Source organism: Somniosus microcephalus, unplaced genomic scaffold (assembly GCF_052327205.1).
Source record: "Somniosus microcephalus isolate GS21.2 unplaced genomic scaffold, FLI_Smic_1.0 unresolved_chr2, whole genome shotgun sequence".
Taxonomy (NCBI): domain Eukaryota; kingdom Metazoa; phylum Chordata; class Chondrichthyes; order Squaliformes; family Somniosidae; genus Somniosus; species Somniosus microcephalus.
Genome location: NW_028225180.1, coordinates 2612054 through 2684142, shown reverse-complemented (window position 1 = coordinate 2684142; position 72089 = coordinate 2612054). Strand labels below are relative to the sequence as shown.

The window sequence follows — 72089 nt, the reverse complement described above, 5'->3', positions numbered from 1 at the left end:
TCTGTTTCTAGCCCCCCTCTCCTCTCCCTCCAGTCTCTCTCTCTCTCCCATCTCTCTCTCTCTCCCACAGACTTTCTCACCTCCAATCACTCTCCCGAGTCTCTCTCTCTCTCACCCCCATATTCTCTCTGTGCAGTCTCTCTCTCTCTCCCCGACACTCTCCAGTCTCTCTATCTCCACAGTTTCTCTCTGTCCTCTAGTCTCTCGCTATCACCAGTCCCAATCTCTCCAGTCTCCCTCTGTCCCCATGTCTCATCTCCCCAGACTCTCTTTCTCTCCAGTCTCTCTTTCTCCCCCAGACTCTCTCTCTCTGCCAATCTCTCTCTCTCTAGTCAGTTCAGTTCAGTTCAAATGCTTTATTGGCATGAAAGTTTACAGAGAACCATATTGCCTAGTCTCTCTCATCCTCAGTCTCTCTCTCTCTCTCCAGTCAATTAAATTCAATTCAATTCAAATCGCTTTATTGGCATGATAAGGTACATCTTATGTTGCCAAAGCATCGAAAAACATTTATGTTTGAACATATAAACGCAGATCTATTCATACAGTGTATAAACAGATATATCCCTGAGTGTATAAATATACATTCGTATAATTTGTATATACTCTTTTCTTAGGTTTACTGGTTGTCCCTCTGTTTGTGGCAAGTTGTAACATAGTGTGCCGCTAAGGTTACACAGTTTCTCTGTTCCCCTAGTAGGTATGGGAGTTTTTGGTCGTCATTCAAATTTCTGAATTCAGGGCATATTTGTGAGAATTTTTGGTAGAAATTCTCCCTGATGCCCTGATATTTTCCACAAGCTGTGAGGAAGTGCATCTCTGTCTCCACTCTCTCTCACCCATACTCTCTCTCTGCCTCCCTCCACTAGCCTCTCTCTCTATGCCAGACCATCCCTCTCCCCCAGACTCAATCACTCCAGTCTCGCTCGCTCCCCAGTCTCTCTCTCTCTCCCCAGTCTCTCTCTATTTCCAGTCTCTCTCCCCAGTCTCCGTCACCCCAGTATCGCACTCCAAATTCCATCTCTCCCCCAGATGTCTCCTTCCAATTGTCTCCGTCTCCCCATTCACCATCTCTCTCCCAGTCTCTCTCTCTCCAGTCACACTCTTTCTCCAGTTTCTTTCTCCGCCATTCACTCTCTCTCCCCCAGTCGCACCTTCTCTCCTTACTCTCTCTCTCCCTCTCCCCCAGTCTCTCACTCTCCCCCAGTCTGCTATCTCTCCTCCCGTCTCTCTCTCTCTCTCTCCTCCAGGCCCTCTCTCTCCCCAATCTCTCTCAAACCAGTCTCTCTCGCAAAACAGTCTCTCTCTCTCTCTCTCTCGAGTCACTCTCCCCAGTCTCGCTCCCTCCCCCAGTCTCTCTCTCACTCCAGTCACTCTCACCCCCATTCTTTCATCATCCCAATCTCTCTCTCTCCGACAGACTCTCACGCTCCCCATTCTCTATTTCTTCCCAAGTCTCTCTCTCTCCACTCTCTATCTCTCCAACAGTCACTCTCTCCAACCCCATTCTTTCTCTCCCCAGTCTCTCTCTCTCCATATTCTCTCATGCCAGTCTCTCTCTCTCTCTCTCTCTCCATTCTCTCTTCCCCCATTTTCTCTCTCCCCAGTCTCTCTCTCTCCCTCCTGTCTCTCACTCTCCCAATTCTCTCTCTCCCCAGTCTATCTCTCTCTCTCCAGTCTCTCACTCTCCCAATTCTCTCTCTCCCCAGTCTCTCTCTCTCTCTCCAGTCTCTCACTCTCTCAATTCTCTCTCTCCCCCAGTCTCTCTCCCTCTCCAGTCTCTCACTATCCCTGTTCTCTCTCTCCCCCATTCTCTCTCTCCCCAGTCTCTCTCTCTCTCTCTCCAGTCTCTCACTCTCCCAATTATCTCTCTCCCCCATTCTCTCTCTCCCCAGTCTCTCTCTCTCTCTCCCCAGTCTCTGTCTCTCGCTCCAGTCTCTCACTCTCCCTATTCTCTCTCTCCTCCAGTCTCTATTTCTTCCCAAGTCTCTTGCTCTCCAGTCTCTATCTCTCCCATCGTCACTCTCTCCAACCCCATTCTCTGTCTCCCCAGTCTCTCTCTCTCCATATTCTCTCTCTCCAGTCTCTCTCACTCTCCACTCTCTCTCTCTCCCCTAATTTCTCTCTCCCCAGTCTCTCTCTCTCTCTCCAGTCTCTTTCTCTCTCACAGTCTCCCTCTCTCACAATTCTCTCTCTCCAGTCTCTCACTCTCTCCAGTGCCTCTCTCTCCCGTCTCACTCTCACTACTCCTGTCCCTCTTTCTTGCCCCAATCACTGTCTATATCTCTGCTCCAGTATCTCCCTATCACCCAGTCTCTCTCTCTCTGCTCCAGTCCCTCTCTTTCTCCAATTTCTCACTCACTCCAGTTTATCTCTCTCCCCACTTTCACTCTCACCCAGTCTCGCTCTCTTCGGTCACTTTCTTTAACACAGTCTCCCTCTCTCCCCATTCTCTCCGTCTCTCCAGTCTCTCTCTCTTACTCTCTCCAGTGTCTCTCTGCCCATTCACTCTCTCTCCCCCATCCCTCTTTCTCTCCCCAGTCATTCACTCTCTCTGCCCCAGTCTCTCCCTATCACCCATTGTCTCTCTCTCTCTCTGCTCAAGTCTCTCTCTCTCTCCAGTCTCTCTCTCTCTCCAGTCTTTCTCCCGCCCCAATCTCTCTCTCTCCCCATTCTCTCACTCTCTCGCTAAGTCTCTCCTTCTCTCTCCAGTTTCTCTCTCTCCCCAGTCTCCCTCTCTCTCTCCAACAGTCTCTCTCTCTCCAATCTCACTCCTCTAGCCTTTCTCTCTCCCCAGTCCATCTCTCTCTCCCAAGTCTCTCAGTCTCTTTCCTCCAGTCGCTCTCTCTCCCCAGTCTCTCTCTCTCTGCTCCAGTTGCTCTCTCGCAGACTCTCTTTTTCTCCAGTCTCTATCCATCTCTCTTTCTCCCCAGTCTCTCTCACCCAGTTTCATTCTCTCCAGTCTCTCACTCTCCATCCAGCCTATCTCTCTCCCACTCTCTCTCTCTATCCAGTCTCTCTCTCCCAGTATCTCACTCTCTCTCCATTGTCTCTCTGCCCCATTCCATCTATCTCATCAGTCTTTCTTTTTGCTGTTAAACTCACCCCTAGTCCCTCTCTCTCCAAAAGGCGCTCTCTCTCCCCCAGTATCTATCACTCTCCAGTCTCTCTCTCCCTCCCCCAGTCTCACTATCCCCGGTCTCTCTCTCTCTACAGTCAGTATATCTCCCTCCCCAATCCCTCGCTCCCCAGTCTCTCTCTATCTCCAGTCTTTCTCCTTCCCCAGTCAGTCTCTCGCTCCAGTCTCTCTCTCACTCAATCTCGCTCACTCTCTCCCAATCTCGCTCTCCCTAGTCACTCTCTCCCCAGTATCTCACTCTACCCTATTCTCTCTCTCTCTAGCCTCTCTCTCTCCCCCAGTCTCTCTCGCTCTCTCCCCAGTCATTTTCTCCGCTAACCTCTCTCTCTGTTCCAGGTTCTCTCCCTCCGCCAGTATTTCTCTCTCTCTCTACCAGTTGTTTCCCCTAGCAGGTGTGTCTACAACGAGTTGGCATATTCTCAGAATGATGGGAAGAAATTTAAGACAGAGATTATGAGGAATTTCTTAAGTGAGTGTTTTGTAAATCATTATAATTCTCTGCCCAAGACGGAAATAAATGCTGAGTCTTTGAGTATATTCAAGGCTGAGATCGATAGATTTTTGGACTCTTGGGGTATCAAGGCACATGGCAATTGGGCGGGAAAAATTAGGTCGTTGATCGTCCATTAAATTATTGAAAGGTGGAGCAGGCTCGGGGCACCGTACGGCCTATTCCTGTCCTAATTTCTGAATTCGTTACGTTCACTCTCACTCCAAATTCTCACTCACTCTCTCTCCCTCTCGCTAGTCTCTCTCTCTCTCTCTCCCCAGTCTTTCTCTCTCTATCTATTGGTTTCACCCCAGTCTCTCTCTCTCTCTACCTGCCTCCCTCTCTCTCCCCTACGGCAAAGTGAAGTAGAGACTAAGAGACAGTGTAGCAGAAAGTGAGAGAGATTGTCAGAGATGGAGTGATAATGAGACAGAGAATGATGTAGAGTGTGTGACAGAAACTGAGATGGTGAGCCAGAGACTGAGAGAGAGTGAGACAGAAACTGAGAGCATGAGAGCGAGACTGAGAGAGAGTGACAGAGACTGAGAGAGAGTGAGACCGAGAGTGAGACCGAGACTGAGAGAGATTGAGACCGAGACTGAGAGTGCGAGACGGAGACTGAGAGAGTGAGACCGAGACTGAGAGAGATTGAGTGAGACAGAGACTGAGAGGCAGCGAGACTGAGGCTGAGAGAGAGTGAGAACGTGACTGAGAGGCAGTGCGACCGGGACTGAGAGAGAGTGAGACCGAGACTATGAGAGTGAGACCGAGACTGAGACTGAGAGAGAGTGAGACCGAGACTGAGACAGAGTGAGACCAAGACTGAGGGAGAGAGTGAGACCGAGACAGAGAGAGAGTGAGACCGAGACTGAGAGAGAGAGACCGTGACTGAGAGGCAGTGCGACCGGGACTGAGAGAGAGTGAGACCGAGACTATGAGAGTGAGACCGAGACTGAGACTGAGAGAGAGTGAGACCGAGACTGAGACAGAGTGAGACCAAGACTGAGAGAGAGAGTGAGACCGAGACAGAGAGAGAGTGAGACCGAGACTGAGAGAGAGAGACCGAGACTGAGAGAGAGTGAGACTGAGACTGAGAGAGAGTGAGACCAAGACTGAGAGAGAGAGTGAGACCGAGACAGAGAGAGAGTGAGACCGAGACTGAGAGAGAGAGACCGAGACTGAGAGAGAGAGAGACCGAGACTGAGAGAGAGTGAGACTGAGAGAGAGTGAGACCGAGACTGTGAGAGAGTGAGACCGAGGCTGAGAGAGTGTGAGACCGAGACTGAGAGAGTGAGACCGAGACTGAGAGAATGAGGCCGAGACAGAGAGAATGTGAGACCGAGACTGTGAGAGAGTGAGACCGAGGCTGAGAGAGTGTGAGACCGAGAGAGTGTGAGACCGAGACTAATAGAATGAGTCCGAGACTGAGAGAATGTGAGACCGAGACTGAGAGAGAGTGAGTCCGAGACTGTGAGAGTGAGACCGAGACTGAGAGAATGAGACCGAGACTAATAGAATGAGTCCGAGACTGAGAGAATGTGAGACCGAGACTGAGAGAGGGTGAGACCGAGACTGAGAGAGAGTGAGACCGAGACTGAGAGAGTGAGACCGAGGCTGAGAGAGAGTGAGACCGAGGCTGAGAGAGAGTGAGACCGAGACTGACAGAGAGAGAGACCGAGACTGAGAGAGAGTGAGACCGAGACTGAGAGAGAGTGAGACCGAGACTGAGAGAGAGTGAGACTGAGAGACAGTGAGACCGAGACTGAGAGAGAGTGAGACCGAGACTGAGAGAGAGTGAGACCGAGACTGAGAGAGAGTGAGACCGAGGCTGAGAGAGAGTGAGACCGAGAGAGTGTGAGACCGAGACTGAGAGAGAGTGAGACCGAGGCTGAGAGAATGAGACCCAGACTGAGAGAATGAGACCGAGACACAGAGAATGTGAGACCGAGACTGAGAGAGAGTGAGACCGAGACTGAGAGAGTGAGACCGAGACTGAGAGAATGTGAGACCGAGACTGAGAGAGAGTGAGTCCGAGACTGTGAGAGTGAGACCGAGACTGAGAGAATGAGACCGAGACTAATAGAATGAGTCCGAGACTGAGAGAATGTGAGACCGAGACTGAGAGAGGGTGAGACCGAGACTGAGAGAGAGTGAGACCGAGACTGAGAGAGTGAGACCGAGGCTGAGAGAGAGTGAGACCGAGGCTGAGAGAGAGTGAGACCGAGACTGAGAGAGAGAGAGACCGAGACTGAGAGAGAGTGAGACCGAGACTGAGAGAGAGTGAGACCGAGACTGAGAGAGAGTGAGACTGAGAGACAGTGAGACCGAGACTGAGAGAGAGTGAGACCGAGACTGAGAGAGAGTGAGACCGAGACTGAGAGAGAGTGAGACCGAGGCAGAGAGAGAGTGAGACCGAGAGAGTGTGAGACCGAGACTGAGAGAGAGTGAGACCGAGGCTGAGAGAATGAGACCCAGGCTGAGAGAATGAGACCGAGACACAGAGAATGTGAGACCGAGACTGAGAGAGAGTGAGACCGAGACTGAGAGAGTGAGACCGAGACTGAGAGAGTGAGACCGAGACTGAGAGAGATTGAGACCGAGACTGAGAGAGAGTGAGACTGAGACTGAGAAAGAGTGAGACTTCCACGCACTTCTTGTATGACTCTCCCGTCTCCTTGCGTAGACTTTCTTTTATAGTGCGGTTAAAACACTCGACTGGACCCGTTGACTGCGGGTTGTAGGCGACGTGCAATTTCCATTCGATGCCGAGTACCATGAGGGTCTCTTGCATGACCTCTCCGGTAAAGTGATTTCCCTTGGTCGGACTCCACATACTGCGCTAGTCCCCATCATTAGAACACCTCCCTGACCAGGATCTTAGCTGGACCCAATGCAGTGGCTGTACGGCAGGGAGAAGCTTCCACCCAATTTGAGAACACATCCACCAGGACTAGGCAATACTTGTAGCCTCCCTCGGCGGTGGGTAAGTGTCCGATGTAATCTTTCTGGGTCGACTGCCATGGTTCCTCTAGCCTCCTGATGTGTCCCAAAGATACCTTCCTTTTCTAGGGGTCAGGGTTGTTGGCAGCACAAACCTGACAGCCGACACAGAACTCGCAGACCTGTTCCCTCAGTCATGGCCACCTTCCTGCCTGTTCCAACAGTTGCCTGGTGGCCTCGGGCCCGGGATGCCCTGCTCCTGGACACTCATGGGCCAGTTGGAGGAATTCCCTTTGCTGCTGGCGCGGCACCACCCATTGCTCCGTGCTGAAGGGCATGCCTTCCTTGACGGTGATTGCTGCTGTACCGTATGGGGCATCAACTTTCTGCCCTTTCGTGAGCGCATTCAGGACGGCTCTAAGAACGGGATCCCGTACCTGGGCCTGCTTAAGTTCTGGGACCAAATCTACGCCTTGCGTACCTCCCTTGTCCTGGATTGCGGCTACGGAACCTGTCTGGTAGGGGTCCCAAAACTCTCCGCCCCTGGCTCCCTGATTGGCCAATTCATCTGCCATTTGGTTGCCTTCCCACATGGGTTATGTCTTTGAATGAGCTTTAACCTTATTGACCTGGACCTTCCCTTCCTCCACTATGGCTGTCATGATTTTCTCCAGCAGAGACTTGATTGCCAGGGATCTCCCATTAGAGGAGGTGTACCCGCGATGGGACCGGAGGGTCAGGTATTCCGTACACGAATTGCATGTGAACATGCTGTCCGAGCAAATCGTGTACGGGGTAGGGAATTTCTCTGGGTGTGTAACCACGTACACTACCGCGCACAGTTCAGCCTGCTGGGCGCTCATGGTGCTGGGGAGTATAATTGCCAGGGCATTGTCTGCCCCGGGTCATAAACTCCACACACTGTGAGTCGTTCCCCAGCAGATACCATGCTCGCACCGTCTATATAGATTTCGCGGCCTGTGGGGTGTATCCCGGCCCGAAAACCTATGTTGACTTCCCATACTCCTTCAATGGAACACCGGTGGTCCGTCCCTGGATAAATCATGCTGGCTGCTACCTCCAAGAAAAACTCTTCCTCCCCATCAATGTCCTCTAGATCTGGCGCAGTCTGCAGATCTTGTTTGAGTTTTACAAATGCTACCTCGCAACCCTCATCCCAAACCCACTCCACTCCCTTATGTAGGAGTCGGAGCAGAGAGGATGCTGTGGCTGTGTAATCCTCAATAAAATCTCTGCATTACCCGGTTAGCCCTAGTAAAGGTCTCACTCCTGCCACTGTATTGGGGGCTGATAACTCATTCACTGCTTCCCTTCTGGCTTTATCGATGGCCCTTTCCCCTATGCACACAGCCAACCCTAGGAACTTTACTTCCTGTCGGCCGATCTCTACTTTCTTAGGGTTTACTTTAAAGCCTTCCTGCCTGAGCAACTCCAGCAGTTCAGCCAATAGTGGACCATGTTCCTCCCCTTCATCGGTGAATAGGAGCAGCTCATCCAGATACTGAACTAACTGTCGGGGCCAGCTGTGGCCCTTTAAAGAATCTGCCATACACGGGTGGAAAATGCTGGGGCTAGTGTGGAGACCCTGTGGTAGGCAGTTCAAGGTGTATTGTTGGCCTTTAAACGTGAAGGCGAACTTGTACTGGTGTGCTCTCCATAGAGAGATGGACCAAAACCTGTTGGAAATCTCCAGCACCGTGAAAGTGGTCGTGGATGCTGGGATACTTCCAATGAGGTCGGCGGAGGCACAGGTTGGGATGTTGCTATTGAGTACCCGATAGTCCACTATGGCTCTCCAGGAGTTGTCAAGTTTCCTAACCGGCCACAGTGGAGAGTTTACATGGGTGGCTATCCGTCTCAATACCCCCTGTTTGCCCAGAGAGATCATGGCCGTTTCCATGACTGCCTCCGCCTCCTTAGGGAAGTTATAAATCTTTTGTTGTCTGCTCATGGAGTCCCCATCTACTTTACTTTGACCTCGGTCACCCTCCCACAATCATGCATATGAGTGGCAAATGCACCCAGGTATGCTCGCACAAATGCCTGGTACTCCAGTGGAGTGTTACTGACCATTTGTTCCAGGTCGTAACCCTCCTTTGATTTTAGAGTACACAAGGTCCCCTTGCCCTGTTTCTCTGGGATAACTGTTACTTCGTTTACTTTGCCGGTGCATGCTCCCCACAGACAATCGTTCCTAAGATCCACTAGATTCATGTGGCCTGTAATTAAATCCGCCCCCAGGATCCCTTTCCCATCCTGCGCCCATTTTATTAATACACAAGTCCACTTGGTGTGGAGTGCTCCTAAATGAATGCACAGCGTAATGGAGAACGAGCCAGCCTGCTCGTTACCTGTTAACCCCACGAAGCTGTATGGGACCCCATTAGACGGAGCTAAGGCAGCGGGGTTATCTGAATAGACAATGGTGCTCGATGCTCCCGTGTCCAACAGATATTCCCCTTTCACCTTTTCCACCTCCATCTTAACAATCAGCCTCTGCCATACATCGTACTCAAGGGGACACAGATAGACAGGCTGCGCTGGCTCTATTCATAAGTCTGTGTTAATTGGGGCAGATGGAGTTAAAGCACCCATGGCTGTGGCTACCTGGGCCAGCCAACAAAACTGGAAGTGCAGTTACTAATGAAACAACTGTGGGGGGAGAGGTCGGTGTCTACGTCTTTGGGGCAGGAACTGGGGAGATTTTCCCTACATTATCCTTCCATGGATTCCTACAGTCCCTTATCCAATGCTCACTTCCCCGCACCCGAAGCAGTTACACCTTGTATCGGAAGTGTTACCCCCTTCCTGGTGCCATTCTTTCTTACTTGGGATTGGTTTTAATTCGTGAACCTCTCCTTTCATTTCTGGTTCTTCTAACCCCCTACCTTTGCGGTAAACCAGGGTCAGTTGTCTGACCACTGTCACCTCGGTGACTTATGGGCCCTTTGTGTCAAACCACAGCTCGGCCTTGGCCCTGATCTGTGGCAAGCTTTTTATCACCAGGCTCCGGAGCCGGTCGGCCAGCTCGTCCTGGTTCAAGTTAGTCCGGTCGAAATCCCCATTACAGGCACACTTGTACACAGGCCACAGCCTGTCAGCGAAAGCCTGTGGGGTCTCCCCTGCTAATTTTGAAGTCTACTCCACCCGGGAGAAGAGACTACCATCGTTCATCCCCATCGCCTCCAGAACTTGCTCCCGGATGGCAGTGTACCCGCCCAGTCCTTTCTTGCTCTCAGCAGAGAGGGACTGGTACAGCTTGCCATCAAGGGAGAACAGAAGCATTTTGGCCATCTCAAATTCGTCGCACTCGTTGATGCCTGCTGCTTGTTCCACTTCCATGAAGTGGACTGAGTGGTCTCCCTTGAGGGTGACTTTGTTCAGGTGGTTTACCATAGCCCTAAGCTGTTGGGTACCGTGGGGAATCACAAATTGGCTTACAAGGTGTCCCTGACCCCAACCACCGCTGGGTGAACCAAACTTTTGCTGCCGAGCCGGGCACATCGGCCCTGGCTCTGACCTTTCCTGCAATGGCTTGCCCCCTGCTGCATGCTGACAAACCGAATTAAAACCCGGCACCATGGGTGGTGGTGGATTGCAATCCTCCCTGCCCTCGCTACAGATTGCTTGTCCCTCCTGCTGCCCAAACGGGTTGTTGCTCAGCACCACAGGTGATGTCTGAACAGTTTCTCCTTCTACTTCCAGGTCCAGCTGGGCCACACCCGGGCTCACTAGGCATACCATGCATTTTGCCCTGGACAGAGCAAGTTTTATACTGTCGATCTGCTTTTCGCAAGGGCTGTGATCTCCCGCATCAAAATCCCTCGTGCGTGCTACCTTATAAGCTGCCTTCACGTCTCTTAACCTCTCTTCCTGTTCTTTTAACTGTTTAGTTCGGCGAGCGTTTTCCTCTCTTAACACTAACTCATTGCTTTTAGCCTCGGTGACTTGACACCGAAAATACTCATGTCTGTTCCTGTGTTTCTCTGCTATCTGTAACTTCTCCTGACTTTGGGCCTGTAATTCCTGCAGTAATCCCTCCCCTGCTATAGCTCTTGCTTGGGACAGTTTGGCTGCCTCCTGGAGCTCTTCTGTTCAGATCTTGATGTGCTGATGGCCTTTTCCTCCGACTTTTTATGATCCTTGCTCTCAGTCCATTTGGCTGCAGTGTCCATGGGACGCTCAGCGCGCAACAGACTGGTCACCCATTTCTTGGTGATATTCACCTTCTCAAACACATAAGAGGAAATCCTCTCTTGCATCTTCGTTGTTTCATCAAGCACAGGGTCCATTTCATTACATTCTTTTGCCAAGGTCCTGCCACGGTCGCCATTATCTGTAAGGGGTGGTGAGTGTGGTCAGATTTGCCACTGACTCCTGAGTGGATCGAATCGCTCCCACTCCCTTGGTTCTAGGCGTTGGACTTATTTGGGGTTGTAATGAAATTTCAACAGACAACTGAGTTGGTGAAAAATAACTTGGATTTTATTTGAGACAGGAAAATATACACAACACAACAATCTTATCACTCTAAAAGGGGGAGCACTTCGATATATACGAGGGAGAATAACAGTAGGCAGAATACTTCAACCCACCCAATCCCACTACACTAACTAGGTTGGACTCCAGAGGACCAGGGATAATGCTCACCCAACGACCTCTTTTAACAGTTGTAGAGGGTCGCGATTTCGGGGCTCTCTAGATGTGGTGGTTGGGGCCTGCCGTACTCCGGATGGGTTAGATGATTTCCACTGCGTTACTGCTTCAGTCACCGCGTGTCCACTGATGCGGTCGGGTGCCTAGAGTCTTTTAATCAAATCTTACCCAGGGGTAAGTTAGAATAGTTTGTAGAGTGGAAATAAACTTGCGAATCTTCGGTTTCCTCCAGATTGGTTTCTTGTTGGTCGTGGTGGCCCAATACTACCTAGTTGCTGGTAAAATTTTGGTTATTTATTTCTTGGGGGCCTTTAGTTGCCGTGATGCATTGATGCTGTCTTCTCCTGCCTCGCACTCCAGATACTTTTGTGCTTCTTCTCAGAACCGAACTCCATGACCAAAAGAACCGATTTTTCTCTCTTTTCTTTCCGTTTTCCTTCCGTTTTCTTCCCGTTCCTCCGATTGTTTCAACTGAAAATGCAGGCCCCAATTATACCGTTTGAGGCCTTGCTTATATGCCCACCAAATCTTCTCTGGCCCATTGTCATTTTTGGCGGGCTCATTAAAATTAATATTTCTCGAATTCTTTAACGGGTTTCGAGCTGCTCCCATCTATCTTAATAGATTTAAGTTGGTGTGAACTAGTTTCGGGATGGTCCATCGAAACCTAAATTGGCTTTAAATGACTGTATAACCTCTGGTCCGATTAGTAAATTTTGTCATTTCCTGCTGGGGCCGGGGCCCCTTTTAGTGGTCAGTGGCAAGTACTGCATTATGCATCCTCTTGATGGTTCTGTAATTTTGGCGGGAACTGCTCTTCCGTTGGCCTATTGTCATTATGTAACACGACTGAGACTATCCAGTACATTCCCAGACGGTTTGGCTTATGCCAATACCCAAACTGCTTGTATTACAGGGGCCCATCACAACCCCTTTGTCACAGCCTTCCACAGGCCTGGACATGGCCTTTGAAAATAACCAAAATCCTGCAGTTTTGACTGTAAGCCCCTTTTTGGCCCAATATTCTTTAAACAGTCCAACTATCTCTGCTTTGGGGTAATCTTCTTGGTTTGGGGGAATCTGCAGAATTTTGCGAAAATTACACATAGATGGAGGTAGAGAGGAGAGATTATTAGAAATAGATAGGAAGAGAGAGGCTAACGAATATAAAGAAGAGCGATGTGAAATTATTACATAGCGATAGGGAGACAGGGAGAGAGAGGGTGAGAGGGATAGAGGAGAGATAGATGATAGCAGACAAATGCGGAGTGAAAAGCATATTATAGAGAGAGGGAGATGTGGTTCCCTCTTGGCTCTGTAAAATCATGTGTGCTGTGGGCCCTTTGAGCTGTTAAACATCCTTTGACAGAACGTGATTTATTACTGGGTGTGATCACAGATTTTTTATCTCCAAAAATGGCAATGAGCTGAGTTTTGCCAGTTCCACAGAAGGCACTTGTTGGAAAGACAGTAGAGTTGTTCCAGGAAGAAAGTAAATTCATTTAAATAAACTGGGGTGACAGAAGCAAGAATTGATGTCTCAACACTGATCTGACAGAGACTGGAGCAGAGAAATCCCAGGGAGGGGCATTACTGAGAGTGTTAGGAGGCAGTGATCATTGGGAGAGGCCCAGGCTCCATCCCCGGCCTGTTCTGAGATGGCCTGATCTCACACCCGGTGTGGGACTCAGCCCCGCACAGGCAAACACAGTGCAGGAGAGGCCCAGGCTCCATCCCCGGCCTTTGCTGAGTTAGCATTACCTCATCCGCTGTGGTACTGAGCACCCCCAAACACAGAGCAGGAAAGGCCCAGGCTCAGTTCCCGGCTTGTGCTGAGTTAGCCTTACCTCATCATCTGTATTACTGAGCCTCACACGCGCACAGAGAAGGAATTGCCCAGGTTCCATCCCCGGCCTGTGCTGAGTTATCCTGAAATTAACTGCTGTGTTACTGAACCCCACACACACAGATCAGGAAAGGCCCAGGCTCTATCCCCGGCCTGTAGTGAGTTAGCCTGAACTCACACCCCGTGTGGTACTGGGCCCCACATACACAGCGAATGGGACAGTGTAGAGTGAGCTTTACGCTGTATCTTAACCCATGCTATATCTGCCCTAGATGTGTTTGATGGGGCCGTGTAGAGAGAGCTTCACACTGTATCTAACACGAGCTTTATCTGCCCTGTGAGAGTCTGATGGGAAAGTGTAGAGAGAGTTTTACTCTGTATCTAATCCCTGCCGTACCTGCACTGGTCGTGTTGATGTGAAAGTGTACAGGGAGCTTAACTCTCTAACTAATGCGAGCTGTATCTGTCTGGAGAGTGTTGATGGGCAGTGTGGAGGCAGATTTACTTTTTATCTAACCCGGTGTTTATCTGCCCTTGGAATGTTTCATGGGACAGTGTAGAGAGAGCTTTACTTTGTTCTATCTCGTGCTGTTCATGCACTTGGAGTGTTTGATGGGACAGTGTAGAGGGAGCTTTACTCTCAATTGTACCCTTGCTATATCTGCCTTGGGAGTGTTTGATAGGACAGTGTACACGGAGCTTTACTCTATCTAACCCTTGCTTTACCTGTCCTAGGAGTGTTTGCCGGAGGAGTGTACAGGGAGCTTTTCTCTGTATCTAACCCTTGTTATACCTGCCGTGGGAGTGTTTGATGGGAGAGTGTAGAGGAAGATTTACTCTCAATCGAACATTTGCTATACCTGCACTGTGAATGTTTGATGGGACAGTGTAAAGGGAGCTTTACTCTGTATCTTATCCCTATTATACCTGCTGTTGAAGAGTTTGATTGGACAGTGTAGCTGGAGCTTCACTCTGTATCTAACCCTTGTTATACCTGCCCTGGGAATGATTGATGGGTCAGTGTTGAGGGAGCATTATTCTGTATCTAACCCCGTGCTGTACCTGCCGGGGGAGCAGATTAATTTAAGATGGCTGTCATTAACCAAGCCTCACATTCCTGACCATTAATCTGAGACTGTGTATATGTTGGTCAGTCCTGTTATTACAAAACACCTTCTGTTCAGCCTGTAAGGTTCAGTCTATCGCTGGCATCCCAGTTCTTCGGGCAGTTCATTCATGGTCAGTGCTGAGTGTTTCTATTGAACCCTGGGTGGCGTCACAGTCTGTCTCCATCGTGATTTCCACTTCGGTAACATCGACCGTCTCCACCCCTGCCTGAGCTAACCTTCTGCTGCAACCATCACCCATGTCTTGGTTACCTCCAGACATGGTATCCTGAGAACAAATAGATAGAAATAATGTAATAGAAATATAATCAATGATTATCAATTCACTGATTGAAACCTGGCGATGCCTGTGTTCTGAGTGTGGCGTCATGCTCATCTAAATAAATTACATAGAATCATACAGCACAGAAGGAGGCCATTTAGTCCATCGAGCCTGTGCCAGCTCTTTGAAAGAGCTATTCAAGTAGTGCCCCTCCCTGTTCTTTTCCCAAAATCCTGCAAATCCTTCACTTCCATAAGTGATCCCGTTCCCTTTTGAAAGTAATTATTGTACCTTCTTCTGTCAGCTTTTATGGCAGTGCATTACAGGTCATAACAAATCGCTTCTTAGAACAGATTCTCCTCATCATCCCTCTGGTTATTTTCCGAATTATCTTATATATCTTTGTCTTCTGGTTACCGAGCAGATATTTTCTCATTTATTCTATCAAACACGTGCAAATTTTGAACATCTCCAGTATATCTCCCTTTTATATTGCGTGCTCTCTGGAGAACAATTCCAGCTTCTCTTGTCTCTCTGCATAAATTAAGTTCCTCCTCCTTGGTACCATTGTAGTAAATCCCCTCTGTGCCCAATCCAAGACCGCGACATCCTTCCTAAAGTGTGCTGCCAAGAATTGGACACAATACTCCAGCCGCGGCGTAAAATTGTACAACATAATTTATATTGTCTCTCCTCATTGACTTCCCAGATTTAACCATCACATTTCTCTGCATTAAATTTCATTAGTCTTTATTTCATTTTGACTAATTCATGAGATGTGGTCATGGCTGACACGGTCAGCAATTATTGCCCATCCCTAATTACTCTTGAGAAGTTGGAGTTGCGCCACCTTCTTGAACCGCTGCAGTCCGTGAGGCAAAGGTTCTCCCACAGTGCTGAGAGGGAGTTGCAGGATTTTGACCCAGAGACGATGAAGTAACAGCGATATACATCCAAACCAGGAAGGTGTGTGACTTAGAAGGGAACTTAAAGGTGGAAACGTTTCCATGCGCCTGCAGCCGTTATCCTTCTAGGTGGTAGAGTTCACGGATTTGCCAGGTGTTGCCGAAGAAGCGTTGGCCAGTTACTGCAATGCATCATGTAGAGGGTACAAACTTAAGCCATGGTGCGCCGGCGATGGAGGGAGTGAACTTTTCAGTTGGTGGACTTGGTGCCAATCAAAGGAATTGCTTTATACTGGGTGATGTCGAACATCTTCAGCATTGTTGGGGCTGTACTCATCCAGACCAGTGGAATGTATTCCATAACACTCCTGACTTGTGCCTTGTAGATGGTGGAAAAACTTTGGGGTGTCAGGATCTGAGATAATCGCCACAGAATACCCAGGCTCTGATCTGTTTTAGTAGCCAAAATTGTTATGTGTCTGGTCCCAGTCCAGTTAAGTTTCTGTTGAAAGCTGACGCTCAGGATATTGATGGTGGCGGATTTGGCGATGGCAATGCCACAGAATATCACGGGCAGTTTGCTCTTGTTAGAGGTCATCATTGCCTGGAATTATGTGGTGCGTGTGTTACTTCCCACTTATCAGCCCAAGCCTGAAAGTCGTCCAGGCCTTGCTGCATGCAGACACGGAATGCTTCAATATCTGAGGAGTTTCGAATGGCAGTGAGCACTGCAATCGTTAGCAAAATTCCGCTTTTCTTAACTCATGATGAAGGGATGGTCATTGATGAAACAGCTGAAGATGGTTGGGCCTAGGACACTGCATTGAGCAACTCCTGCAGCGATGTCCTTGGCCTGAGGTTATTGACTTCCAACGCCACAGACATCTTCCTTTGTGCCAGGTATGAATCCAGCTAATGGAGCGTTTTCCCCCTCATTCCCAATGACTTCAATCTTACGAGGGCTCCTTGATGCCACACTTGGTCAAATGCTGCCTTGATGTACAGGGCAGTCACTCTCAACTCAACACTGGAATTCAGCTCTTTGTCCATGTTTCGATAAAGGCTGAAATGTAGCCTGGAGCCGAGCGGTCCTGGCTGAACCCAAACTGAGCATCGTTGAGTAGGTTATTGGTTGGAAACGACCACTTCAAAGCCGTGTCGATGAAACTTTTAGCACTTTGCTCTTTTCACCAGACTGTCTCTGTCTCCTGAAGCCTGCTACTATCCCACTCACTGTTTACTACATTTCCTTGTTTCGTTTCTTCTGCATGAGTTCAAATTATGCCTAAGCCTATATCATTAATTTTTATCAAAATATCGATGGCTCGAATAGGGACCCCTTGGGGATAACACACGTTACTTCCCTCCAGTCTGAACAACCACCACTCACCACTACCTTTTGTTTTCTGTCCCTTAGCCAAAGTCCAATCCCAACTGCCACTGCGCCTTTGTTCTTAACAATCCATATAGACAATGTCAATCACGTCAAACTCAACAATCCGCTCCGTTACTTCATGAAAAACTTAATCCAGATTGTCAAACACACTTTTCCGTTAACATATCTGTTCTGGTTGTCATTTATTAATTCATGTCACTTTCCAAGTGACAGATACTTTTCTCCAGGAATATGGCCTCTAGAAATTTCCCCACCACCGAAGTTACCCTGACTGGCCTGTAGTTACATTGTTTATCCCTCTCTCCTTTTTTTAGTCTTAGTGGACCATTTGCAAACCTACAATCCTCTGGCACCACGCCCATATCCAAGGAGCAATGAATGATTCTGGCTAGATCCTGCGCTATTTCCACCATTCCTTCCCTCAGCAACTATCATTAATCCCATCCGGACCACGAACAAGTTCTATTTTACTATGGTTGAAAACGTGCTGGATTGAAAGGGTTAACTGATGCTGTTTGTTCAGTGACAGTAATTAATGTCAGTCTCCACGGGTTAACTGAAACTGTTTGTTCAGTGACTGTAATTAATGTCAGTCTTCATGGACCCTAATTGCATCAGTGCAGGGTTTCCCTCTTCTATTAATAAGGGACATCTTTCAATGTGTTATCCCATAGTATCAGTGACAGCATTGCCTCTGGCACTGACAGGGATCAACGCGCTGCTCTATATAGAGTGAGTTAGAATCTGAGAACATTAGATTGGAATGTTACACAATGGATTGGAATCTGAGAACAGAAGATTGGAATGTTACAACAATGGATCAGAATCTGAAAACAGTAGATTGGAATCTTACAACAATGGGCAGGAGTTTTTCCTGGGCGTTTGATGCACTTTCTGAATATTATGGTTTGCTATCATTACAAAGTCGGATCCTTTATGCACTTCAGACGATTCAATCCATTTACTATCCCCTCCTTGCAGTTGTTGGTGTTCCTGGTAAGGCTCTCTATATTGCTATTAAGTCTATAAACCGTGTTTAACAGCATTACTGTTCTTATTTTTTACAAACCCCTACATTGCTGCAGTTGTTATTCCTGGTAAAACGCATTTATGTGGCGCCTTCCAAGACCACCATATGTCTCAAAGTGCTTTACAGCCAATTAAGTACTTTTTGAAGTTGAGCCACTGTCGTAACATGGGTAAGTCTCTGTATCCAGCTATTAACACGGCAAACCTTTGCATACTTTATCACTATTCTCGTATGTTACTCTCTCATATTTGCTGCTATTGTTGTTCCTGCTAAGTCTCTACATCCAGCAATTACATCTGTTACACCACGTCTCACTGTATTACTGTGTTTGTCAATTAAATCTTGGAAACACCAAAACCAGTGTCTTCGGTCCTCGTCACAAACTCCATTTATTTAATCTACCAATTCAATCCCCCTCCCTGCCCAACGTGTCAGGATGTCCCAGACTGTTTGCAACCAGGGCGTTTTCTGTGATCCTGAGCTGAGTACCTACCTCGTATCCTCTGATTCAGCAGTCCTGCCTAAAATCACCTCCATAATATCGACCATGTCCGTCTCTCCTCAGCCCTTCCACTGCATAAACCTGACTCGACTATTCCAATAATCTACTGGCTGACCACCATAAACTAGAGCTAATCCTAAACTCTGCTGCCCAAAACCGAACTCGCATCATGTCCTATTCACCCATCACCCCTTTGCTCGCTGACCAACATTTGCTTCTGAGTGGGAAAAGCCTCGATCTTAATATTCTCCTCATTAAAGTCAAATCCCACCATGGCCTCAACACTCCAATCAGTCGCATTTCCCAATTCTTTTCCCATAGTCCTTCTGATTGTTACCCTTCAAGTATTTATCCAATTCCCCTTTTTAATTTAATTTATTCCCTGCTGTTCCCCTCCCAGTCTTTCTGTCTCTATCTTTCTTTCTCTCTATCTCTCTCTCTCCCTCTGCTCTCTCTCTGTTTCATGCTCATGGAATCATGAAATGGTACAGCACAGAAGGAGATCATTCAGCCCATCGTGTCCGTGGTGTCTCTTTGAAAAAGCAGTCTCATTATTCCTACTCTTCAGCCAGAGCCCTGTAAAAAATTCCCCTTCCACTAATTATCCCATTCCCTTTCGAAAGTTACTATTGACTCGACTTCCACCACGTTCTCAAACAGTTCATTCCAGATCACCACAACTCAGTGCAAAAAGAACATTCTCCTCATCTCTTCTCTGGTTCTTTTGCCTATTACCTTAACTCTGTGTCCTCTGGTTACCCACCTTTCTGTCAGTGGAAAGAAAATGACAAATGCACTCTATCAAATTCATTCAAAGTTTTGAAATCTATATTAAATCTCTCTTTATGAAAAATGATACAGATAAACAACGTGTAAAATCTTTCAATTTGGGAAATGCCCATTTTAATAAGCTGAGATGTGATTCAGCAAAAGTGTACTGGAAACATTCACCTGGAGTTAAATCAGTGTCAGAGCAATGGGCTCTTTCCAGGGTGAGATAGAGATGGTTCAGAGCAAATATGTTCCCACAAAGAAAAAAGTAAAGGAAAAACTTTCATTTATATAGCGCCTTTCAAGACCAGTGGACTTCTCAAAGCGCTTTACAGCCAATGAAGTACATTTGAAGAATAGCCACTGTTGTAATGTGGGAACTGCAGCAACCAATTTGCACACAGCAACATCCCACAAACAGCAATGTGATAATGGCCAGATAATGTGTTTTGTTGTGTTGATTGAGGGACAAATAATAGCCAGGACACCGGGGATAAATCCCATGCTCTTCTTCGAAATGGTGCCACGGGGTCTTTTACATCCACCTGAGAGAGCAGACGGGTCCTCAGTTTAACGTCTCTTTCAAAAGACGGCACCTACGACTTTGAAGCACTCCCTCAGCACTGCACTGGTGTGTTAACCTAGCTTTATGAGCTCAGCTCCTTGGAGTGGGTCTTAAACCCACAACATTCTGACTCAGAGGTGGGTGTGCGACCAACTGAGCCACAGCTGGCAAAAAGAATGGGACTCAACAAACTAGAGCCCACTGAATGTGAAGAAGCTTCCAGGGGAGTATAAGGGAAATAAGGGAAGCTTTTCTCAGATACTGAGAGCTCACAACTACAGAATGTCCAGAGCAGTATAGGAATTGCAGGGGGTAAAAAGTATTACATAGTATTACATAGCAACTCGAGACTCCTTCCGTCTTTCCTCATCTAACTCTATCAGCAGAACCCTGTATTCCCTTCTCCCTCATATGCTTATCTAACCGCCCCTTAAATGCATCGATACTATTCGCTTCAACCACTCCCTGTGGTAGTGAGTTCCACATTCTCACCACACTCTGGGTAAAGACGTTTATTCTGAATTCCCTATTTGATTTTTTGGAGACTATCTCATATTGTTGACCTCAAGTTTGCTCTCCCCCAGAAGTGAAATCACTCTCTCTGTGTCTAATCTATCAACACCTTTCATGATTTTAAAGAACTCTCTTAGTTTACCACTCAGCCTTCTCTTTTCAAGAGAAAATAGTCCCAGACACTTCATCCTTTCCTGGTAGGTGTTCCCTCGCATTCAGGTTTCTTCTTTGTAATTCTTCGCTGCCCCCTCTCCAGTGCCTTTATATCCATTTTTCTAATATGGCGACCAGAATTGCACACAATAATCCAAGTGTGGCCTAACCAAGTCCACACCAATGTTCGATACAAGTTTAGCTTAACTTCACTACTTTACAATTTTATCTTTCTAGAAATAAACCCTATTGTTTGGTTTGTTTTTTCTAAGTTCATGTTAAATTGTGCAAATACATTTCAATGATTTGTGTATTTGTACTTCTAGATCCCTTTATTCCTCTACCCCATTGTTGATTCTTATTTTCCAAGTAATATGTGACTTTCCTATTTGTCTTACCAAAATATGATACCTCACATTTATGTGTGTTGAATTTCATTTGCTAATTATATGCCCAGTCTGCAAGATTTTTAACGTGTTCTTGTAATTTGTTGCAGTCATCCTCAGTATTGGCCATCCCCTCCAATTTTGTGTCGTCCACAAATGTAGAAATTGTGTTCTACATTCCAAAGTCTAATTCATTAATTATAAATTGTGAACAGCAGTGGTAGCAGCACTGATCCTTGTAGAACACGACTACCCACGTTATGCCACCCTGAATAACTACCCTTTACCCCTACTTTTTGCTTTCTGTGTTGATGCCAGCTAGCTATCCATTGTGCTACTTGTCCCCGACTCTGCATTCCCTGAACTTATTGATTAGACTATTATGTGTTATCCATTTTCGAAAGCCTTTTGAAAATCTAGATAGATTCCATCTACTGCATTTTGATTGTCTACTCTCTCTGTTACCTCTTCAATAAATACCATTAGTTTTGTCAAGCAAGACTATCCCTTTTGAAATCCATGCTGACTATTCATTCTTATGTTTCTCATTGCTAGATTTTTTTTAATGTTATCATTTAGAAGGGATTCCAATATTTTTCCAACCACCGATATTAATCTGATTGGTCTATAATTCCGTGGACATGTTCTAGCTCCCATCTTATATATAAGTATTACGTTAGCTAACCACTCGTCCTCTGGCACTAGAACTTTTGCGAACGAATGATTAAATATGTGTAGTGATGCCTCTGCTCTCTCTTCGCAAGATTCTCTTAAACACGTGGATGTAATCCGCCCACACCAGAGGTTTTATCCTCTTTTATTTTGATAAGTTTATTTAATATATCTCTTCATTTTATATTAAATGCAGTTAACTCGTTACTAATCTCATCATCCAATGTCATATCCACCTCTTCTATCTCCCTTGTAAATATTGAAGCAAAGGAATTATGTAATATCTCTGCCAACTCTCTATTGCTGCTTGTGGCATTACCCTCCCTATCACTTACTGGCTCTATTACTATTGCGACTTTGCTTTTTTAATGAGATGCCTGTAAATTATTTCAATATTTTGTTTTATGTTCCTTGATAATTTAATTTTTTAGTTCCAGTTTGCCTTCCAACTTGTTTTTGTGAGTCCTCTTCTAAAAGCTTCATATTCTCCCTTACCACTCTCCCCTGCTGACAATGGTCTTAATGTATGCCGCTTTCCTTATGCTCAATTTTTCCCTTACGCCTTTCTTCATCCACGGTGATTCATTAATGTTTAGCTTGTTCTTGTTTATTAGCAGAATATATTTTTCCTTGGCACTATTGAACACTGTATTTAATGTTTACCACTGCTGTTCTACATCGTTGTTCTCCAATGTTGTCTATTTTATTTTCCCAAGTGCTATTCTCAGCCCCTCAAATCAGCTGTTCTCCAATCTATTACCCTTGTCTTTGACATACTTATATCCTTCTCATTTATTATCTTAAAGAGTATTATATTATAGTCACTATTGCCTAGATGTTCCCCTAATTTTACTCCTCTTATCTGCTCTGTTTAATTCCCCATTACTAGATCCAATAGTGAATCCTCCCTTGTTGGGATTTTTACATATTGGTTAGAAAGGTGTCTTGTACACATTGTTGTAACTCCATTCCCTTATTCCCTTTACCTGCCTCAGTTGATCAATTAATATCTGGGTATTTGAAAGCCCCCTTGATTATTATTCTGTGTTATTTACAAATTTACCTAAGTTGTCTTCATATTTCTTCCTCCACCTCTCTTCCAATATTAGGTGGTATGTTGACGACCCCTATTAGTGTGATTGATTCTTTATAATTTTTCATCTATATCCACGTTATTTATACTTCTGTCTTGCTGATACCTGCATCACTTTTGCCTAATGCCATTATGTTATCCCTAATAAGTACAGCTACTCCAACTCCCATTTTTAACTCTTTCTATCTTTTCTAAATATGTCAAAACCAGCAATGTTTAATTCCCAGTCCTTATTTTCCGTTAGCCATGTCTCAAGTAAAAGAAATGGAGTGAATGAAAAAAATATTAACATGTTAAATCAAGGAAAACCCAAATATATTTAATAAATAGAGAAAGAGCAAGAGGATAACTAAGGAAAGTGTAGGGCCTATTAGAGACAAAAAAAGGTAACCTGTGTGTGGAGGCATAAGACATGGGTATGGTTCTAAAGGAATACTTTGCATCTGGCATCACAGAAAAGAGCAATAATCGAGAGTCATAGAGTCATAGAGTAATACAGCACGGATAGAGGCCCTTCGGCCCATCGTGTCCGCACCGGCCATCAAGCCCTGTCTAATCTAATCCCATATTCCAGCATTTGGCCCGTAGCCTTGTATGCTATGGCATTTCAAGTGCACATCCAAATGCTTCTTAAATGTTGTGAGTGTTTCTGCCTCCACAACCCTTTCAGGCAGTGAGTTCCAGACTCCAACCACCCTCTGGGTGAAAAGGTTCTTCCTCAAATCCCCTCTAAACCTCCCGCCCTTTACCTTGAATCTATGCCCCCTAGTTATTGACCCCTCTACTAAGGGAAAAAGCTCCTCAGCATCCATCCTATCTATGCCCCTCATAATTTTGTACACCTCAATCATGTCCCCCCTCAGCCTCCTCTGCTCCAAGGAAAACAAACCCAATCTGCCCAGTCTCTCTTCATAGCTGAAGCGCTCCAGCCCTGGTAACATCCTGGTGAACCTCCTCTGCACCCTCTCTAACGCGATCACATCCTTCCTGTAGTGTGGCGACCAGAACTGCACACAGTATTCCAGCTGTGGCCTCACCAGTGTTTTATACAGCTCCATCATAACCTCCTTGCTCTTATATTCAATGCTTGGCTAATGAAGGCAAGTATCCCATATGCCTTTTTTACCACCTTATCCACCTGTTCCGCCGCCTTCAGGGATCTGTGTACTTGCACACCCAGATCCCTCTGAACCTCCGTCTTGCCTAGGGTCTTTCCATTCAGTGTGTATCCCTTTGCCTTGTTAGTCCCCCCAAAGTGCATCACCTCGCACTTTTCCGGGTTAAATTCCATTTGCCACTGTTCCGCCCATCTGACTAACCCATCTATATCGTCCTGCAGACTGAGGCTACCCTCCTCGCTATTTACCACCCTACCAATTTTTGTATCATCCGCGAACTTACTGATCATAACCTTTACATTCATATCCAAGTCATTAATGTAGACCACAAACAGCAAGGGACCCAGCACCGATCCCTGTGGTACCCCACTGGCCACAGGCTTCCAGTCACAAAAACAACCTTCGACCATCACCCTCTGCCTTCTGCCACTAAGCCAGTTTTGTATCCAATGTGCCAAGGCACCCTGGATTCCATGGGCTCTTACCTTCTTGACCAGTCTCCTGTGCGAGACTTTATCGAAGGCCTTACTGAAATCCATGTATACCACATCCACTGCATTACCCTCATCCACACACCTAGTCACCCCCTCAATGCAGACATTGTATTTAAAGAGGGAGTGTGTCAAATATTACATGAGCTTAGCATAGAGAGAGAAGAAGTATTAAGAGGTTTTGTATCTTTGAAAGCAGATAAATTGCCCGGCCCAGATGAAATGAATCCGAGGTGTTAAGAGAGGCAAGAGAAGGTTGTGTCTGAGTGACTTGATTGAATGTTATGAGGAGGTAACGAGGAGGGTCGATGAGGATAGTGCATTTATTGTAGTCCACATAGCTATTAGCTAGTCGTTTGACAAAATTCCAAGTAACAGGTTGGTCAAAAAGGTAAAACCCCAAGGGCTCCAAGGGAAAGTGCAACTTGGATCCAAAATTGGCTCAGTGACTGGAAGCAAAGCGTAATGATCGATGGGTGTTTTTGTGACTGGAAGGCTGTTTCCAGTGGGATTGTGCAGGGTGTAGTACCAGGTGACTTGTTTTTTGTGGAAATATCAATGACTTAGACCTCAATATAGGGGGCATGATTAAAATGTTTGCAGATGATACAAAAATTGGCCGTGTGGTTGAAGTGAGGAAGAAAAATCTAGACTGCAGGAAGATAACAATGGAGTGGTAAGGTGGCAGAAAATTGGCAGAATGAATTCAATCCGAGGAAGTAGGCAGGGCTAACAAATAAAGGGAATACACAACAAATGATAGGATACTGAGAAATGTAGAGGAACAGAGGTACCTTGAAGTGCATGTCCGCAGATCCCTGAAGGTAGCAGGCCAGTTAAATATAGTGTTTAAGAAGATATACTGGATAATCTCCTTTATTAGCTGAGGCATAGAATGTAACAGCAGAGAGATTATACTAGAACTGTATAAAACACTATGTAGGCCACAGCTGGAATACTGTGTAAAGCTCTCGTCACTTTACAGGAAGATGTCATTGCACTCGAGAGGGTACAAAGGAGATTTACGAGGAAGTTGCCAGGACTGGAGAATATTGGCTATGAGGAAATATTGGACACGCTGGGGTTGCTTCATTTGGAGCAGAGAGGGCTGAGGCAAGATTTAATTAATGTGCATAAAATTATGAGGGGCTTGGATGGAGTTGATGGGAAGCACCTTTTTCCATCAGAAGAGTGGTCAATAACGAGGGGCATAGATTTAACGTAATTGGTAGAATGAATCGAGGGGAGTTGTGAATTCCTTTTACCGAGTGGGTGGCGGGAGTTTGAACCTCACTGCCTGAAAGGTTGGTAGAGGCAGAAACCATCATCACATTAAAAGGTACTGGGATGTTCACATGAATTGCCAAAACCTGCAATGCTACGGACCAAGAGCTGGAAAGTGGGATCAGTCTGGATGGCTCCTTTGTGACCAGCCTCCTTCTGTGCTGTACATTTCTATGATTCTATGATTCTATAATTCTATAATTCCTTTAGATTTGCTGCTCTAAAAAAATCAATCCCAGCTTCTCCAGCCTCTCCACGTAACTGAAGTCCCAGATCCCTGGTACAATCCTTTTAAATCCCTACACCATCTCTAATCCTTGACATGCTTGGCAAAGTGTGGTGCCCAGAATTGGACACAATCCTCCAGCTGGGGTCTAACCACTGATTCAGAAAAGGTTAGCATTCCTACCTGAATTTTGTTACTCTGTGTCTCTGTTTGTAAAGCCAAGTACTCTGTATGCTTTATTAGCAGCTGTCGCAACTTGACCTGCCACATTCAATAAATTGTGTAATGCTCCCTTGCTCTGTCTGATCGTGCAGCCACTTGAAAATTGTACCGTTTAGTCTATATTGCCTCTGCTCGTAGTTCCTAAAAAAATGTGTCACTTCACACTTCTCTGCGTTAAATTGTTTCTGCCATGTAACAGCCCATTTCACCAATCTGTCTATGTGCTCCTGAAGTCTGTTACTACCCTTCTCACTGTTACTTAACATTTCCGAGATTTCTATTATCTGCAAGCTTTGAAATTATGTGCTGTATACCCAACTCCATGGCATTGATATACAGGAAAAGAGCAATGGTGCCAATACCGACTCCTGGAACGACCACTGTATACTTCCCTCCAGTCTGAAAAACAACCGTTTACAACTACTCTCTGTCTCTTAGCCAATTTCCGAGCCCTGTTGCCACAGCCCCTTTAATCCCATGAGCTTCAATTTTGGTATTATGTGGTACTTTATCAAAAACCTTTGGAATGCATAGGGAAATTGGGAAAGAGCTAGCAGTATCAAACATAAAACCATAGAATTGATCATAGGTCGCTCCTGGTTTCAAGCAATGAATTACAAAATCATTAACTTTATTCCCATTGTATTATTTATATGTACTTGCTCTCAGGATATGGGTGCCGCTGTCAAGGGTGGTATTATTTGCCCATCTCTAGTTACCCAAGATAAAATGGTGGGCCCTCATCTTGATGTGCTGCTGTCTGTGAGGTGAAGGTGCTCCCACAATGCACTTACGGAAGAATTTCAGGCTTTTGACACAGTGACGATGAAGGAACGGCGATATATTTGATGGGTACGGTAGCATAGTGATTATGTTGCTGGACTAGTAAACCAGATGCCCGGACGAATGACCCTGAGTTCTAATCCCAACAGCTGGGGAAATTAAGCTCAATTGAATAAAGACATCTGGATCAAAAAGCTCGTCTAAGTAACGGACACCATGAAACTAATGGATTGTAGTAAAAACCCATCTGGTCTTCTTTAACAACAATAACAACAGCAACAACGTGTATTTACATAGCGCCTTCAACGTAGTAAAGCGTCCCAAGACACTGCACAGGACTATTATGGGACAAAAACATAGACACCGAACCACATAAGGAGAAATTAGGGCAGGTGACCAAAAGCTTGGTCAAAGAGGTAGATTTCAAACTGCATCTTTAAGGGGGAAAGAGAGGTAACGAGCCGGAGAGTCTTAGGCAGGGAATTCCAGATGTCAGCGTTTAGGCAACAGAAGGCACAGCTACAAATGATTGAGTGGTTATCACCAGGAATGCTCAAGAGGGCAGAATTAGAGAAGCATAGATACCTCGAGGTGGATCGGGATGAAGGAGATCACAGAGATAGGTAGGGGCGAGTCCATCGAGTGATTTTAAACCAAGGGTCAGAAATGTTATATCGAGGCACTGCTTAACCAGGAGCCAATGTAGTTCAGCGAGAGCATGGGTGATGGGCGAACGGAACTTGGTTGATTTAGGATAGGTGCAGCCGAGTTTTGGAAGATCTCAAGTTTCCGTAGGATAGAATATGGGAGGTCAGCCCGGAGTGCATTGTAATATTCAAGTCTAGAGTTAACAAAGACGTGGATGAGGGTTTCACCAGTGGCACTGAGGCAAGGGCTGAAGCCTGATTGCAGTGATTCAAACAAGGAATTGCAGGAAAGATAGGCACGGATTTGGACACATTCAATTAATTTAGAGAGGAAAGGGAATTTCAAGATGTGGCATTAGATTGCAAGCCAGTGAGGTCAAGGTTTCTATGCAGCGGAGAGGTTTGCTGATGGCAGTTTTGAATGAGAGGGGGACAGTACCCGAGCAGAGAGAACCGTTAACAACGTCAGCTAACATGGGAGCCGGAAAAGGAAGTAGGGTGGTCAGCAGTTTGCTAGGAATAGGGTAGAGGGAGGAGGAAGTTGGAAGTTGGTCTCATGGACAAGAAGAGTGCGGAGCGGTCAAGAGCGGAGATCAGAGAGAAACTGGAGAAAGATTTGAGTTGGAATTGGCTGGGTAATAAACTAGCATGTATTGAGAATTGGTTAACAGACAGAAAACAAAGAGTAAGGGTAAATGGCTCTTTTTCAGGGTGGCAGGCAGTGACTAGTCGGTTACCGCAAGGATCTGCTCTTGGGCCCCAGCTATTCACAATCTATAAAAATGATTTGCATAAGGGGACTAAATGTATCATTTCCAAATTTGCTGATGTTACAAAGCTGGGTGACATTGTCAGTGGTGCAGAGCGTAGGAAGAGTCTTCAAGGGGATCTCGACAGGCTCAGTGAGTGGCCGAGGACATAGCAGATGGAATACAACCTTAATAAGTGTGAATTATCCACATTGGTAGAAAAAACAGAAATGCAGAGTATTTCCTAAATGGTGAAAGATTGGGGAAAGCAGATGCTCAAAGTGACCTGTGTGTCCTTGTACATGAGTCACTGAAAGTGAATGTGCAGGTGCAGCCAGCCATTAGGAAGGCACATGGTATGCTGGCCTTCATTACAAGAGCATTTGAGTACAGGAGTAAAGAAGTCTTACTCCAATTATACAGGGCCTTGATGAGACCATACCTGGAGTACTGTGTACAATTTTGTTCTCCATACCTAAGGAAGGATATACTTGTCATGGAGGGTGTGCAATGAAGGTTCACGAGATTGTTTCCTGGCGTGGGAGGACAGTTGTATGAGATGAGATTGAGTAAACTATGTCTGTATTCACTTGAATTCAGAAGAATGAGAGGGGATCTCATTGAAGCATACAAAATTATTACGGGGCTTGATAGGCTGGATGCTTGGAGAACGTTTGCCTTTGCTGGGGATTCTAGAACAAGGAGCCAGAGCTTCGAGATAAAAGGTAGGACATTCAGGACAGAGATGAGAAGAAATTTCTTCACACAGTGGGTATTCAATCTTTGGAATTCTCTACCCCAGAGGGCTGTGGATGCTCAATCATTTGGAATATTGAAAACAAAAGTCGATAGATTTCTGACAAGTAAAGGCATCAAGGGATATGACGATAGGGCCTCCTCCTGCTCCCATTTCTTATTTTCTTGTGTTTTTAGTTCAGGGCTAGGGTAGGGGGGAACCTGAGAGCAAGTTTGGCCCGGTGGGCTAGAGGAAGGAAGGGAAGTGGCAGAGGCAGCTGAACGGATGGTCTCAATCATAGAGGCAAAGTAGTCCATGAGCTCCTTACACTTGTCATCGGAGGTGAGGGTGGAGGAGACTGTGGAGAGGGGTTTAAGAAGACGGTTAGCATTAGAGAATAGGAGCCGGAATTCATCTTTGCTTTCCAGAATGATTCTGGAATACTGAGCAGTATTGGCAGATGAGAGCAGGATCTGAAAATGAATGATCTGACACACCAGTTAAAGACAAACCAGTCATATAGGCTCCTTTAAGAGACAGGACCAGTCACTCGGGCTTCTTAAAGAGACAGGACCAGTCATATAGGCTTATTAAGAGACAGTACCAGCCACACAGGCTTTTTAAAGCGACAGAACCAGCCATAATGTTTATTAAGGAGGCAGGACCAATCGCAGCGCCTTCATAAAGAAGCAGGGACAGTCGCATTCGCTATTTAAAGAGACTGAACGAGTCACACAAGCTATTTAAGGAGACAGGACTATTCACACAGGATTTTTAAATAGACAGTACTAGTCACACAGGCTCTTTACAGATACCGGACTGGTCACAAGGTCTTTATAAAGAGACAAGTCCAGTCACTTAGGTTTTTTTAAGAGACACTACCTGTCAAACAGACATTTTAAAGAGTCAGGGCCAGTCACACAGGCTTTTTTATAGATACAGGACTGGTCACAATGTCTTTATAAAGAGACAAGTCCAGTCAGATATGTTATGTAAAGAGACACTACCTGTCAAACTGACATTTTGAAGAGGCAGGACCAGTCACTCGGGCTCTTTAAAGAGCCAGCACCAAACAAGGAGGCATTTCGAAAGAGACAGGACAAGTCTTACAGGCTTTTTAAAGAGACAGGACACGTGATAATGGCATTTTAATGAATCAGAAACACTGATAACTGCTTTTTCAAGAAACAGGGCCAGTTAAATAGATTTTTGAAGAGACAGAGTCAGTCACACCGGCGTATTTAGGAGAAACAACTGTGATAGCTGAAGGGTCTAGAACTTTCTCTCGAGCGAATGTACTTAACAGAAGTTTTCGGACCGGAAATTGTAGGGACCCATATTAGTCCTTACAGATTAGTAGACAATTAAAGTTCGTTCACAGATTATAATCTTGTCCTGAATATAACCCCTTTGAACCTGATTATTTTGCAGACTCTTAGTTTTAATATGTTTAATTTTCCTTAATTTTGAGAAAGGTTCGGTGTTTTTTATTTATTGATTCTTTCACGGACTGTGAGCATCACTGGCAAGACAAGCCTATCCCTAATTGTCCGTGAGAAGGTGGTGGTGAGCTGCCTTCTTGAACCGCTGCAGTCCTTGAGTTTTAGATACCCTCACAGTGTCTGACTTTGGTACAACTGTGTGGCTTGCTGGGCCATTTCAGAGGGCAGTTATGTGTCAGACACATGTGAGCAGCCCTGGTGAGGATGGCCGATCTCCTTCCCTAAAGAACGTCATTGAACCAGTTGGGTTTTTCCAACAATCCGGTAGATTCAGGGTCTCCATTACTGATACCAGCTATTTAATTCCGAATTTATTTAATTAACAGAATTTTAATTCCCCAGCTGCCATGGTGGGATTTGAACTCACGTCTCACGGATTAATAGTCCAAGCCTCTTGAATACAAGTCCAGTAAAATAACCACTACTCTAATGTACTCGGTGTCTACAGAGAGTAATTCATAATACTTTTGACTTATGCCTTTTAGGTTTTGGAAAGGCTTTGAGGATTCAGGAGGTGAGTTACACGCCACAGAATACCTAGCATCTGACGTGCTGTTATAGTCATTTATGTGGCTTGTCCAGTTGATTTTTTGATTAAAGGCGACCCCTAGGATATTGATGCTAGAGGATTCGGTGATGGAAATGCAATTGACTGTCAAATGCTGGAATTTAGAATATCTCTTGCTGGAGTTGGTCATCGCCTGCTGCTTGTGTGGAGAGAATTTACAATAATGATACCATGGGTGAGGGGCTTCAATTAAGCGGAGAGATTGGAGAAGCAGTGATTCTTCGCCATAGAGCAGAGGAGGTTAGTGGGAGATTGAATAGAAGTGTTCAAAATGTTGAGGGTTCTGATAAACCGGGAGAGTTCAAAAGCAGCGGGAGCAGAGTGAGAGCGGCAAAACCCCGGCAGAGTTCAAAAGCAGCGGGAGCAGAGTGAGAGCACCAAAACCCGGGAGAGTTCAAAAGCAGCGGGAGCAGAGCGAGAGCGCCAAAACCCGGGAGAGTTCAAAAGCTGCGGGAGCAGAGTGAGAGCGGCAAAACCCCGGAGAGTTCAACGCAGCGGGAGCAGAGTGAGAGCGGGAAAACCCGGGAGAGTTCAACGCAGCGGGAGCAGAGTGAGAGCGCCAAAACCCGGGAGAGTTCAATAGCAGCGGGAGCAGAGCGAGAGCGGGAAAACCCGGGAGAGTTCAAAAGCAGCGGGAGCAGAGTGAGAGCGCCAAAACCCGGGAGAGTTCAATAGCAGCGGGAGCAGAGCGAGAGCGGGAAAACCCGGGAGAGTTCAACACAGCGGGAGCAGAGCGAGAGCGGGAAAACCCGGGAGAGTTCAACACAGCGGGAGCAGAGCGAGAGCGCCAAAACCACGGAGAGTTCAAAAGCAGTGGGAGCAGAGCGAGAGCGCCAAAACCCGGGAGAGTTCAAAAGCAGCGGGAGGCGCTGAGATAAAAAAATAAAGTGTAAATAAGTAAAAGTTAATAGAAATGTGACGTCACTAGAAAGCAGGTAAGTGATTGGTTGGTAAGTATTTCTATATTTCTTGTCTTTTCTCCAAACTTGAGCGTCTAAATTTAAGTGCCATGGTGTAGATTAAAAGATATAAGTGTTCCAAATGTTAAAACGAATTAGTTAATTCAGATGGGACACCATGCAATGTGATGTTGTTTTTGCATGTCGGAGCTGGCGGACACCATTGAGGTCCAAGACGACCACATCTGCATAAATGTTGGCGGCTCGAGGAACATCGGCTCAGAGTTGATGAGCTGGAGTCCGAGCTTCAGACACTGTGACACATTAGGGATGGGGCTTGTTACTTGGACACTATGCACCAGGAGGCAGTCACACTGACAAAATATTTACTTCCCATTTGGACCATGGACAGGGACAGGAGGGTGTGACTACAACCGAGGCAGGTATTGGGATACAGGAGGTAATGTTGGAGGAGCCACAGCAACTGGGCCTTGTCCAAAAGGTACGAGATTCTTGCTCCCTATGTGGACGAGGCCAGGGACTTCAGGGAGGATGAGCAAATTGACCACAGCACCGTGGTACAGGGAGCAATTCAAGTGGGGGAGCAAAAAGAAATGTTGTAGTGATTGGGGACAGTATAGCGAGGGGGATAGATACTGTTCTCTGTAGCTGAGAGTGTGTGAGTCCCGAAAGCTATGTTGCCTGGCCGGTGCCAGGGTTAAGGACAACTCCTCTGGGCTGGAGAGAAAATTGGAGTGAGGTGGGGGAAAAACCAGTTCTCATGGTCCACGTAGGTACCAATGACATAGGTAGGACAAAGAAAGACGTTATGCTGATGGAGTATGAGCAGCTAGGGGCTAAATTAAAAAGCAGAACCACAAATGTAATAATCTCTGGATGATTACCTGAGCCACGAGCGAATTTGCATAAGGTAAATAAGATCAGAGATATGAGTGAGAGGCTCAAAGTCTGGTGTGGGAGAAATGGGTTTCGATTTGTGGGGCACTGGCACCAGTACTGGGATAAGGGGGAGCTGTTCCGTTTGGATGGTCTTCACCTGAACCATGCTGGGGTTAAAGCCCTGGCAAATCGAATAACTAGGGCTGTAGACAGGGATTCAAAATAAATATTTGCGGGGGGCGGTGGATCCAGGTGAGCGGGAAAATAAACAGTGAATGAGAAATGAGAATGCAATAGAGCAGGTTATAGATGGGGGAAACAATAACCAGAGTGTGGCAGGAAGGGACAGAATGTTTAAAAATATGAGTGTAACGGAAAAAAGGCCAAAGCAAGGAAAAATAGTAAAAAGACAAAGTTATAAGCTCTATATCTGAATATTGGTTCCTAACAAGATAGATGAGTTGATTGCACAAAAAGATACAAATTGGTATGATCCGATCGCCATTACAGAGAAGTAGTTGCAAGGCAATCAGGGCTGGTAACTGAATATTCAAGGGTATATGGTCATTTAGAAGGATAGAAAGAAATGAATGGGAGGTGGGGTGGTTTTATTGATAAAAGATGGGATCAGTGCAGTGGTGAGAAGTGATATTGGCTCAGAAGATCAAGATGTAGAATGGATTTGGGTGGAGGTAAAAAATAATAAGGGGTAAAAGTCTCTGATGGGCGTAATGTACAGGTCCCCGAACAGTAGCAATGCTGCTGGACAGAGTATAAATCAACAAATAATGGAAGCCTGTAAAAAAGGTATGGTAATAATCATGGATGATTTTAATATCCATATTTATTGTACAAATCAAATTGGCCAAGTTAGCCTGGGGGGGGGAGTTGATAGAGTGCAACCGGGATGTTGTCCTAGAACGGTATGTAAAGGAACCAACCAGGGAGCAGGCTAGCTTGGATCTGGTACTATGTAATGAGGCAGAATTAATAATTGAACTCATTGTAAAGGATCCTCTAGGAAAGAGTGAACATAGCATGGTTGAATTTCAAATTCAGTTGGAGGGTGACAAAGTTGTATCCCAAACCAGTGTCCTGATGGTAAACAATGGCAAAATTATTGGCATGAGGGCAGAACTGGCTGAAGTGGAGAGAAAACACAAATTAGAGGGTAAGAAGTTGAAATGCAGTAGCGGACATTTAAGGAGATATTTCATAACTCTCAACAAAAATGATGGTATCAAATTGAAAAAGAAGGCATACAATGTTGTTAAGATTAGTGGGAAACCAGAGGATTGGCAATTCTTTAAAAACCAACAAAGGGTGACTAAAAAAATAAAAAAGGGAGAGAAGATGAATTAAGAGAGTAAGCTGACAACAAACATTAAAACAGGAAGTAAGAGCTTCTACAGGTATATAAAAAGGAAGAGGGTAGCTAAAGTAAACGTTGGTCTCTTATAGGATGAGATTGGGGAATTCGTAATGGGGAACGGTGAAATGGCAGTGATTCGGAACAAATATTTTGCATCTGTCTTCACTGTAGAAGACACTAACAACATCCCAATAATGGATAATAAAGGGCCACAGGGAGGGGAACTAAAGACAATCACTATCACTAAGGAAATGGGACTCAGTAAAATAATGGGGCTAAAAGACGACATGTCCCCTGGACCAGATTGTCTGCATCCCAGATTCTTAAAAGAAGTGGCTGCAGAGATAATGGATGCATTGGCTGCAATATACCAACATTTTCTGGACTCTGGAGAGATCCCAGCGGATTGGAAACCGTAATGTAACACCCGTATTTAAGAAAGGCGGGCGACAGAAAGCAGGACATTATAGACCAGTTAACCAGAAAATGATGGAGTCCTTCATTAAGGAAGCAGTTGCAGGGCATTAGAAAAACATACTGTAGTCAAAGAGAGTCAGCAAGATTTAGTAAAGGGAAGTCATGTTTAACAAATGTGCTGGATTTATTTGAGGATTTAACAAGCAGGGTGGGCAAGGGTGAGCCAGTGGATGTGGTGTATTTGGATTTCCCGAAGGCATTCGATAAGGTGCCACATAAAAGGTTACTGCATAAGATAAGAGGTCACGGAGTTTGGGGTAATATATTAGCATGGATAGAGAATTGGCTAACTAACAGATAATAGAGATTCGGAATAAATGGGTCATTTTATGGTTGGTAAACGGTAACTATTGGGGTGCCACAGGGATCGGTGTTGGGGCCACAACTATTTACAATCTACATTAACGACTTGGATGAAGGGATCGAGTGTAATGTAGCCAAGTTTGCGGATGCCACAATGATGTATGGGAAAGCAAGTTGTGCAGCGGACTCAAACAATCTGCAAAGGGATATAGACAGGTTAGGTGAGTGGGCAAAAACCTGCGAGATGGAGTATAATGTGGGAAAGTGCGAGGTTATCAACTTTGGCAGGAAAAATAAAAAAGCAAACTATTATTTAAATGGAGAGCGATTACAAAATGCTACAGTTCAGATGAACCTGGGGGTTCTTGTGCATGAAACATACAAAGTTAGCATGCAGGTCCAGCAAAACGATCAAAAAGGCAAATGGAATGTTGACCTTGATTTCAAGGGGGTTGGAGTATAAAAGCAGGGAAGTCCTGCTACAATTCTACAGGGTATTGGTGAGACCACACCTGGAGTATTGCGTACAGTGTTCGTCTCCTTATTTAAGGAAGGATATACTTGCATTGGAGGCAGTTCAGAGACGATTCACTAGGATAATTCCAGCGATGAAGGGGTTGACATATGAGGAAAGGTTGAACTGGCTGGGCCTATACTCATTGGAATTTAGATGAATGAGAGGTGATCTTATCAGAACATATAAGGTACTGAGGGGGCTCGACAGCGTTGATGCACAGAGCATGTTTCCCCTCGTGGGGAAATCTAGAGCTCTGGGGCACAGTTTTAGGATAAAGGGTCGCCCTGTTAGAACTGAGATGACGAGATATTTCTTCCCTCAGAGGGTCGTAAATTAGTGGAATTCTCTGCCCCAGAGAGGTGTGGAGGCTGGTTCATTAAATACATTTAAAGTGGAGATAGACACATTTTTGCAAGATAAGGGAGTGAAGGGTTATGGGGAGTGGGCTGGAAAGTGCCTTTAAGCCCAAGATCAGCCATGAACTTATTGAATGGCGGAGCAGGCTCGTGCAACCAAGCGACCTATTTCTACTCCTATTTCTTATTTTCTTATGATACAGTACAAAGGGGACATTTTTCCACTGGCTGAATTGTCATTACCAAATGGCCGAACCTTGATCACGCAGTGAAATGATCTGGAATGAAATCTCCGAAAGGTTGGTGGAAGCAGATTCAATAGTCTCAGTTGGTAGCAAACTCGCCTCTGAGTCAGAAGGTTCTGTGCTCAACTCCAACTCCAGGGACCTGCGTTCAAAAATCAAGGATGATACTCCAGTGCAGTACTTATGGAGCGCTGCACTGTCGGAGGGGCAGTACAGAGGGACATTGCAATTGCACTGTCGGACGGAGAGTACTGAGGGACCACTGCACGGTAGGAGGCTCAGTACTGAGGCATCGCTGAACTGTCAAAGCGGCATTACTGAGGGAGCGCTGCACTGTCGGAGGGACATTACTGAGGGTTCGCTGCAATTATGGAGGGATTGTACTGAGACATCTGCACTGTAGATGGGCCAGTTCTCAGAGAGCGCTGCACTGTCCGAGGGTCAGTATAGAGGGAGCGCTGTACCATCTGAGTGGCAGTACTGAGGGTGAGCTGCACTGTCGGAGAGGCAACTGAGGGAGCGCTGCAATGTTGGAGGCGCTGCACTGATGGAGCACTGCACTGATGGAGGGACAGTACTGAGGGAGCGCTGCACTGCTGGAGGGTCAGTACTGTGTGAGAGCTGAACATTCTGAGGGTCAGTATACAGGGATCGCTGCACTGTCGGAGGGGCATTACTGAGGGACCACTGCACTGTGGGAGGGACAGTCCTGAGGGAGCGCTGCACTGTCTGAGCGGCAATACTGAGGGATCGCTGCACTGTCGGAGGGGCAGTACTGAAGGAGTGCTGCAGTGTCGGAGGGGCAGTACTGAATGAACTCTGCAGTGTCGGAGGGGCAGTACCGATGGATCACTGTACTGTTGGAGGGTCAGTACTGAGGTACCGCTGCACTGTCTGAGGGGCTGTACTGAGGAAGTGCTGCACTATCAAATGGGTATTACTGAGGGAGCGCTGCACTGTTGAAGCGCCAGTACTGAGGGAGCACTGTACTGTCGGAGTGACAGTACTGAGGGAGCACTCTACAGTTGCAGAGTCAGTACTGAGGGTGTGCTGCGCTGTCAGATTGACAGTACTGATGGAGAGATGCACTGTCAGAGGGGCAGTACTGAGGGATTGCTGCACTGTGGGAGCGGCAGTAATGAGGGAGCCCTGTACTGTTGGAGGGGCAGGGAGCACTGTACAGTCGGGGGGACAATATTGAAGGACTGCTGCACTGCCAGCATAAAGGTACTGAGGGAGAGCTCCATTGTTGCAGAGACAGTACGGAGGGAGCGCGGCACTGTCAGCGGGGCTGTACTGAGGGAGCGATGCACTGTTGGAGAGGCATTGCAGAGGGAGCGCTGCTCTGTCGTAGGGGCTGTACCATGGGAGTGCTGCACTGTCGGATGGTCAGTACTGAGTGAGCGCTGCACTGTCAGAGGGGCTGTACTGAGTGAGCGATGCACTGTCAGAGTGGCAGTGCAACACGAGCGCTGCACTGTTAGATGGTCATTACTGTGGGAGCTCTGAATTCGAGGAGGGACTTTACTGAGGGAGCGCTGCACTGTTGTAGTTGCATTCCTGAGAGATCACTGTCCTGTCGAAGGGACCGTCTTTAGGATGCGACGTTAAACCGAGGCTCTCTCTGCTCGCTCTCTGGTGGATGTAAAAGATCCCATGGCAATATTCGAAGAAGAGCAGCGAAGTTCTCCCCAGTGTTCTGGTAATTATTGATCTCAACAAACATCACTAAAACAGATGACATGGTCGTAATTGCAATGCTGTTAGTGCGAACTTGCTGTCTACAAACTGGCTGCCGTGTTTCCTATAGTACAACACTGACTTCACTTAAAAGTTACTTATTTGCCTGTAAAGTGCTTTAGGTCATCCCAAGGTCGTTAAAGGCGTTCTATAAATGCAAGACTTTCTTTCTTAACAGAAACATTCAAAAGGTAATGTGGTATATCCGTGAAGAGGAGAAATGTTCAGGACTAAGGGGCAACGGCTTTATTGTTCACTGCCATTGACGAAAGGAAATGACAGCTTTGAAATAATCTGATCTGTTGACTGTGGGTTCGCTTGAATCTGTCTAATTAAATCCCACTGATCAGGATGGTAGTAGCACTGGATACGATGGATGGTAGTAATGAGGCGGAAGTCCAGGTCGTGAGCTTTTTTTCAGAAGCGGACCTGGTGGGAAGCACCCAGGTGAAAGGTATTTAAGGAGGGTGGTGGCTTAAACCCGAGTTCCTACAGAGTAGGAAACCCCACCCACCCTCCTCCTCTAACCTAGTAGTCTTTTAGCAGCTGTCTAAAAACAGAGGTCACAAATTTTTTGGTCTCAGTTTCTTTTCAGCAGGGCAGGAACCGGGAGGAGCGGGAAGTCGGCGTAGGACCAAGGGGACACAAGACCGGGAAGTCAGCGAAAGACCAGGGAGGTAAGACTAACTGGTAAGTACTTTCCTCAAACCTTCCTAGAAAGTAAAACCAAAACTAGTGGGATTTGGTTAGTTTAAAAAGGAATAAGAGGAGTACAGTATACATTGGTCTAAGTAAGCTTCGGGAAAACAAAAGTCGATAAATAAACTAAAACTAGAAAATTAAAAAGTAATATAAGGGTTAAGTCATGGCAGTAGAGCTCGGACCTGTGTCATGCTCCTCCTGTAACATGTGGGAAATCAGGGACGCTTCCTGTGTACCTGACGACTATGTGTGCGGGAAGTGTGTCCAGCTGCAGCTCATGTGGGACCGCATGACGGCCCTTGAGCTGCAGATGGACTCACTTTGGAGCATCCACGATTCTGAGAGGGGTGTGGATAGCACATTTAGTGAGTTGGTCACACCGCAGGTTAAGGCCAGCGTAGACAGTACATGGGTGACCAAAAGGCAGAGCAAGGGCAGGAAGGTAGTGCAGAAATCCCCTGGGGTTGTCTCCCTTAGCAACAGGTTCACCGTCTTGGGTACTGTTGTCGGGGGGGGTGACGCATCGGGGGAAGGCACCAGCAGCCAGGCTCATGGCACCATGACTGGCTCTGTTGCAAAGAAGGGAGGGAAAAAGAGTGGCAGGGCTATAGTAATAGGGGATTCGATTGTAAGGGGAATAGATAGGGGTTTCTGTGGTCGCGACCGAGACTCCAGGATGGTATGTTGCCTCCCTGGTGCAAGGGTCAAGGATGTCTCGGCGCGGGTGCAGAACATTCTGGAGGGGGAGGGGGAACAGCCAGTTGTCGTGATACATGTTGGTACCAACGACGTAGCTAAAAAAAGGGAAGAGGTCCTACAAGTAGAATTTAGGGAGTTAGGAGCCAAGCTAAAAAGTAGGACCTCGAAGGTAGTAATCTCTGGATTACTACCAGTGCCACGTGCTAGTAAGAGTACAGAGAACAGGATAGTTAGGCTAAATACGTGGCTTGAGCAGTGGTGTAAGAGGGAGGGTTTTAAATTTTTGAGGCATTGGAACCAGTTTTGTGGTAGGTGTGACCTATACAAAAGGGACGGTCTACACCTGTGCAGAGATGGAACTGATGTTCTCGGGGTAATTTTTGATAAAGCAGTTCGGGAGCATTTAAACTAGTATGGCAGGGGGCTAGAAACCTATGTAGTGAAATAGAGGAAAGTGAAAGGCAGACAGAAATAAATGGTAAAAGGGTGAGGAACAAAAAACAAAGGGCCAAACTAATTCATAAAAAATGTGAGCATAAAAAAAGCCTGAGGGTTTTATACCTTAATGCGAGAAGCATCAGGAACAAGGTAGATGAATTAGCTGTGGAAATAGAGGTTAATAATTATGATCTAATTGGGATTACGGAAACATGGTTGCAGGGTGAGCAGGGCTGGGAGCTTAACATACAGGGGTATTCAGTATTTAGGAAGGATCGACAAAAAAGAAAGGGAGGAGGGGTAGCATTGCTAGTAAAAGAGGGGATAAATGCAATTGAAAGGAAGGATATTAACTCAGTTAATACAGAATCTATATGGGTGGAGCTAAGAAATAGCGAGGGGCGAAAAACATTAATAGGAGTGGTATATAGGCCTCCAAATAGTAAAATAGAGGTTAGGGAGGGCATCACGAGGGAAATTAGAGAAGCGTGCAATAAGAGCACAGCTGTCATCATAGGTGACTTTAACTTACATATAGATTGGACTAGCCTAATCAGTAAAAATAATGAGGAGGAGGAATTCCTTGAGTGTTTAAGGGATGGTTATCTGGATCAATATGTCGAGGAACCAACTCGGGAACAGGCTATATTGGACTGGGTACTGTGCAATGAGAAGGGACTAATCAGTAATCTTGTTGTACGGGGACCCTTGGGTCAGAGCGATCATAACATGATCGATTTCTCACTCGAAATGGAGAGCGAAGAAATTGACTCAGAGACTAAGGTCCTGAATTTAAACAAGGGGAATTATGATGCCATGAGACGGGAACTGAGTAGGTCTGATTGGACAACGTTCCTGAGAGGACTGGAGGTAGATAAACAATGGCAAACATTTAAAGATAGAATGACAAAATTGCAAAAATTGTTTATACCAATCTGGCATAAAAGGAAATCTAAAAAGGTGACTCAACCGTGGATAACAGGGGAAATTAGAGACAGCATAAAATCCAAAGATAGGGCGTATAAAATAGCCAAAAAAAGCGCCAGAGCGGAAGATTGGGAACAGTTTAAGATAGAGCAAAGGAGGGCAAAGGGCATGATCAAGAGGGGCAAAATAGCTTACGAAAATAAGCTGGCGGAAAATATAAAAACTAACTCCAAAAGCTTTTATAAATATATCAAAAGGAAAAGACTGGTGAAAACCAAAGTTGGTCCATTGCAGTCAGATACGGGGGAATATATAATGGGAAATAAGGAAATGGCAGATCAACTAAATGCATACTTTGGGTCAGTCTTTACGAAGGAAGACACAAAAAACCTCCCTGGGATATCGGGAAAAATAGGGACATTGGCAAAGGAGGAACTGACGCAAATCAATATCTCTAAGGATATGGTGTTAAGGAAGCTAAAGGGATTGAAGGTGGACAAATCCCCAGGGCCTGATAACATGCATCCTAGGGTACTGAAGGAGGTGGCCCTAGAGATAGCGGATGCACTAAGGATGATTTTTCAGAATTCATTAGACTCGGGAACAGTGCCGATGGATTGGAGGGTAGCTAACGTTACCCCACTATTCAAAAAGGGGGGTAGGGAAAAAGCAGGTAATTACAGACCTGTAAGCCTTACATCAGTTGTGGGCAAAATGCTGGAGTCCATCATTAAGGATGAAATAGCGGAGCACTTAGCAAATGGGGACAGGATAGGACAGAGTCAACATGGATTTACAAAGGGTAAATCGTGCTTGACTAATCTATTGGAATTTTTTGAGGGAGTAACTGGTAGAATAGATGGGGGAGAGCCAGTAGATGTGGTGTACCTGGACTTCCAAAAGGCCTTCGATAAGGTCCCACATAAAAGATTAGCATGGAAAATTGAGGCTCATGGGATAAAGGGGAAAGTTTTGGCGTGGATAGGGAACTGGCTGTCAGATAGAAAACAGAGAGTTGGAATAAACGGCTCATTTTCTGAATGGCAGGCAGTAACAAGTGGGGTACCACAGGGATCTGTCCTGGGCCCCCAGCTGTTCACAATTTACATTAATGACCTGGATCAGGGAGTCGGATGCAGCATTTCCAAATTTGCAGACGACACTAAACTAGGAGGTGGGGTGGGCTCAGAGGAAGAGACCAGGAAGCTCCAGAGCGATTTGGACAGACTGGGCGATTGGGCGGATAAATGGCAGATGCACTATAATGTGGACAAGTGCGAAGTTATCCACCTTGGGTGCAGGAACGGGAGGGCAAATTATTATTTAAATGGCAATAGATTGGGAGAGGGGGAAGTACAGAGAGACCTGGGTGTTCTTGTACACCAGTCACTGAAGGCGAGCATGCAGGTGCAACAGGCGGTCAAGAAGGCAAACGGTATGCTGGCCTTCATAGCAAAAGGGTTAGAATACAGGAACAGGGATACCTTGCTGCAGCTGTACAGGGCACTGGTGAGACCACACCTCGAGTACTGTGTACAGTTTTGGTCGCCTCATCTGAGGAAGGATGTTCTTGCCATGGAGGGGGTGCAGCGGCGATTCACCAGGCTGATACCAGGAATGGCGGGAATGACCTATGAGGAGAGACTATGTAGTTTAGGGATGTACACACTGGAGTTTAGAAGATTGAGAGGGGACCTCATAGAAGTGTATAAAATTCTGACAGGTCTAGACAGACTGGATGCAGAAGGAATGTTTCCCTTGGCGGGTGAGAACAGAACTAGAGGACATAATTTAAGGATAAGGGCTAAACCATTTAGGACAGAGATGAGGGGGAATTTCTTCACTCAGAGAGTGGTGAACCTGTGGAACTCATTGCCACAGAGGGCAGTGTACGCCAACTCATTAAATATATTTAAGAGGGAATTAGATATATTTCTACGGGCAAAAGGGGTTAAGGGTTACGGAGAGAAGGCGGGGACGGGATACTGAATTAAAGGATCAGCCATGATCTCATTAAATGGCGGAGCAGGCACGAAGGGCCGAATGGCCTACTCCTGCTCCTATCTTCTATGTATCTATGTATCTATGTATCCACAGTGTGAAGACGAGAATTATTCTCCACAAATACTGTGCAGTGGTAAGTTCTACCAATAGCGTCATGGACTGATGCATATGCGATAGCTAGATTGGTGAGGACCAGATCATGCAGGATATCTTCCTGTGTTGGTCCTCCTGCCGCAATGCCAGACTGGCAGCTCTGTTCTTCAGGGCTCGGTTAATGATGGTGCTTCAGAGTCACTCTTGGTGATGGATATTGAATTCTCCCCCTCCCCAACCAGAGAGAACAGGTTGTGCCTTTTCTGCTCTCGGTGCTCCGATCAACTGGTGTTCAGCATGAAGATGTGCTGATTCATCAGCTGAATGACGGTGGTAGGCGGTTATCATCAGGAAGTTACCTTGCTCATTTCTGACCGGGAACCTTGAGAATTCATTATGTCCTTAGGCATTGTTGAGGACTCGCATTATCTCTCCCCGCTGGCTGTATATTCCTGTGACCCCGCCGCTGGTGAGTCTGTCCTTCCGGCGGTACAGGAGATACACTGGGATGGTGATGGAGGACTTGGGAATGTTAACTGATAGTATTGGTTCTGCGACAATGATTGTGCGAGAATGCAATGTTTCCAGAGCGTTTCATAGAGTATTGACATAGTTACAGGGTACTTATCGCATTGGTTAATATTTTAAGCATTTTTCTTTGATTCCTTGGTGTCAAACCATTGCTCGTTTTATTATTTTCTCCCGCTATGTAAATCACTATTACAAAATTGGCTGGTTGAGGTCAATCATTAGAAACACCTAGTTATTCTTGTTCTAGATTCAGGCAAATAGTATGGCCTGGAAATCAACTTGCTGGACTAAGGCGGGACCATGTAACCTTGGCAGCCATGCAAATGAAATTCCTGGACTGAGGCGGGCGCAGTGTTATCTAGGCAACCCTGGGAATGAAATTCATGTGCAGAGGCCGGGGCAGTGTAATCTAGTCTGCCCTGGGAATGACATTCCTGGACTGAGGCAGGAGCAGTGTTATCTGGGTGGCCGTGGGAATTACATTTTTGGATTGAGGCGGGAGCAGTGTAATCCAGGCGGCCCTGGGAATGAAATTCCTGGACTGAGGAGGGCGCAGTGTAATCCAGATGGCAAAAGGAATTGAATTCCTGTTATGAGGCGGGAGCAGTGTAATATATTCGGCCTTGGGAATGAAATTCCTGGACTGAGTCAGGAACAGTTTAATCTAGGCTGTGCGTTAAATTCCTGGACTGAGGGAGGGTGAAATGTGATGCATACACTCACTTTTAATTTAAGGCTGTGTACAATAGTGTGAGCTAGATTGTGTTGAAGTGAAGTGTTGGGGTGATAATGGCTCAATGAGTCTGTTTGTTCAATGACTGTAATTAATGCCAGTTACTGTGAGGTCTAATGATGTCACTCGGGGATTTCCCTCTGCTCTAAATAAGGAGCTCCCTTCACTGAGTGACCTCACACAATCAGCGCGCTGCCTCCAGCACAAAGACCACCAGCCTCTCACAGAAGGGATGTCGTGGGTTCGAGGGTCTCCATGGAATGTATTCTGGAACAGTGGTAGTTAACAAAAATACTTTGGACTAACAACAAAAAATGTGAAAAACACTCAGCAGGTCAGGCAGCATCCGTGGAGAGAGAAAGAGTTAACGTTTCAGGTCTGTGACTGTTCGTCAGAACTGAAAAGGTTTCGAGTTGCAACCGATTTTAAGCAGCTTTAGAGGCAGGGAAAGGTGGTAGGATCAGAATGAACAAAAGGGTCGGTCTGTGATAGGGTGCAAGGCAGGAGTGGTTAAAGGTTGCAAATGGGGATGGGAGTAACATCAACCGCTGCCGCCTGAAAAAATAGGGGCCGAAGTTCTGGTCCGAAATTGCAGAACTCAACGTTGATACCACAAGGCTGTACAGTGACTAAAAGAAAGATGAAGTGCTGTTTCTTGAGCTTAAGTTGAGCTTCATTGCAACACGATGAAAAGCCGAGGACAGATAGCTCAGGGTGGAAGGGGAGCAGAGAATTAATGTGACAGGAGACCAGACGCTCGGCATTAAGCTTATGAACTGAAAGGAAGTGTTCCACAAAACGATCACCCAATCTGCATTTGGTTTCCCCATTAGAGTGGAGACCGCATCGTGAGCAGTGAATACAGTATACTAAATTGCAAGAAGTAAAATTAAATGGCTGTTTCACCTTGAAGGAATATTTGAAGCCCTGGACAGTGGGAAGGGGGATTGTAAAAAGGCAGGAGTTGCAGCTCCTGCGCTTGCCCGGGAAGGTTCTGTGGGGATGGGAGGGGCTGTTGCGGGTGATTAAGGAGTGAACCAGGGTATTACGGCGGGGGCGGGTCCTTCGGAATGCTGAAAGAGAAGGGGAGGATATACAAAATATTTACTATCCCCTTCTCGCTGCTGCTAATGTTCCTAGTAAGTATCTATGTCCAGTTATTAATTCTCTCAATCACAGTCTACAGAGCTGCAGGGATACCCGCCCTCCTGTATGCCTCAGAGACATGGACCATGTACAACCGTCACCTGAAAGCACTGGAGAGCAACCACCAACGCTGCCTCCGCAAGATCTTGCAAATCCATTGACAGGATAGGTGCACCAAAATCAGTGTGCTTGCTCAGGCCAATATCCCCAGCAGCGAAGCTTTAACCATGCTCGATCAGCTCCGATGGACGGGTCACATCGTGCTCATGCCCGATTTGATTCTCCCAAAACAATCGCTCTACACGGAGATCCGACACGGCAGGAGAGCCCCAGCTGGACTCAGGAAACGCTTCAAGGACACCCTCAAAGCCTCCTTGAAAACGTGCAACATCCCCACTGACATCTGGGAATCCCTGACCCAAGACCACACAAAGTGCAGGAGAGGCATCCGGGATGGCCACAAACTACTCGACTATCTTCGCCGGGAGCAAGCGGAAGCCAAGCACAAGCAGTGCAAGGAGCACACGTCAATTCTAGCACCCCACCCATCCGCCCCTTCAACCACCGTCTGCCTCACCTGTGACAGAGTCTGTAGGTCCCGCACTGGACTTATCAGTCTCCTGCGAACTCATTTTTAATGTGGAAGCAAGTCATCCTCGGTTCCGAGGGACGGCTTAAGAAGAGAAACCATGATACACTGTAATATTATTCTCGCTAATCACCGTGGAATACTCTGTTATTAATGGTAATCTGTGTTACAAGTTGTTGCATCTTTGTTAATACAAGAGTTGTTGTTTAAAAAGAATGGCACATCCTCGCTGCTGTTGGTGTTCCTGGTAAGTATCTGTATCCAGCTATTATTTTTTTTAATCATCTTTAACTGTATTTCTCTCCAAGCCATTCCCCATCCCATCCACACTGCTGTCGGCTATTGAATCTGAAGGTGATACAGCGTTAACAAGATTTAATTGTTCTATATTCAACTCAAGAAAATATTTTGACGAGACTCTCTCCTTAATGAAATCCGTTCTGCTTTCTACACTGAACATGTGTAACAGATCAGAAAAATATTGTCTTAATTGAGGAGATTTTCACCTAATGCCGAAAGATCATCGACCTGAAACGTTAACACTCTCTCTCTCTACAGGTTCTGCCTGACCTGCTGAGTATTGAAAACATTTTTTGTTCTTATTTCAGATTTCCAGCATCCGCAGTAATTTGCATTAGTTTTCACTTAATGCTCGGTATATTTACTGACACAGAGTAACAGGAGCAAATCCTGGCAGATCACAAACACATCGTTAAATGTCTGAAATATCCTCTAATCATTCAGTTGCAGTCAGTGTCTCCTTTCCCACCATCTCCAGTTCTGCATTAGTGGCACTGCTTCTGATGGTTAGATAAGGATTACAAGGATTATTTACATTCTCAAAAAACGTTCAGTCAGCCATATTTCAATGCGTTTATTTCCAATCTTTGTTTTGAATTTACAACTGGAGCCCATGCCCGTCTGTCACAGTTCACTGGATTCAGTGAGACCCAGAGTGATTCTTTATTCCCTCCTGCTGTACTGCAGGATAAAAAATCCTCGCTGATTGAAACTGAAGGACTGATGATAAGAAAATCCTTTCCTATTTTCTCGACCAATATTTTCTGCACAATTTGGAAACCAATAGGTGAAAAGGTACAAGGATATATCTCTTCCAGTTGTGTTCAGATACTTTACAAAGCGTTCGGCGGCTCGTTGCCTGTCGGATAAGTCGCGATATTACGATGCAAATAAATGCATTAGTGGGCTATTACCTGGTCAATTATAAATAGTTATTTTAATTCAGAGTCCATTTTTTGCAATGTTATATGGATAATCTTCCTTTCAATGAGCTACAATTTGTGTATATAGCCAAAACTGTAGAAAGCTCAATCATAAACACACTTCTTACAGCCCAGTTATCTTTATAGCTGCAGTGCACATGTATTTATTTTCTCAGTATTTTCATATTACAGCTGCACATGTAAATACTGTAATTAATGCACGCCAAGATTGCAGTTTCTTTATTTTGCCGTTGCCTTCATTTTCTGTCCTAAATATAATGGCTATCTAACCAGGAGCTGGATTCCAAGTGGGATATCCCCCTCTCTAACATAAAGGGCACTGAAGCAAATTGCGCTGCGATAAATGCTGATTGATCCTGAGACACGAATGCTTCCTGAGAGGTTCTGGTCTTTTGCATCCCTGGTACTTCGGGCGGTGCTTTTGTCTGCTGGGCTAAAGGCAGATCTATCGTTTAATCTCTCATTTATCATTCATCTGTTGCTTTCCTGTTGTATTTAGACACGTTTCATTGTTTGATTCTTCCATGTTTTCCCGATTATTCTTAAAATAAACCCTGTATTCAGCTCCACTGGTAATCGAATGAGATTATATCAGTGTAAATCACTAATGAGTTGCAGATTTCTCTCCGAATTCCTTCAAACTGCTACTCTTGCTCCCAGCCTGATGTATAATTTCCCTGTTTATTTCCCCTCCCAGCCTGATGTATAATTTCCCTGTTTACTTCCCCTCCCAGCCTAATGTATAATTTCCCTGTTTATTTCCTCTCCCAGCCTGATGTATAATTTCCCTGTTTATTTCCCCTCCCAGCCTGATGTATAATTTCCCTGTTTATTTCCCCTCCCAGCCTAATGTATAATTTCCCTGTTTATTTCCCCTCCCAGCCTGATGTATAATTTCCCTGTTTACTTCCCCTCCCAGCCTGATGTATAATTTCCCTGTTTACTTCCCCTCCCAGCCTGATGTATAATTTCCCTGTTTATTTCCCCTCCCAGCCTGATGTATAATTTCCCTGTTTACTTCCCCTCCAAGCCTGATGCATAATTTCCCTGTTTACTTCCCCTCCCAGCCTGATGTATAATTTCCCTGTTTACTTCCCCTCCCAGCCTGATGTATAATTTCCCTGTTTATTTCCCCTCCCAGCCTGATGTATAATTTCCCTGTTTATTTCCCTTCCCAGCCTGATGTATAATTTTCCTGTTTATTTCCCCCCCAGCCTGATGTATAATTTCCCTGTTTACTTCCCCTCCCAGCCTGATGGATAATTTCCCTGTTTATTTTCCCTCCCAGCCTGATGTATTATTTCCCTGTTTATTTCCTCTCCCAGCCTGATGTATAATTTCCCTGTTTATTTCCCCTCCCAGCCTGATGTATAATTTCCCTGTTTACTTCCCCTCCCAGCCTGATGTATAATTTCCCTGTTTACTTCCCCTCCCAGCCTGATGTATAATTTCCCTGTTTATTTCCCCCCCAGCCTGATGTATAATTTTCCTGTTTATTTCCCTTGCTCACAGTGAATTTAATGACGATTGTGATCCTGTCTCGGGGAAAGTGTGGTCTCTCCACATGTGTCACTCGCTACCTGCTGGCAATGGCAGCGGCGGATCTACTGGTCGTTATCCTCGACGTGATACTGAGGCAAATTCCGATTGTTTATTACAGACATTTTTTTTTCGTGCTGTCAATCCCCGTGTGTAATATACATGCCGTCCTGCTTTATGCAGCCACAGACTGTTCTGTCTGGTTCACCGTCACTTTCACCTTTGATCGATTTGTGGCCATTTGTTGCCAGAAGCTGAAAACAAAATATTGCACCGAGAAAACGGCGGCTGTGGTTCTGGGAACAGTGACTGTGTTGAGCGGTTCAAAGAACATCATCTGGTATTTTATGTTCACAGATCGGTATTGGCTTTGGAACATGCCTTGGTTTTGTGAGGTAACAGTCGGTGTTATGAAATCACGGGCCTGGGCAGCAATCGAGCTCCTTCATTACAGTCTCACCCCGGCTGTCCCATTTGTTCTAATTCTGCTGCTCAATGCTCTCACTGTCAGACACATTTTAGTGTCCAGCAGAGCCCGTAGGAGACTCCGGGGTCCCAGCAGTGGGGAGAGTCACAGTGACCCAGAGATGGAGAGCCGCTGGAAATCCATCATTTTGCTGCTTGTTATCTCTGGCAATTTCATCCTGTTATGGGCAGCGTTTATGGTGGTTTATATATGGAGCCGGATAGGTTCTATCAGTTATATGTCTGCAAATTCTCCTCCTTTCTTACAGGAATTGGGATTGATGCTGCAGCTGCTGAGTTGCTGCACCAACACTGGGATTTATGCCGTCACCCAGACTAAGTTCAGAGAGCAGTTGAAGAATATGGGGAATTATCCTTTTACTCTGATTGTAAAATTCATTAAAGGATGATTTGAAGCAGATAATTCGCAGCCTGACAGCTGCCTTGGTGTGATATTAAATAAAAGTATTCGTGTATGGGATGTGGGCGTCGCTGGCAATGCCAGCATGTATTGCCCATCCCTAGTTGCCCTTGAAAAGGTGGTGGTGAGCCACCTTCTGGAACCACTGAAGTCCGTGTGGTGAAGGAACACCCACAGTCCTGTTAGGGAGGGAGTTCCATGATTTTAACCCAGCGATGATGAAGGATCCGCAATATACATCTAAGTCAGGATGGTGTGTGATCTGGAGGGTGAATGCAAGTGTTGGTGTTCCCATATGCCTGCTGCTGTTGTCCTTCTAGATGGAAGAGTTTGCGGGTTTCTGAGGTGCTGCCAAAGAAGTCTTCGTGAGTTGATGCAGTGCATCCTGTATATGGTACGCACTGCAGCCACAGTACGCCAGTGGTGGAGGGAGTGAAGATTTAATTTGGTGGATGGGGTGCCAATCAAGCGGGCTGCTTTGTTTTCAATGGTGTCGAGATCCTTGAGTGCTGTTGGAGCTGCACTCATCCAGGCAAGGGGAGAGTTTTCCATCACACCCCTTATTTGTGGCTCGATGATAGTAGAAAGGCTTTGGGGAGTCAAAGGTGAGAGTCTCGCCACAGAATACCTAGACTCTAACTTGCTCTTGCTCCACATTATTTATGTGGCTGCTCCAGTTATGTTTCTTGTTAATGGTGACACCCAGGATAATGATAGTGGGGAATTCGGCGACGGTAATGCCACTGAATGTTAAGCGGAGGAGGTGAGAACCTAGCTTGTTGGAGATAGCCATTGCCTGGCACTTCGTTGGTGCAAATGTTACCTGCCACTTATCAGGCCAAGCCTGAAAGGCTTCCAGGACATGTTGCATGCGGGCATCGATTGCTTCATTATCTGTGGAGTTGTTAATGGCGCTGAGCACTGTGTAGTCACCAGCGAACATCTCCATTTCTGACCTTATGTTGGAGAGAAGGTCATTGAAAGAGCAGCTGAAAATGGTTGGGCCTAGGTCACTGCCCTGATGAACACCTGCAGTGATGTCCTGGGGCTGTGATGTTTGACCTTCAACCACCACAACCATCTTCCTGTTTGCTAGATATGACTCCAGCCAGTGGAGCAATTTCCCCATGATTCCCATTGACTTCAGTTTTACTAAGGCTTCTTGATGCCACATTCGGTCAAATGCTGCCTTGATGTCAAGTGCTGTCACTCACCCCTCAGCTCTGGAATTCAGCTCCTTTATCGATGTTTGGACCAAGGCTGTAATGAGGTCGGGAGGCGAGTGGATTGGCGGCACACAAACTGAGCATCAGTGAGCAGGTTATTAGTGAGTAAGTGTCACTTGATAGCAATGTCGATGACACCCTCCATCACTTTTCTGAGGATTGAGAGTAGGCAGATGGGGCGTTAATTGGCCGGGTTGGATATGTCCTGCTTTTTGTGGACAGGAGATATATGTGCCGTTTTCCATATTGTTGGATAGATGCCAGTGTTGTAGCTGTACTGGAACAGCTTGGCTAGAGGTGCAGCTTGTTCTGGAGCAGAAGTCTGCAGCACAATAGCCGCGATGTTTTCATGGCACACAGCCTTTGCTGTATCCAGTGCACTCAGCCATTTCCTGATACCATGTGGAGTGAATCCAATTAGCTGAAGGCTGGCTTCTGTGATGGTGGGGACCTCGTGAGTAGGCCGATGTGGTCCATTCACTCGACAGTTCTGGCTTAATGTGGTTGCAAACGCATCAGCCTTGAATTTTGCACTCAGGCGCAGGGCTCCACCATCATTGAAGATAGGGATTTTCTTGGAGCCTCCTACTCCCGTTATTTGTTTAAGTGTCACCAACATTCACAACTGGGTATGGCAGGGCTGCCGAGATTTGATCTGATCAATTGTGGAATCGCTTATGGCCCATGGTGCAAAGATGGTGCAATCGGCGCCCATCGCAAATATGGCAACGACATTGCCTCACACAAAGATAATGGTGCCAACATGCCACACAAACATGGTGGTTCCATTGCCCCATAGCAAATGGCGAAATGCATATTCTTCACAAAGATAGCGGATCCGGTGCCCAGCACAAAAAAAGCACCTCTGGCACCCCAATCAAAAAGGGCAGCGCTGGCGCTATGCACAAAGACGGCGGTTCTAGCCCCCCGTGCAATAATGGCGGCTCCAGCGCCCGTAACAAAGATGGCGGCACGGGTTATGACATAAATCTTTATAAAGCATTATGATAATTAATACATTTTTATTATTCAATCTTGTAATGTGGGCACCGCGGGCCAGGCCAGCATTTATTGCCCAACCGTTTCTGCCCTGGAGAAGGTTCTGTTGTGACTCCTCATACAATGGAGTGACTTGCAGATAATATTCAAACACATTGCTGGGCATTTAGAGTCACATTGCGTCCAGGATGGGTAACAACAGCCGACTTCCTTCCCTGAAGGACATTAGAGAACCAGCTGTGTTTTTGAGGCCAACCGGTAGTTTCCTGTTCACCACTAATGAGACTAACCTTTTGTTCCAGATTTGGTAATTCATTTAATTTAAATTCCCCAGCTGTTGGGTGTTGAATTGTAGAGCATGCGTCCATGCATCTGGTTTACTTGTCCAGCAACATAAAGACTATGCTACCATACCCTTCAATATATCACCGTACATTCATCGTCACTGGGTCAAAACCTGAATGCCTTCCGTAACAGTATTGTGGGAGCACCTTCACCTCATGGACTGCAGTGGCTCGAGTTGAAGGCACACCATTCAATCATGGGTAACTAGGAGTGGGCAAGTAATACTAGCCTTGACAGTGCCACCCATATCCTGAGAACAAATAAAAATAAATATTATAATGGGAATAAAATCACTGATTATGAAATTCACTGACTGAAACCAGACGAGGCCTGTGATCAGAGTGGAGCGTCATATTCTGCTAAGAAAATTGTCAACACAACTTGGCTCACCAATTCTATGGTTTTATGATTGATACTACTCACCCTTTTCCAATTTCTCTATATTTTCAAAATGTGCTTGATAAAGTACCACATATTACCAAAACTGAAGACCATGGGACTAAAGTGGCAGTGGCACCAGTGAGTGGTGCGATGTATATCAGTATCACAATGACTGGTGTGGGGTATAACAGTCCAGAGTGTGACATGTATCACACTGTTTCAGTGAGGGGTGTGGGTTATATCAGAGTGTGTTACAGTGAAGGGTTTGGGGTATATCGGATTGTACAGTGAGGGGTGTGTGGTATATCAGAAATAGTGTAGGTGTACGGTATATCAGATGCTTTAAGTGAGGGTTGTGGAGTATATCAGTGTTGGAGTACTGAGTGTGGCGTATATTAGAGTGCTACAGCGAGGGATGTGGGTTAATACAGAGCATAACAGTGAGGTGTGTGGAGTATCTCGTAATGATACAGTGAAGGAGTCGGTTATATCAGTTTATTACATCGAGCTGTGTGAAGTATATCAGAATGTGTTGCAGTCTGGGCTGTGGGGTATATAAGAGTGTTATATTGAGTGGTGTGGCGTGTAATAGAGTGTTACAGTACGGGGTGCGATCTGTATCAGAGTGTTACAGTGATTGGTGTGGAGTACAGCAGAGTGTGTTAGTGTTGGAGGTGGAGTATATCATTGTTACATGAGGGCAACGGATTATATCAGAGTGGTGTGAGGTATATCAGTTTTACAGTGCGGGGTGTATCAGTGTTACATTGAGTGGTGTGAGGTAAATCAGAATGTTACAGTGAGGGGTGTGGGTATATCAGAATGTTACAATGAGGGTGCCGGTATATTCGAGTGTTACAGCAAGGGATCTGGTGCAAAGCAGAGTGTTACAGTGAGGCGTGTGTGCTATACCATAGTGTTACAGTGAGGGTGTGGGTTATATCAATGTGTTACATTGAGGATTGTGGGGTATATCAGAGTGTTACAGCGAGGGATGTGAAGTATATCGTAGTATGTTATGGGTTGCGGGGTATATAGCAGTGTTACATTGATGGGTGTGGGGTGCATCAGATTGTCACTGAGAGTGGTGTGGGGTATATCAGAGTGGGACAGTGTGGGCTTTGGGTTATTTAAGAGTGTTACATTGAGGGTTACGGGGTGTATCAGAGTGTCAAGGTGAGTGGTATGGGGTAGATCAGGTTGTTTCAGTGAGTGGTGTAGGTCTATCAGAGTGTTACAGCGAGGGGTGTAGGTTATATCAGACTGTTACTGTGAGGTGTGTGTGTCATTTCAGTATGTTATAGTTTTGGCTGTTAGTGTATCAGAGATATGCAGTGAGGAGTGTCGGATATTTAAGAGTGTTTCAGCGGTTTTGTGTACATCAGAGTTTTACAGTGAGGGGTGTGGATTATTTCAGTATTTTACAGTGAGGGTTTTGCGTTATATTAGTGTATTACATTGTTGTGTTTGGGGTATATTAGAGTGTGACATTGAGGGGTTTATCACGGTGTTACAGTGAGGGATGTGAGGAATTTCAGATTGTTACATTTCGGGGTGTGAATTATATCAGAATGTGTTGCAGTGATGGAGTTAGACTATATCTGAGTGTTACAATGTGGGGGCCGGAGTATGTAAGAGTGATACGAGATATATCGTTATTACTTTAGGATGTGTGGGCTATATCAGATGATTACAGCGGTTGGTGTGAGGGATATCAGTGTTAGAGAGAGGGCTGTGTGGTATATCAGAGTGTTAGAGCGAGGGCTGTGGGGAATATCAGCGTGTAACAGTGAGTGGTGTGGGGTAGACAAGAGTCTTCCAGTGAGTGGTGTTAGCTATATCATAGTGTTAAAGTGAGGGTTATGGGGTATATCATAGTGTTAATTTGAGGTGTGTGGGGTATATCAGAGCGTTCTAGCGATGAGAGTGGCATATATCAGATTGTTACATTTAGTTGGGTGTGGGATATCAGAGCGTTACAGTGAAGAGTGTGGGGAATAGCAGTGTGTCACAGTGAGGGATGTTAGTTGTATCAGATTGTTACAGTAAGCGTCATGGTGTATATCAGAGTGTTAAAGTGAAGGGTGAGTTGTATATTTGAGTGTTAGACTGAGGGTTGTTGTGTATATCAGGGTTTTACAATGAGGGATGTACATATGAGAGTGTTACAATGAGTGGTTTAGTGTATATCAGAATGTTACAATGAGTGGTGTGGGGTGTATCAGATTGTTACAGTGCGGGGTGTAGGGTATATCACATTGTTATAATGAGGGGTACGGGTTAAATCAGAGAATTAAGTGTGGTGTGTGTGATATTTCAGAGTGTTATAGTGCTGGCAGTGTAGTGTATCAGAGATTTGCATTGAGGAGTTTGGTGTATATAAGAATGCTTTGGGGGTGTTGTGTATATCAGAGTGTTACAGTGAGTGGTGTGGGGGTATCAGAGTGTAACAGTGAGGGTTGTGAGGGATTTCAGTGTTATAGTGTGTGGTGAGTGGTATATAAGAGTGTTCCTTTGAGGGGTGTATCAGGTTGTTACATCGAGAGATATGAAGTTTGTCATAGCATGTTACAGTGTGGGTTATTTAAGCTTATTACAGTGAGGTGTGTGGGCTCTCTCATTCTGCTACAGTGAGGGTGGTGGGGTGTATCAGCGTGCTACAGTGTGTGGGGTATGTCTTAATATGCTACAATTTGCTGTGTTGGGTATATAAGAGTGTAACATTGAGGGATTTCGGGCGTATCGGAGTGTCAAACTGAGTGGTGTTGGGTATATCATAGTGTTACAGTGTGGGGTCTGGTGTATATTAGAGTGTCACAGTGAGTGGTGTGGGGTATATCAGCGTGTTACAGTGTTGGGTGTGGGGTATAGTTGAGTGTTACATTGAGGGGTGTATCAGGGTGATATATAGAGAGGTTTGAAGTGCTTCATAGTATGTTACAGTGTGGGGTATATAAGAGTGTGACAATGATGGGTGTGGGGTATATCAGTGTGTCACAGTGAATGATGTGTATATTTGAGTGTTATCTTTTGTGATGTGGGGTATATATGAGTGTTACATTTAGGGGGTATGGGGAGTATCAGAGTGTCACAGTAAGTGGTGTGTGGTATATCAGTGTGTTACAGAGTTGGGTGTGGGGTATATAAGAGTGTTATATTGAGCGGTTTTTCACGGTGTTACAGTGAAGGGTGTGAGGTATATCACAGTGTTACATTGTGTGCTGTGAATTATATCAGAATGTGTTACAGTGATGGAGTTAGTGTAAATCAGAGTGTTGCAGTGACCGGGCTGGAGTATATAAGAGTGGTAGCGGTATATCAGTATTACAGCGAGAGGTGCGTGGTATATCAGAGGATTCCAGTGTGTGGTGTGAGGGATATCAGTGTTAGAGAGAGTGGTGTGTGTTGTATATCAGAGTTTTACAGTGAGGGATGTGGAGTATATCAGATTGTTACAGTGAGGGTTTTGGGGGATAACAGAGTGTTAAAGTGTTGGGTGTGGGGTATATAATTGTGCTCCATTGAGGGGTGTACCAGGGTGTCAGTGAGGGTTGTGGTTTATATAAGAGTGTTAATTTGTGGGGTGTATCAGGGTGTTTCATCGTGCGGTGTGAAGTTTATCATAGTATGTTACTGTGTGAGGTATATAAGAGTATTACAGTGAGGGGTGTGGGCTATATTGTATTGCTACAGTGAGGCTTGTGTTCTGAATCAGCGTGTTACAGTGAGGGGTGTGGGGTATATCACAACATGTTACAGTGTGGTTTTTGGGGTATATAAGAATGTTACATTGAGGGATGTGGGGTGTATCAGAGTGTCACAGTGAGTGGTGTGGGGTATATCAGAGCATTACAGTGTTGGGTTTGGGGTATACAATAGTGTTACATTCAGGGGTTTATCAGGGTGTTACAGTGAGGTGTGTGAGTTATATGAGTGTTCCATTATAGGGTGTGAAATATATCAGAATGTGTTACAGTGATGGAGTTGGAGTATATCAGAGTGTTACAGTGAGGGGGCCGCAGTATATAAGAGCTGTACATGGTATATCAGTATTACAGTGAGAGCTGTGGTGTATATCAGAGGATTACACTGAGTGATGTGAGGCATATCAGTGTTAGAGAGAGTGGTGTGTCGTATATCAGATGGTTTAGCGCGATGGATGTGGGGGACATCATAGCCTAACATTGAGGGCTGTGGGGTAAAGAAATGTTTTACAGTGAGTGTTGTTGGCGTATATCAGAGTGTTAGATTGAGTGGTGTAGTGTATGTCAGAATGTTACAGTGAGTGGGGTGGGGTGAATCATCGTGTTACAGTGAGGTGTGTAGGGTACGTCAGATTGTTACAGTGTGGGGGGTTGTTTAAATCAGAGTGTTAAAGTGTGGTGTATGTTGTATTTCAGAGTGTTATAGTGTTCGCTGTGTAGTGTAAAGAGATTAGCAGTGAGGAGAGTGGGATATATAGAAGTGCTTCAGTGTTGTGGTGTATATCAGAGTTTTACAGTGTAGGTTGTGGGGTATATACAAGTGTTACATTGAGGAGTTTATCACGGTGTTACAGTGAGGGGTGTGAGCTGCATCACAATTATATTGTGTGGTGTGATATATATTATAATGTGTTACAGCGATGGAGTTGGAGTATATCAGAGTGTTACATAGAAACATAGAAACATATAAGATAGGAGCAGGAGTAGGCCATTCGGCCCTTCGAGCCTGCTCCGCCATTCAATGCGATCATGGCTGATCATCCAAGTTCAGTACCCGGTACCTGCTTTCTCCCCATACCTCTTAATCCCTTTAGCATTAAGAAATATATCCAAATCCTTCTTGAATATATTTAATGAATTGGCCTCTACTGCCTTCTGTAGTAGGGAATTCCACAGGTTCACCACTCTCTGGGTGAAGAAATTCCTCCTAATTTCTGTCCTAAATGGCCTACCCCTTACCTTAGACTGTGACCCCTGCTTCTGGACTCCCCAACTATCGGGAGCATCCTTCCTGCATCTAGTCTATCCAGTCCTGTCAGAATTTTATAAGTTTCAATGAAATCCTCTCTCATTCTTCTAAATTCCAGCGAGTATAAATCAATCGACCCAATCTCTCCTCAGACGTCATATCCTGCCATCCCAGGTATCAGCCTGGTGAATCATCGCTGAACTCCTTCCATGGCAAGAACATCCTTCCTCAGATAAGGCGGCCAGAACTGCACACAATACTAAAGGTGTGGTCTCACCAAGGCCCTGTACAACTGCAACAAATCTTCCTTGTTCCTGTACTCAAACCCTCTCGCTATGAAGGCCAACATAACGTTTGCCTTCTTAACCGCCTGCTGCACTTGCATGCTTACCTTCAAGGACTGGTGCATAAGGACGTACAGGTCTCGTTGCACTTCCCCTTCTCCCAATCTATTGCCATTCAGATAATAATATGCCTTCCTGTTTTTGCCACAAAAGTGGATAACCTCACATTTATCCATGTTATCTTGCATCTGCCATGCTTCTGCCCAATCACCCAACCTGTCCAAATCATCCTGGATTTTCTCGGCATCCTCCTCACAGCACACACTCCCACCCAGCTTTGTGTCGTCTGCAAATTTGAAGATATTACATCTAGTTCCCTTGTCTAGATCATTAATATGTATTGTGAATAGCTGGGGTACAAGGACCGATCCCTGCAGTACCACAGTAGTTACTGCCTGCCACTTGGAAAAAGACCCGTTTATTCCAAAACTTTGCTTTCTGTCTGCCAACCAGTTCTCTATCCAAGTCAGTACCTTGCCCCAATCCCATGCGCCTTAACTTTACACGCTAGTCTCTTATGCGGGACCTTATCGAAAGCCTTCTGAAAGTCCAAATACACAACATCCACTGGTTCTCCCTTATCTATTTTACTAGTTACATCCTCAAATAATTACAGTAGATTAATCAAGCACAGTTTACCTTTTGTAAATCTATGTTGGCTTTGTTCAATCTGGTCACTTTTTACATTGAGGGGCCGGAGTTTATAGGTGTGGTGCGAGGTATATCAGCATTACAGTGAGAGGTTTGGGGTATATCAGAGGATTGCTTGAGTGGTGTGAGGGATGTCAGTGGTAGAGAGAGGGGTGTGTGGTATATCAGAGTGTTAGAGCGAGGGATGTAGTGAATATCAGAGTATAACTTGAGGGGTGTGGGATAAAGAAGTGTGCTACAGTGAGAGTGTTGGCTATATCATAGTGTTAAAGTGAGGAGGGTGGAGTATTTAATAATTTTAACTTGAGGGGTGTGGTGTATATCAGACCTTTGCAGTGATTGGTGTGGCGTATATTGGAGTGTTACCTTTAGTTGGGTGTCGCATATCAGAGTGTCAGAGTGAGAACTGTGGGGAATAGCAGTCTGTTACATTGATTGTTGTTAAGCGTATCAGATTGTTACAGTGAGGGTCGTGGTGTATATCAGAGTGCTAAAGTGAAGGGTGAGGTGTATATTTGAGTCTCAGAGTGAGGGGTTTGCGGTATATCATGGTGTAACACTGACGGTGTGGTCTATATCAGAGTGTTACAATGAATGGTCGGGGGTAAATCAGATTGCTACAGTGAGTGGTGTAGGTTCTATCAGAGTGTTACAGTGAGGGGTGTGGTGTATCACAGAGTTTTACATTGAGTGGTCTAGAGTATATCAGAATGTTACATTGAGTGGTGTGGGGTGTATCAGAGTGTTACAGTGAGGGGTGTGGGTTGAATGAGATTATTACTATGTGGTGTCTGTTTGTGTTATTTCAGAGTGTTCTCGTGTTGGCTTTGTAGTGTATCAGGAATTGGCAGTGAGGAGTATGGGAAAAGCAGAGTGCTTCGGGGAGTGTGGTGTATAAAGGATGTTAGAGTGAGTGGTGTGGGGCATATCTGTCTGTTACTGTGTGGTGTGTGGGGTATGTTAGAGTATTACAGTGAGGGGAGTGGGCTATAGCATATTGCTTCAGTGAGAGTTTTCCACTATATCAGAGTGTGTTAAAGTGATGGAGGTGGATTATATCAGCGTGTGTTACAGTGAGGGGTGTGGGTATATCAGATTGTTACAGTGAGGGGTGTGTGGTATATAATAGAGTGAGAGATGTGGGGTATATAAGATGTTAAAAGTGAGGGGTGTGGGGTATATCCGTGTTCGAGTAATGGATGTGGCGTATATAAGCGTTTTAGAGCGAGGTATGTGGGAAAATGCAGAGTATTACAGTGAGGTGTGTGGGCTATATCATAATGTTACAGTGAATGTGTGGGTTATATCAGAGAATTACATTGATGGGTGTGAAGTATATCAGAGTATGTAACAGTGTGGGGTATATAAGAGTGTTACACTGAGTGGTGTGTGGTGTATTAGAGTGTTATAGTGAAGGATGCGGGCTATATCAGAGTGTTACAGTGATTGGTCTGGAGTATATCAGAGTGTGTTACAGTGATTGGGGTGCAGTATAGCACAGTTTGTTACAGTGATGTAGGCGGAGTATAACAGAGTGTTAAAGTGGGGGTGCCGGACTATATCAAAGTGATGTGAGGTATATCAGTATTACAGTGAGGTGTGTGGGGTATATCAGAGCATTACGGAGTGTGGCGTATATCAATTTTTGTGTGAGGGCTGTGAGGTACGCCAGGTTGTTACAGCGAGGGATGTGGGGAATATCAGAGTGTAACAGTGAGGGGTGTGGGGAAAAGCAGAGTGGTAAAGTGAGAGTTGTTGGCTATATCATAGTGCTACAGTGAGGGGTTTGGGGTATATCAGAGTGTTAAATTGAGGGGTGTGGGGCATATCAGAGCGATATAATGATGGGTGAGGCGTATATCAGAGAACTATAGCGAGGTTTGAGGTCTATATCAGAGGTTTACGAGGTTTTTGGGCATCTCAGGGCGTTGCACTGAGAAGTTTGGGATATATAGGAGTTTTACATTTAGTGGGATGTGGTATATCAGAGATGGACAGAGAAGAGTGTTTGAAATAGCAGTGCGGGCTGTAGGGTGTATCAGAGTGTTAGAGTGATGGGAGTAGGGTACATCAAAGTGTTAAAGTGAAGAGTGTGGGGTATATCAATGGTTTACAATGAGGCATTTGGAGTATATCAGAATGTTATAGTGCGGGGTCTGGGCTATATCATAATGTTATAGTGAGGGTGTGGGTTATATCAGAGTACTACATTGAGGATATGAAGAATATCAGCTTAAGTTACACTGTTGTGTGTTGGTATATAGCAGTGTTACATTCAGAGGCGTGGGGTCTATTAGAGTTTTACACTGAGGGTGTCGGTTATATCAGAGTATTACATTGCGGATATGAAGCATATCAGTGTATGTTACACTGTGGAGTGTGTGCAAATAGCAGTGTTACATTCAGTGGCGTGGGGTCTATTAGGGTGTTACAGTGAGGAATGCGGGCTATAGCAGAGTGTCACAGTGATTGGTGTGGAGTATATCCCAGGAACTTCCCCCAGACCAAGAAGCGGCCCGATCTCTGTAACCTCCTCTTAGCCAGAACCCACTGTCTCTGTAACCTCCTCCAGCCCCTACAATATCCCTATTCCTGTAACGTGAACGAGCCGTTCAAAACTCCCTATCTGTGTAACCTCCTTCAGCCCTACAACCCTAAATAACCTCCCTATCTATGTAATCTCCACCAGCCTAAACAAACCTGCTTATCACTGTAACATCCTCCAGCCCTGCAACCTTCCCTATCCCTGCAACCTCCTCCAACTCTACATCCCCCTCTATCTCGGTAAGCTCCTAAAGGGCCTACAACGCTCCTTATCACTGTAACCTCTCCCAAAATCTACAAAACACCCTATTTCTGCAACGTGCACCAGCCCTACCACCCTCCCTACCTCTGAAACCTCCTTCAGCCGTACAACTCTCCCCATCACTGTAAACTCATCCAGCCCCTGCAGCTCTCTCTATCTCTGTAGCCTCCTCAAGCTCCTGCAGCCCTCTCTATCTCTGTAACCTCGTCCAGCCCTAGAAACCTCCCTGTCTCTGTAACCTCCTCCAGACCTACAACCCTCCATATCTCTGTAATCTCCTCCAGCTCCTCCAGCCCGCCCGATCTCTTTAACCTCCTCCAGCCCTACAACACCCACTATCTATGTAATCTGCTCTAGCTCCTAAAAGCCTCCCTATCTCTCTAACGTCATCCAGCCCATACGATGCTCCCTATCTCTGGAAAATACCTCCATCCCTCCAAACCTCTTTATCCCAGTAACTTCCTCCAGCCCTAGAAAACTCCCTATCGCTGTAATCTGCACCAGACCTAGTAAACTCCCCAGCCCTGTAAATTTATCCAGCTCTACAAACCTCCCTATTATTGTAACATCCTCTAGCCACACACATATCCCAATCAAAGTAACCACCTCCATGTCTACAACCATCTCTATATCTGTAACCTCCTCCTGCCCTACAACCCTCCCTAAATCTGTAACGTCATCCAGCCCCTACAACCCTTCCTATCTCTGTGACGTCATCCAGGCCTACAACCCACGCTATATCCGTAAACTCCAACAGCCCCTACAACCCTCACGTTGTCTGCAACCTCCTCCACCCCTATAACCCTCACTATCTGTAACATTTTCCAACATTACAACCATCCCTATCCCTGTAATCTCTTCCATCCTTACAAACGTCCTTAACATGTAACCTCATCCAGCCCTACAAACCTCCCCATCCCAGTAACTTCCTCCAGCCCCTACAAACCTCCCTATCTCTGTAACCTCCTCCAGTCCAGAAACCACTAGCTTTGTAACCTCCTCCAGCCGATACAACCCTCCCTATATCAGCAACGTCCCCCAGAGCATACAACCCACCCTATCGCTGTAACCACCTCCAGCCCCTACAAACCTTCCTATCTCTGTAACCTGCTCGAGCCATACAAACCTTTTTATCTGTGTAACATCCTACAGCCCTACAACCACCCCTATCTCAGTAACCTCCTCCAGCCCTACAGCCCTCCGTATCTCTGTAACCTCCACCAACTCCAACAATCCTCCCTATCTCTATAAACCCCTCCAACCCCTACAACCTTCGCTATATCTGTAACATTCTCCAGCCCCTAAACCCCTCTTTCTCTCTGTAACCTCCTCCAGCCTTACAAAACTCCCTATCTCTGTAATATCCCACAGCCCTAAAACCCTCCCTATCACAGTACCCTCTACCATACCTACAACCATCCCTATCTCTGTAACATGCCCCAGCCCTAGAAACCTTCCAATCTCTGTAACATCCTTCAGACCTACCACTCTCGCAATCTCTGTAAACTCCTTCAGCCCCTACAACCTTCTCTATATCTGTGAACTCCTCCAGCCCCTACACCCCTCCCTATCTCTGTAACCTCCTCCAGCCCTACAACACTCCCTATCTCTGTAACCTCCTCCAGCCCCTACAAACCTCCATATCTCTGTAACCCCCTCCAACCCCTACAACCTTCACTATATCTGTAACATCCTCCAGCCACTAAACCACTCTCTGTCTCTGTAACCTCCTCCAGCCTTACAAAACTCTCTATCTCTGTAACATCCCCCAGCCCTAAAACCCTCCCTATCTCTGTAACCTCTACCAGCCCTACAACCCTCCCTATCTCTGTAACCTCCACCAACTCCTACAAAACTCTCTATCTCTGTAACCTCCTCCAGCCCTACAACCCTCCCTGATTCTGTAACTTCCTCCAGCACTACAACCCTCCGTATCTCTGTAACCACCTCCAGCCATACATACCGACGGTAAAGAAATGACATACCAGAGGCTGGCAATGGAGCCTGGAGGCTTCCTTCTCTGTGCGGGGTGCTCAGTACTACACCGTTTGAGAACAACTAACACAGCACAGGCCTGGAATGGAGCCTGGGCCCTTCCTTCTTGTGTTGGTTTCCGTACCAAACCGAATATGTACAGCTGATATGTCACAGACTGGGAATGGAGCCTGGGCTCTTCATTCTCCATGTGTAGGGCTCAGTGTCACCCCGAATGAGCGCAAGTAATAGACCACAGGCAGAGAATGGAGCCTCGGTCCTTCCTTCAATGTATGGGGCTCAGTACCTCACACCATGGTGTGGGGTATATCAGAGTGTGACAGTGTGGGTTTTGGGTTATGTAAGAGTGTTACATTGAGGGTTATGGGGTGTATCAGAGTGTCAAGGTGAGTGGTATGGGGTAGATCAGGTTGTTTCAGTGAGTGGTGTAGGTCTATCAGAGTGTTACAGCGAGGGGTGTAGGTTATATCAGACTGTTACTGTGAGGTGTGTGTGTCATTTCAGTATGTTATAGTTTTGGCTGTTAGTGTATCAGAGATATGCAGTGAGGAGTGTCGGATATTTAAGAGTGTTTCAGCGGTTTTGTGTACATCAGAGTTTTACAGTGAGGGGTGTGGATTATTTCAGTATTTTACAGTGAGGGTTTTGCGTTATATTAGTGTATTAGATTGTTGTGTTTGGGGTATATTAGAGTGTGACATTGAGGGGTTTATCACGGTGTTACAGTGAGGGATGTGAGGAATTTCAGATTGTTACATTTCGGGGTGTGAATTATATCAGAATGTGTTGCAGTGATGGAGTTAGACTATATCTGAGTGTTACAATGTGGGGGCCGGAGTATGTAAGAGTGATACGAGATATATCGTTATTACTTTAGGATGTGTGGGCTATATCAGATGATTACAGCGGTTGGTGTGAGGGATATCCGTGTTAGAGAGAGGGCTGTGTGGTATATCAGAGTGTTAGAGCGAGGGCTGTGGGGAATATCAGCGTGTAACAGTGAGTGGTGTGGGGTAGACAAGAGTCTTCCAGTGAGTGGTGTTGGCTATATCATAGTGTTAAAGTGAGGGTTATGGGGTATAACATAGTGTTAATTTGAGGTGTGTGGGGTATATCAGAGCGTTATAGTGATGAGAGTGGCATATATCAGATTGTTACATTTAGTTGGGTGTGGGATATCAGAGCGTTACAGTGAAGAGTGTGGGGAATAGCAGTGTGTCACAGTGAGGGATGTTAGTTGTATCAGATTGTTACAGTAAGCGTCATGGTGTATATCAGAGTGTTAAAGTGAAGGGTGAGTTGTATATTTGAGTGTTAGACTGAGGGCTGTTGTGTATATCAGGGTTTTACAGTGAGGGATGTGGTACATATGAGAGTGTTACAATGAGTGGTTTAGTGTATATCAGAATGTTACAATGAGTGGTGTGGGGTGTATCAGATTGTTACAGTGCGGGGTGTAGGGTATATCACATTGTTATAATGAGGGGTACGGGTTAAATCAGAGAAATAAGTGTGGTGTGTGTGATATTTCAGAGTGTTATAGTGCTGGCAGTGTAGTGTATCAGAGACTTGCATTGAGGAGTTTGGTGTATTTAAGAATGCTTTGGGGGTGTTGTGTATATCAGAGTGTTACAGTGAGTGGTGTGGGGGTATCAGAGTGTAACAGTGAGGGTTGTGAGGGATTTCAGTGTTATAGTGTGTGGTGAGTGGTATATAAGAGTGTTCCTTTGAGGGGTGTATCGGGTTGTTACATCGAGAGATATGAAGTTTGTCATAGCATGTTACAGTGTGGGTTATTTAAGCTTATTACAGTGAGGTGTGTGGGCTCTCTCATTCTGCTACAGTGAGGGTGGTGGGGTGTATCAGCGTGCTACAGTGTGTGGGGTATGTCTTAATATGCTACAATTTGCTGTGTTGGGTATATAAGAGTGTAACATTGAGGGATTTCGGGCGTATCGGAGTGTCAATCTGAGTGGTGTTGGGTATATCATAGTGTTACAGTGTGGGGTCTGGTGTATATTAGAGTGTCACAGTGAGTGGTGTGGGGTATATCAGCGTGTTACAGTGTTGGGTGTGGGGTATAGTTGAGTGTTACATTGAGGGGTGTATCAGGGTGATATATAGAGAGGTTTGAAGTGCTTCATAGTATGTTAAAGTGTGGGGTATATAAGAGTGTGACAATGATGGGTGTGGGGTATATCAGTGTGTCATAGTGAATGATGTGTATGTTTGAGTGTTATCTTTGTGATGTGGGGTATATATGAGTGTTACATTTAGGGGGTATGGGGAGTATCAGAGTGTCACAGTAAGTGGTGTGTGGTATATCAGTGTGTTACAGAGTTGGGTGTGGGGTATATAAGAGTGTTATATTGAGCGGTTTTTCACGGTGTTACAGTGAAGGGTGTGAGGTATATCACAGTGTTACATTGTGTGCTGTGAATTATATCAGAATGTGTTACAGTGATGGAGTTAGTGTAAATCAGAGTGTTGCATTGACCGGGCTGGAGTATATAAGAGTGGTAGCGGTATATCAGTATTACAGCGAGAGGTGTGTGGTATATCAGAGGATTCCAGTGTGTGGTGTGAGGGATATCAGTGTTAGAGAGAGTGGTGTGTGTTGTATATCAGAGTTTTACAGTGAGGGGTGTGGAGTATATCAGATTGTTACAGTGAGGGTTTTGGGGGATAACAGAGTGTTAAATGTTGGGTGTGGGGTATTTAATTGTGCTCCATTGAGGGGTGTACCAGCGTGTTACAGCGAGGGTTGTGGTTTATATAAGAGTGTTAATTTGTGTGGTGTATCAGGGTGTTTCATCGTGCGGTGTGAAGTTTATCATAGTACGTTACTCTGTGGGGTATATAAGAGTATTACAGTGAGGGGTGTGGGCTATATTGTATTGCTACAGTGAGGCTTGTGTTCTGAATCAGCGTGTTACAGTGAGGGGTGTGGGGTATATCACAACATGTTACAGTGTGGTTTTTGGGGTATATAAGAATGTTACATTGAGGGATGTGGGGTGTATCAGAGTGTCACAGTGAGTGGTGTGGGGTATATCAGAGCATTACAGTGTTGGGTTTGGGATATACAATAGTGTTACATTCAGGGGTTTATCAGGGTATTACAGTGAGGTGTGTGAGTTATATGAGTGTTCCATTATAGGGTGTGAAATATATCAGAATGTGTTACAGTGATGGAGTTGGAGTATATCAGAGTGTTACAGTGAGGGGACCGCAGTATATAAGAGCTGTACATGGTATATCAGTATTACAGTGAGAGCTGTGGTGTATATCAGAGGATTACACTGAGTGGTGTGAGGCATATCAGTGTTAGAGAGAGTGGTGTGTCGTATATCAGATGGTTTAGCGCGATGGATGTGGGGGACATCATAGCCTAACATTGAGGGCTGTGGGGTAAAGAAATGTGTGACAGTGAGTGTTGTTGGCGTATATCAGAGTGTTAGATTGAGTGATGTAGTGTATGTCAGAATGTTAGTGAGTGGGGTGGGGTAAATCATCGTGTTACAGTGAGGTGTGTAGGGTACGTCAGATTGTTACAGCGAGGGGGGTTGTTTAAATCAGAGTGTTAAAGTGTGGTGTATGTTGTATTTCAGAGTGTTATAGTGTTCGCTGTGTAGTGTAAAGAGATTAGCAGTGAGGAGAGTGGGATATATAGAAGTGCTTCAGTGCTGTGGTGTATATCAGAGTTTTACAGTGTAGGTTGTGGGGTATATACAAGTGTTACATTGAGGAGTTTATCACGGTGTTACAGTGAGGGGTGTGAGCTACATCACAATTATATTGTGTGGTGTGATATATATTATAATGTGTTACAGCGATGGAGTTGGAATATATCAGAGTGTTACATAGAAACATAGAAACATAGAAGATAGGAGCAGGAGTAGGCCATTCGGCCCTTCGAGCCTGCTCCGCCATTCAATGCGATCATGGCTGATCATCCAAGTTCAGTACTCGGTACCTGCTTTCTCCCCATACCTCTTAATCCCTTTAGCATTAAGAAATATATCCAAATCCTTCTTGAATATATTTAATGAATTGGCCTCTACTGCCTTCTGTAGTAGGGAATTCCACAGGTTCACCACTCTCTGGGTGAAGAAATTCCTCCTAATTTCTGTCCTAAATGGCCTACCCCTTACCTTAGACTGTGACCCCTGCTTCTGGACTCCCCAACTATCGGGAGCATCCTTCCTGCATCTAGTCTATCCAGTCCTGTCAGAATTTTATAAGTTTCAATGAAATCCTCTCTCATTCTTCTAAATTCCAGCGAGTATAAACCAATCGACCCAATCTCTCCTCAGACGTCATATCCTGCCATCCCATGTATCAGCCTGGTGAATCATCGCTGAACTCCTTCCATGGCAAGAACATCCTTCCTCAGATAAGGCGGCCAGAACTGCACACAATACTAAAGGTGTGGTCTCACCAAGGCCCTGTACAACTGCAGCAAATCTTCCTTGTTCCTGTACTCAAACCCTCTCGCTATGAAGGCCAACATACCGTTTGCCTTCTTAACCGCCTGCTGCACTTGCATGCTTACCTTCAAGGACTGGTGCACAAGGACGTACAGGTCTCGTTGCACTTCCCCTTCTCCCAATCTATTGCCATTCAGATAATAATATGCCTTCCTGTTTTTGCCACAAAAGTGGATAACCTCACATTTATCCATGTTATCTTGCATCTGCCATGCTTCTGCCCAATCACCCAACCTGTCCAAATCATCCTGGATTTTCTCGGCATCCTCCTCACAGCACACACTCCCACCCAGCTTTGTGTCGTCTGCAAATTTGAAGATATTACATCTAGTTCCCTTGTCTAGATCATTAATATGTATTGTGAATAGCTGGGGTACAAGGACCGATCCCTGCAGTACCACAGTAGTTACTGCCTGCCACTTGGAAAATGACCCGTTTATTCCAAAACTTTGCTTTCTGTCTGCCAACCGGTTCTCTATCCAAGTCAGTACCTTGCCCCAATCCCATGCGCCTTAACTTTACACGCTAGTCTCTTATGCGGGACCTTATCGAAAGCCTTCTGAAAGTCCAAATACACAACATCCACTGGTTCTCCCTTATCTATTTTACGAGTTACATCCTCAAATAATTACAGTAGATTAATCAAGCACAGTTTACCTTTTGTAAATCTATGTTGGCTTTGTTCAATCCGGTCACTTTTTACATTGAGGGGCCGGAGTATATAGGTGTGGTGCGAGGTATATCAGCATTACAGTGAGAGGTTTGGGGTATATCAGAGGATTGCTTGAGTGGTGTGAGGGATGTCAGTGGTAGAGAGAGGGGTGTGTGGTATATCAGAGTGTTAGAGCGAGGGATGTAGTGAATATCAGAGTATAACTTGAGGGGTGTGGGATAAAGAAGTGTGCTACAGTGAGAGTGTTGGCTATATCATAGTGTTAAAGTGAGGAGGGTGGAGTATTTAATAATTTTAACTTGAGGGGTGTGGTGTATATCAGACCTTTGCAGTGATTGGTGTGGCGTATATTGGAGTGTTACCTTTAGTTGGGTGTCGCATAGCAGAGTGTCAGAGTGAGAACTGTGGGGAATAGCAGTCTGTTACATTGAGTGTTGTTAAGCGTATCAGATTGTTACAGTGAGGGTCGTGGTGTATATCAGAGTGCTAAAGTGAAGGGTGAGGTGTATATTTGAGTCTCAGAGTGAGGGGTTTGCGGTATATCATGGTGTAACACTGACGGTGTGGTCTATATCAGAGTGTTACAATGAATGGTCGGGGGTAAATCAGATTGCTACAGTGAGTGGTATAGGTTCTATCAGAGTGTTACAGTGAGGGGTGTGGTATATCACAGAGTTTTACATTGAGTGGTCTAGAGTATATCAGAATGTTACATTGAGTGGTGTGGGGTGTATCAGAGTGTTACAGTGAGGGGTGTGGGTTGAATGAGATTATTACTATGTGGTGTCTGTTTGTGTTATTTCAGAGTGTTCTAGTGTTGGCTTTGTAGTGTATCAGGAATTGGCAGTGAGGAGTATGGGAAAAGCAGAGTGCTTCGGGGAGTGTGGTGTATATAGGGTGTTAGAGTGAGTGGTGTGGGGCATATCTGTCTGTTACTGTGTGGTGTGTGGGGTATGTTAGAGTATTACAGTGAGGGGAGTGGGCTATAGCATATTGCTTCAGTGAGAGTTTTCCACTATATCAGAGTGTGTTAAAGTGATGGAGGTGGATTATATCAGCGTGTGTTACAGTGAAGGGTGTGGGTATATCAGATTGTTACAGTGAGGGGTGTGTGGTATATAATAGAGTGAGAGATGTGGGGTATATAAGATGTTAAAAGTGAGGGGTGTGGGGTATATCCGTGTTCGAGTAATGGATGTGGCGTATATAAGCGTTTTAGAGCGAGGTATGTGGGAAAATGCAGAGTATTACAGTGAGGTGTGTGGGCTATATCATAATGTTACAGTGAATGTGTGGGTTATATCAGAGAATTACATTGATGGGTGTGAAGTATATCAGAGTATGTAACAGTGTGGGGTATATAAGAGTGTTACACTGAGTGGTGTGTGGTGTATTAGAGTGTTATAGTGAAGGATGCGGGCTATATCAGAGTGTTACAGTGATTGGTCTGGAGTATATCAGAGTGTGTTACAGTGATTGGGGTGGAGTATAGCACAGTTTGTTACAGTGATGGTGGCGGAGTATAACAGAGTGTTAAAGTGGGGGTGCCGGACTATATCAAAGTGATGTGAGGTATATCAGTATTACAGTGAGGTGTGTGGGGTATATCAGAGCATTACGGAGTGCGGCGTATATCAATTTTTGTGTGAGGGCTGTGAGGTACGCCAGGTTGTTACAGCGAGGGATGTGGGGAATATCAGAGTGTAACAGTGAGGGGTGTGGGGAAAAGCAGAGTGGTAAAGTGAGAGTTGTTGGCTATATCATAGTGCTACAGTGAGGGGTTTGGGGTATATCAGAGTGTTAAATTGAGGGGTGTGGGGCATATCAGAGCGATATAATGATGGGTGAGGCGTATATCAGAGAACTATAGCGAGATTTGAGGTCTATATCAGAGGTTTACGAGGTTTTTGGGCATCTCAGGGCGTTGCACTGAGAAGTTTGATATATATAGGAGTTTTACATTTAGTGGGATGTGGTATATCAGAGATGGACAGAGAAGAGTGTTTGAAATAGCAGTGCGGGCTGTGGGGTGTATCAGAGTGTTAGAGTGATGGGAGTAGGGTACATCAAAGTGTTAAAGTGAAGAGTGTGGGGTATATCAATGGTTTACAATGAGGCATTTGGAGTATATCAGAATGTTATAGTGCGGGGTCTGGGCTATATCATAATGTTATAGTGAGGGTGTGGGTTATATCAGAGTACTACATTGAGGATATGAAGAATATCAGCTTAAGTTACACTGTTGTGTGTTGGTATATAGCAGTGTTACATTCAGTGGCGTGGGGTCTATTAAAGTTTTACACTGAGGGTGTCGGTTATATCAGAGTATTACATTGCGGATATGAAGCATATCAGTGTATGTTACACTGTGGAGTGTGTGCAAATAGCAGTGTTACATTCAGTGGCGTGGGGTCTATTAGGGTGTTACAGTGAGGGATGCGGGCTATAGCAGAGTGTCACAGTGATTGGTGTGGAGTATATCCCAGGAACTTCCCCCAGACCAAGAAGCGGCCCGATCTCTGTAACCTCCTCTTAGCCAGAACCCACTGTCTCTGTAACCTCCTCCAGCCCCTACAATATCCCTATTCCTGTAACGTGAACGAGCCGTTCAACCCTCCCTATCTGTGTAACCTCCTTCAGCCCTACAACCCTAAATAACCTCCCTATCTATGTAATCTCCACCAGCCTAAACAAACCTGCTTATCACTGTAACATCCTCCAGCCCTGCAACCTTCCCTATCCCTGCAACCTCCTCCAACTCTACATCCCCCTCTATCTCGGTAAGCTCCTAAAGGGCCTACAACGCTCCTTATCTCTGTAACCTCTCCCAAAATCTACAAAACACCCTATTTCTGCAACGTGCACCAGCCCTACCACCCTCCCTACCTCTGAAACCTCCTTCAGCCGTACAACTCTCCCCATCACTGTAAACTCATCCAGCCCCTGCAGCTCTCTCTATCTCTGTAGCCTCCTCAAGCTCCTGCAGCCCTCTCTATCTCTGTAACCTCGTCCAGCCCTAGAAACCTCCCTGTCTCTGTAACCTCCTCCAGACCTACAACCCTCCATATCTCTGTAATCTCCTCCAGCTCCTCCAGCCCGCCCGATCTCTTTAACCTCCTCCAGCCCTACAACACCCACTATCTATGTAATCTGCTCTAGCTCCTAAAAGCCTCCCTATCTCTCTAACGTCATCCAGCCCATACGATGCTCCCTATCTCTGGAAAATACCTCCATCCCTCCAAACCTCTTTATCCCAGTAACTTCCTCCAGCCCTAGAAAACTCCCTATCGCTGTAATCTGCACCAGACCTAGTAAACTCCCCAGCCCTGTAAATTTATCCAGCTCTACAAACCTCCCTATTATTGTAACATCCTCTAGCCACACACATATCCCAATCAAAGTAACCACCTCCATGTCTACAACCATCTCTATATCTGTAACCTCCTCCTGCCCTACAACCCTCCCTAAATCTGTAACGTCATCCAGCCCCTACAACCCTTCCTATCTCTGTGACGTCATCCAGGCCTACAACCCACGCTATATCCGTAAACTCCAACAGCCCCTACAACCCTCACGTTGTCTGCAACCTCCTCCACCCCTATAACCCTCACTATCTGTAACATTTTCCAACATTACAACCATCCCTATCCCTGTAATCTCTTCCATCCTTACAAACGTCCTTAACATGTAACCTCATCCAGCCCTACAAACCTCCCCATCCCAGTAACTTCCTCCAGCCCCTACAAACCTCCCTATCTCTGTAACCTCCTCCAGTCCAGAAACCACTAGCTTTGTAACCTCCTCCAGCCGATACAACCCTCCCTATATCAGCAACGTCCCCCAGAGCATACAACCCACCCTATCGCTGTAACCTCCTCCAGCCCCTACAAACCTTCCTATCTCTGTAACCTGCTCGAGCCATACAAACCTTTTTATCTGTGTAACATCCTACAGCCCTACAACCACCCCTATCTCAGTAACCTCCTCCAGCCCTACAGCCCTCCGTATCTCTGTAACCTCCACCAACTCCAACAATCCTCCCTATCTCTATAAACCCCTCCAACCCCTACAACCTTCGCTATATCTGTAACAT

General features: G+C 45.6%; 1 protein-coding gene across 1 annotated transcript; it reads left to right on the top strand.

The window, feature by feature from the left end:
* Nucleotides 1-17494: 17494 nt before the first annotated feature.
* On the top strand, nucleotides 17495-49122 carry LOC147092038 (putative G protein-coupled receptor 139). The gene is made up of 2 exons (XM_085976411.1): nucleotides 17495-17778; nucleotides 48221-49122. Exons 1-2 carry the CDS (start codon nucleotides 17556-17558, stop codon nucleotides 49120-49122), a joined length of 1125 nt encoding a protein of 374 aa, XP_085832537.1. The 5' UTR covers nucleotides 17495-17555.
* The last annotated feature ends 22967 nt before the right edge of the window (nucleotides 49123-72089 follow it).

What these genes read in the sequence shown, in the direction of transcription:
- LOC147092038 (XM_085976411.1), top strand. Translation starts at nt 17,556, where the DNA reads ATGGATTGGAATCTGAGAACAGAAGATTGGAATGTTACAACAATGGAT. An exon ending in TGCAGTTGTTGGTGTTCCTG is followed by an intron (nt 17,779 to 48,220) that starts GTAAGGCTCTCT and finishes CCTTGCTCACAG; the next exon opens with TGAATTTAATGACGATTGTG.